This window comes from Lactuca virosa, chromosome 1 (assembly GCF_052849685.1).
Source record: "Lactuca virosa cultivar CGN04683 chromosome 1, Lactuca_virosa_CGN04683_v6, whole genome shotgun sequence".
In the NCBI taxonomy this organism is placed as follows: domain Eukaryota; kingdom Viridiplantae; phylum Streptophyta; class Magnoliopsida; order Asterales; family Asteraceae; genus Lactuca; species Lactuca virosa.
This window is the reverse complement of record NC_136426.1, coordinates 171,475,300-171,547,388: the sequence shown is the minus strand read 5'-3', so window position 1 is coordinate 171,547,388 and position 72,089 is coordinate 171,475,300. Positions and strand designations below refer to the sequence as shown.

Here is a 72,089-nt window from a genome sequence, read left to right as displayed (position 1 = left end):
TAAAATGACAATTAGGGTTAAGTGTTTCTCACTTAACCCATTAAGGACTTAATCCATTAAGTCCGTCATTGTTCTAAGTAAATCATATGGTGTGATTGGGCTTAACACACAATTCCATTCCAATGGTCCAAATGTGGGTTCCGATAAGTCCAAACCCATAAATCCAATGTTAGGGTTTTGTAAACCCTAATTAGGGTTTCCAATCCCATCTTAGCCCAATAGGCCCAATAGCTAGGTATTTTGATCAATTAGGGTTCATTAGGCCCATTAGTCACATGTTTGGGCTTTTGGGCCATTTAGGGCTTTATTGGGCCAATTAAGGTTTTAGTCCCTTTGTCCAACATCCAAACGAGTCACAAACCAAACAAGGCACATCGCCACCAGACACGGCGGCTGGTGGTGGCAGGAGGCGGCAGCCACCACCTCACGGTGGTGGTTTTGAGCTTTCTTTTTTATTATTCCACTTTCTAATTACATTGTACAAATATTTAATCCCAAAATAAACACACACTTAAGGGAATAAACACACACGCAACCACCTAGTGGTGGCCGGCGGTGGCAGATGGTGGCAGCCACCACCTCACGGTGGTGGTGGTGGCCTTTTATTGGATTTTCATATTTTCTGAAAAAGAAATAAAAATAGAAATAAACATATTTTTGGATTTTTTTTAATTTTCTGATTTTTGTTTGATTTTTAAATTTTTAATTCTCCCCCTAAATTTGTGCATAGAGGAAAACTATGAACTAATTTAACAAAAACCAAAATGATAACTAAATTTAAAACTTTTTAGGATCAAATTTGTCAATAAATTCAATATCGTTTATCAGCACACGCCTGCATGTTTAGATCTGGTCAACCACTGGTATTGCGGTCCACTTAAACACAAAGGATATTTTTGACAAGTTAGACAGATAATAAGTGATAAGACATTGTGATCTATATTCCTAAATGAACCATTTGGCTGACGACGACCAAGGATATTGTTGTCCACTTAAATTCAGCAGCAAGATCTACAGACAACCTATTAAATGGTTCAATTTCAGATGCACTACGATCTGTTCCCCACTTCCCGACATACCCCGGTAATCAGGAACTTTCAAAAACTCTTTACTTTAGGTGAGTATTCAATCAATAAGATAGAAGATAAATATAGAAATGCATATGTTGTATCCCAGGTCGGATGTCTTCCAATCACGTAGAGGGAACAACATATGACTAACATAGATAGAGGGTTAGAGAGATAGTAGGGTGCATATGTTGTGTCCCAGGTCGGATCTTCCGATCATGCAGAGGGGACAACATATGGCTAAGATATAGAAAGAATTGCATAGATAAGAAAATGCATAGAGATAGAGTTGCATATGTTGCATTCCAGGTCGGATCTGTTCCAATCACGCAAAGGAGGCAACATATGACTGACAGATAAAAAGCAAGAAAATAATTTCCTACTGACCTACTTTATCAGAACCCCCCAGTCGCCCTATCAGTACCAGAATTAAGGACATAAGTTCGTACATCGAGGAAATGTTAAGCCACAATTCTAGATACATATGACTTTTAGTGTATCCCGCATGTTCTCACGTTTATCTCACTGCTCAATCTATCCAAGCGTCGCATGGTCAATCCAAATGAAACTATCTAAGTCCAAAGGAGTTAACACAGTCAAGTCCTTTAATTGTCAATCTATGTCTAGTCCATTTGAATCCTTTGTGCCTACCATCATATTGAACACATGGTCTAGACAATTCAGTTTTAGGGCATTACACGCATCTCATATTTCCCTTTAGCACTAAACTTCATATCACTTCCAAATTAATACTTACGAGAGAAATCATATTTTTGTCTTTTTGATTTTTTGATTTTTGTATTTTGATTTCTCCCCAATAATCTGGGCATGGGAAGAAATAAAATAAATGCGCAAATTTAAGAAATTGTCTTTGAAACGAATCATTGTAAGAAAAACTCAGGAGTATCGAGAAGAAAACTCAAACTGTAATTCACCAATGTACGTTGCATCCAAATGATCTCATAACAACACACATATGCAGCAACATGTTCAGCCTTAGCTGTGTTTCAATATCGGAACAGATCCAAAAATTCTTCACATCATTAAGTACAAACCCCATTTGTGATCCTCTTCTTTCTTCCTTTCCCACAAAGGACACATACTCTCAAACAAAGTTCTGAATGTTGTACAGTTGAGAGATGTCTCCTATCATGTGCCTGGAACAGCCACTATCAACAAACCGAAGTCAGATGATATGCCTCCATAGCTGCTCCAGCACAGAGTGTAGGATTAGTTGGTCTTTGGAACCCAGTCCATTTTGAAACTGGGTTTACCTTTATCATCTTTGCAAGGTACTTTCTCCCATGACATATCCTGCTTATCACAAACAGAAGATGAAGAAATGTTAGAATCCTGTGATGATTTGGGAGTATGAACTATTGGTACCCATCTGTAGTCAGGTTTAACCCATTTCTTGTTCGATCGGATGGATGCCTTATCACTTGCTTTTGAACTTGAAGCCGATTGCCGAGATAACTTTGACCTAACCGGTCTTGGTTGCACTGGAGCATCTCTTGAATTGGACTTCTTGGCAGACATTTCCTTCTTGTCCTTGGGAGTTAAATTATTGGCCTTGTTCGCGTTCCATTCACCATTGCGCGATTGTGACTTCGAAGGGTTTCTTTTAGAAAATCTCCCTCTTGGCGCATTCTGCCATCCTTGTGCATAGTAGGGAACATAGGCGCGATTTGGACAATTTCTGGCAATGTGTCCAGGTGTTCCACAGTGAAAGCATGTCTGTTTCTTCACGTAGGAGTTGTTTCTTCTTGCCCCTGGTGGCGTAACCTTGCCTTGTTTCTGATTGTTCCCACATGCATACATACAGCAAGCCGTCTGTTTCACTTGTTTTGGTGGCCTGTATTTACCAACAGCAGGTTGATTACTAGAGTTAACTGGATTAGAAGCAACAGATTCATAGTTTAAGTATACATTGGTTTGACAGTCAATAGAATCAACAAAACTAGAATTGTTTCTATTCTTCTTGTCTTCATCTTCCACTACTTTACCTACACATAAAGTAGAATCATTAGTATCGTTCATCTCAATATTCTCAGTTGGCCCAGATTGTTCAGTTTTAACTGAAGCTGGTACATGGGGTTGGCCAAACTGAGCAGGTATTTCTTCCTCATTGGTTTCAAGGGGTGGGGTATAATTGTCACTGAAAGGAGGTGGAACACTGTGATACCCTAGACCCTTGTTTTGATTATCTTTAAATTTTAGGTGTTTTTCTATCATGGATGCAACTACCTCACTTGACACATCAAATTTCTTAAAGTTGAATTGAGCATCTTTATATTTACCTTTTAATGCATCAAGTTCTGCAGTCAAGTTAGCAAGTTGTTCCTTAACATAGTTATAATTCGCACATTTGCTGCTATATTCCTCTTGAAGTTTTCTAAAGTCCTTGGTTTTGGCCTCTAGTTGTGCTTTTAAGGGTTTTTGGGCCTTCCTAAGAATATATCCTTCATATTTAAGGTCCTCAACTTCCCTTTTTATTAAATTATGTTGATCACGACAAAGTTTAATTTTAGCTTCACAAGACTGAGAACATGAAGCTTCATTGACCTTAGTGTTTGAGGAACTCATTGTTTACCAAAAAGGATAATCTACCAAAAATAGAACTTGGAAGTCAAACTTAAAAAATCAAACTTGAAAGTCAAACCGAAAAGTCAAACTTAAAAAAGTCAAACTTAAAAAGTCAAACCGAAAAGTCAAACATGAAAACTTGAAAGTTAAACGAGAAAGTCAAAGTTTAAAGTCAAGGGTCAAACTTGAAAGTCAAAGTCAACTTTTAAGGTCAAAAGTGAAACTAGTAATTCAAAAATCGAAAGTCAAAGCTTTATGCCGAAAACGGGACTTCAAAATTCGAAAAAGTGAGTTTTTGGCCGAAAATGTTAAAAATCCAAAATTTGGACCGCAATTGTGATGCTTCTTGGTCCTGAACGAGAAGACTCGCACCAAGAAGGTTTGTTGACCGAAAATGCAACCGAAAATGTGCGAGACTGCGCACCGAAACTTCTCCGAATCGAAAGCCTTCGCACGCTCCACCGCAAATTGCTTTCAGCCGTAAACGAGCTTCTGACCGCAAATACCTCGGAAGCCCTAGCTTCTGACCGAAAATAGCCGCCTCGCCCTCGCAAATTACGACCAAAAAACACGTTTTTTCACTTTTTGAAGCAAAATCGATCTAAAACTCAATTTTATGAAGAACACGAAGAACAAACACCCAATATTTCTTCAAAAACAAATCAAAAACACCAAAACCTTCAAGAAAAAGTCCAAAAACATTCAAAATATTGCCAAATTGATTGATACGATCCAAGCTCTAATACCAATTGTAAGTCCCCAAATCGCTTTGATGTATCCTTCCGAACCACTTGATGGTGTGGAATCCCAATCAAGTGGATGATGCAAGATAGAATGGAGAAGAACAAGAAGAAGATGAATCTTCAGTGTATCAATGATATTCAATATGATTCGGTTACATATGTTTCACACATACAAAATGTTCTTTCTTGCTTTCTCTCTCTAGAACACGCTTTTCTCTACAATGGCAGCCCCAAAATGTCCCACCCTCTCTAATGCTTCCTAAAACACGCCTCTTCCACCCTATTTATACATATGGACTAAATCCCAAGCTGTGACAACCCGAAATTTCTATCTTGTAAAGCCATTCAATTCAATCAAGAGTCAGACTTGTTTATGCTATCTTTTAGCATTGTTAAAGGTCTGTTTGAGTGTTCTAAGCCAAGTACATTCTAGGTTTAAGTGTTAGTATGTATCTACTAGAGTTCGTTGTGCAGCATTCAAGCCGGAAAACTCCACTACTTGGAGTTTACGGCTGTAAACTAGAGATTACGGCCGCAATCGATTGGCTAGCCGTGAACTCCTTTCATATGAATGATATCCCTTCACTTTTCATCACTTTTCACACTTCCAACTCAAGAACACTCATTTTCTCTCTCAAGTATCATCAAGAACCCTTCTATTTCTCGACAAATTTGTAAGTGATTCTTTCGTATTAGTTGATATCCTTCTTAATCTAGTACAATCCCTTGATTTCATCCATGAATTCATCTCTTTTGGGTTAGATCTTCAAGTCACCCAGAACACCAAGAACACACACTAGTTCTTTGGGCCGTGAACACCCCTTCAAGCTTCAAAACGTAAGTATCCCTTCCATATACTAGTTATCCATTAGAAGCTCTTGAAACACGTCCTAGAATCGACCCTTTTTAGCTTAAGCATCAAGACTTTATGGCCATGACATCTCCCTTGGCCGTAAACCCTTCTGATGATCTTCTTAGGCCGTAATCATCAATGGCCGTGAACACATTGGCCGTGAACACCATTGGTCGTAAACATCATTGGCTGTAAACACACCCTTGTGTGTGGCCATAAACACCTTAAGTGCAATCATGTGTGATTGTAACACTTCATTCCAAGTGTTTCCTAGTCCCTAAGGTTGTTCCCTAGCATGATTAGTTGTTATATACACTAATTATATCCATATATGTGTCATTATATGCTTAATAGGATTTGTTGTGCTCTAGACTTCACTTGACACTTAACATCCTATATCGATCTTTCATTCGAATCACTCACTACAGGTGAGTTCATACCCCTAACTTCTCTTTTAAATGATTTTAAATGCTTTTATGGGGGGGGGGGGGAATATCAATAGAAAACATTATAGTTATTGTATCAATAACATGTGATTAATAACTATCAAACAAGTGGATTTCTTATACTTCAAATTGTGTTATCAAACAAAATGTTTCAAATCATTTTATAAACACTTTTATATGCTAAACTCTTTAACAAACTCTTTTAAACTTATATATTGTCAAAACCATGTCTATATAGATATAATTATATAAATAGGGTTGAAAGGGCTTAGGACTGATAACTCGCTTTATTTCCTGTTCCTTGTTTGGTTGTGGACTTAGGGTATCGGTTGTTTGTCCGAGTGTCGTTTGAATCTTAGTTATATATTATGTATATGTGTATAGATGTAAAAGTTATTCATTCAGTTCAATACCTTTGGGTAGCAAAGGTGTACAAACATGATCATTCATTTAAACAACAGTACTAGTAAACTATAATAGGTATAGTTTAGGAAGTTACTACTTACTATTTCTAGAACAATGAAACATATAAGAGTCAGTTCATACATGAGTCAATTCAAACATACTATAACGAGAAACAATTCATAATATAACGAGAAACAATTCACACTATAACGAGAAATAGAAAGAACATACTGTACACTAGAAGAGAGAGAACATACTATACAAATACAAGAACACTATAACATTAATGTGAGCCACTACTTCATGGCATGGCAATATACTGTTGTATCACGTTTTGTAACCAGAGTCTCCTGGAGAGAAAGCGTGAGTTTTTGTATAGATCTACACGGGATTGACCATCCTACACCTTGTTGCTAGCTATAGTGGGACCTGCAGGTCTACGGGTGACGAATATCATATCATTTCGACGTCTTTGATCGTCGTGTTTACTAGTCAATCAAGTATGGTTACAATCTCATCACATTTTACCTAAATTAAACAAACTGGTTTAAGGTAGTTAGTATATTGGTAGTTACTTATATATAATACTATAATACATCTTTATTCTCCCATTACATTCACATTGTGATCTTCTCACATAAAAGGTAATGTAAACTATATTTTGCTAATGATAGTCATACTTGGGTAAAACACTCACTTTTACAAAGAACAAACATAAAGAACAGTCGGGTCTTGGTAGAAGACTACTTTAGTAGAAAATATAGGATTTTCTAGGAAGTATACAAACATTTACATCAAACGCTTACAAACATGTACATCAAACTCATACAAACATTTTCATCAAACTTATACAAACAATGACACTAAAATACTTATGAACTCACCAGCTTTAATGCTGATCTACGTTTTCAAAATAACTTGTATCCTCAGGTCACCAGTAGACAGGTACCAATGACCAGGTTTTGAGAAGACGGAGCACGTTCCAGACTCGTCTTTTATTTTGATTCTTATTTTTGGTTTCTTTCAAACTATATAGAACATACTTGTATTAAAATTATATTATTAATGCAATGGACGATTTTGTTGCTTGTTTTACTATTATGCATTGTTATGATACTGTACATGACGTCCTCCGCCCCCGAACGTTTCCGCCATTCTGGTTTGGGGGTGTGACAGATTGGTATCAGAGCATTGTTTATAGTGAATTGAGTATATCAACCCATAAAAGATATACAACTATAAACACAATGGGATTAAAACACTCTGACCAAGAGTTAATACTTTTAAAATAATAAAATGGTTTTAATAAAGTATTCATACAAGCATTCATACTACGATCAGTGTCATACTAGAACAGAACAAAAGTATTGTGATTGTTTGACTAATACAATTAAGCTTAGGGACATATAATCAGATCTGGGAGTGATATAGCCTGATCAACTATATCTTTCTGAGAAGTGATTAGCATGTGCCTAGGAATGGTTGTGGTGTTGCAGCAAGTCTAAAAACTTACCAACACTACTACAATGAAAACTTGAGACCAAAACATAAACTTAAAATACTATAGGAGTATTTTGTTTTACTATAATTACTTATGTGAAAACTAAAAGGTTTTTACTAGTATGTCTATAGTTGCTGAGTGGATACGCTAAGGTTATATGTGACTAAGGTGTCATAGACTTAGAATCTGTGATCTTTGCTTTACTTCCTGTTCCTTGTTTGGTTGTGGACTTAGAGTTAGGGTCACTTATTCGAAGGTCTATTCTATTTTGTTACATATGACTAGTATGCATTACGCAAATATTGGAGTAACTAGTAAGGATCATCTTATAATTATCTTAGGTAGTACTTCTATTATATGTTTCTTACATCCCTTTTCTCGCGTAGATTTCATGGCAGGATTTCATCCTCATGGAGATCCGTACTTTCCCAACCAAGGAAATGGTGGATGGCTCGATGCAGATCCAGAAGAGAATCAGGCAATTCCTCTAGATGATGACTTCGCAGAAGACTTCCCAGAGGATTCTGACCCGGAGCCAGAAGTCAATGACCAACCCCTGGTAGCTCCAATCCCAAATCCTAACCCTCGTCCGGCTTTTCAAGGCCCGAATCCTATGTGGGATGAGAACTTGGGTAGGTGGAGCCGTGAACAGGGTCAACCCTTACCCTACAACGGAGACCGAAGCTTCTACAACATACGTGAGGGAGGCTCTGCGGACAGGATTCTGCCTATCTTGGTTCACCGTGTGGCTCGAAATGTTGAGCTTGGAACAACAGCCATTCAACAAACCATAGAGCTCGATGCGGATATGAACGCCAATGCGGATAGTATTCGAAAACTTAAAGTTGCTCATGGGAGAGCTATGAGAGACAACGAGGCTCTGCAGCAAGAACTAGCTGTAACTCGAGCTGAAGTCATAGAGCTCCGAGTACGCCAACGAGTGTATGAGCGACACCTTCTTGATGTTGAGCATCAGCTGGCTGAATTGAGGGTTCGTCCGAGGGGTGCCCGTTGCCAGTAGGAGATGCTCTACTCATCCTTTCTTTTGATCTAAGGATTAGCCTTCTTATCTATGCTCTAAGTAGCACTTTTCCCGGTAATTTTCATGTTATGTTAAAACCTTGAACTTCTAGCTTATTAGGTCTCTGTTCTGTCAAAATTTCCTTTTTATGGTTTGATGTAAGACCTACTTCAAGGTCATTTCTCCCGAACTCGTTACATCTTTAATGCCAATATTATTGACAAACATCTACTCTCATGGGAAATCCTTATCCAAATGCTTTCATCTTTCTATTGTTAGAACTCTATTACAATCATGCTCTCATCTATTTGTTGGGCTATGGTGAGTTAGTCCATGGATCACTCTCATTGTACTCACTATTGAATACTTACCAATATCTTCATCTTTATAAACTTATAGCTACAAGATGCCTCGACGTCGATCAGCGAGACGCACTACTCCGATAACTCCAAATCAAACTCCACTACCTCCTCGACAATACAATCCAGCAGCCATCCAAGCTACAGTGAATGCGACGGTTACGACAGCCCTAGCTTAATTCAACTCCTCCGGTACTAGCGGGAGTGGAACAAATGTGCATTCCACTCAAGGTGATGCTCCCGTGCGCTCTAGAGAGTGCTCGTATAAGGACTTCACAAACTGCAAACCCAAGACCTTTAATGGGACTGGTGGAATCATTGCCCTCTCGCAATGATTCGAGAAGACAGAGTCGATCTTCGAGATCTGCTCATGTCCGGAAGGGAGCAAAGTTAAATTTGTTGTCTGCACCTTCGTGGATAGAGCCCTGACGTGGTGGAATAGCCATGTCAAGTCACTAACCCTGATAGTGGCTAATGTTATGGGATGGGAAGCTCTGAAGGAGCTCATGATTAAAGAATACTGCCCGAGGGGCGAAGTTCAGAAACTTGAACAGGAACTATGGAGCCTAACCATGAAGGGCTCTGACATAGTCACCTACACTGCCAAATTCAGCGATCTGGTGGCACTATGTCCGGGAATGGTCCCTACAAAGGGAAAGAAGATCGAGAGGTATATATGGGGGCTGGTGCCTCCATTCCAGGGGAATGTCTTAGCTGGAAGTCCTACTACCTTCGACAGTGCCAAGCGATTGGCACAGCGGCTCATCGATCACGGAGTCCGCACCCCGACAACGACAACAACCCTGGCCATCCCAGAACCATCCAAAGCCGCTGACAACAAGCGGAAGTTTTGGGATAACAAGAAGAAGAACGCGGCGCAGAACTCTGCTAAAAATCAGCAAGTCGTGGCTGTTCATGCCGCGATAGCACCTACTGCTACTGCGTCGGTGAAGCAGTATGCGGGAAGCTTGCCCAAGTGCAACAAGTGCAGCTTCCTCCACAATCGACTCTACCGGGAAATGTAATACTCTAACTGCAATAGGAAAGGGCACACTTCCTGTTTCTGCAAAGCTTCGGCTAAACCCATCACCCAAGTCCCCGACGTTGGTGTGGACCAGGCTTGCTACGGATGTGGCGAGGTGGGTCACTACAAGAGGAACTGCCCGAAGGCAGGAAATGCTGGCGGAGTAGGAAGAGTTTTGGCTATAGGCCACGAGGAAGTAGTAGCCGAACCTACAGTGGTCACTGGTACGTTTCTCCTCGATAACTCATATGCATGCATATTGTTTGATAGTTGAGCGGAGAGGAGTTTCGTGAACTAGAAATTTGCTCACTTACTTAAACAACAATCATGTGCACTGAAAGAACCCGATAACTGTAGAAATGGCTAACGGAAAGACTGAGAGCACTAGCTGTATATACATAGGATGTACCCTAACTCTAGATATCCATTCATTTCCAATCGACCTCATGTCGGTCTCAATTAAAAGTTTCGATATCATAATCGGCATGTATTGGTTGAGCCTGCATCGTGCTGCATCATGTGTTATGAGAAAATTGTTCGTCTAAATCTGTCGTCTAACGAAACTCTAGTTATCTACGGTGAAAAACCCGGCACGAACCTTCGTATCATCTCGAGCATACAAGCCCCGAAGTACTTACGAAAGGAATGTCATGCATTCCTTGCTCATGTTGTCGATATGAGCCAAGAGACGAAAGACATACAGAACATCCCAGAAGTACGCGACTTTCCCGACATTTTTTCAGAAGAACTACCAGGATTACCTCCATAGCGTCAAGTCGAGTTCAGAATCGACTTAGTTCCAGAGGCTACCCCAGTAGCCAAATCGCCTTATCGTCTAGCACCAGCTGAGATGCAGGAGCTATCCGGTCAACTTAACAAACTGCTCAGCAAAGGGCTTTATAAGACCAAGTTTTACACCCTGGGGAGCACCGGTCTTATTCGTGAAGAAGAAAGACGGATCGTTCCGTATGTGTATCGACTATAGAGAACTTAACAAGCTTACCATCAAGAATCGTTACCCTCTGCCTCGCATAGACGACTTGTTCGACCAACTACAAGGGGCGAATTACTTTTCAAATATTGATCTGAGATCCGGGTATCACCATTTACGAGTGTTAGAGGAGAATGTTCCGAAGACAGCCTTCCGAACTCGTTATGGACACTACGAGTTTGTAGTGATGCCATTTGGATTGACCAATGCGCCTGCAGTATTCATGGACTTAATGAATAGGGTGTGCCGTCCTTACTTGGATCAGTTTGTCATTGTATTCATCGATGACATACTTATCTACTCTCATAGTAAGGAAGAGCATAGTCAACACCTACGACAGGTCTTAGAAACACTACGATCAGAGAAGATTTATGCGTAGTTCTCTAAGTGTGAGATTTGGATTCGAAGAGTCGAATTTTTGGGTCACGTGGTCAGCGAAGAGGGAATTCACGTGGATCCTTCCAAAATAAAGGCCATTGAGTACTGGTCAGCTCCGAAGACGCCTACAGAAATTCGTCAATTTCTAAGCCTCGCTGGCTACTATCGCAGGTTCATTCAGAACTTCTCAAGGATTGCGAAACCGCTTACTACATTGACCCAGAAAGGCGTGACCTTTGACTGGGAAGAGAAACAAGAGAATGCGTTCCAAACGCTGAAGCGAGCCTTATGCAGTGCACCGATACTATCCCTCCCAGAAGGGATAGAAGACTTCATGGTTTATTGCGATGCATCCAACCAAGGGCTCGGCGGTGTTCTTATGCAACGAGGAAAGGTCATCGCCTATGCCTCAAGACAGCTAAAGACACATGAAGTCAACTACACCACACATGATCTTGAGTTAGGAGCAGTGATATTTTCTCTGAAGACCTGGAGACACTACCTGTATGGTATGAAAAGCACTATATTTACCGACCACAAAAGCCTTCAACATATATTCGACCAGAAGGAGCTCAATATGAGACAACGACGGTGGGTCGAGCTACTCAGTGACTACGAATGCGAATTTCGTTATCATCCAGGCAAGGCCAACGTAGTAGCTGACGCCCTAAGTCGGAAAGAATACTCTGGTCGTAGAGTCAAATCATTGACTATGACTATCCATTCACATATGTCCACACAAATTAAGGAGGCTTGGCTTGAAGCCTTGAAGCCTGAAAATGTGGCGGGTGAATCCCTTAGAGGGATAGATAAGAACTTGGAAGTCAAGGGTGGCGGAGCCTTGTACCTCATGGATAGGATCAGGACACCGATACACGGTGGTTTCAGAGACTTGGTCATGACCGAAGCACACAACACTTGATATTCCATCCACCCAGGTTCAGATAAGATGTATATTGACCTCAAAAAGTTATACTGGTGGCCTAACATGAAAGTAGAGACTGCTACCTTCGTGAGCAAGTGTCTTACTTGCGCCAAGGTTAAGGTCGAACACCAGAAACCCTCATGTTTGCTACAACAACCGGAGATACCTGAATGGAAGTGGGAGCGGATCACAATGGACTTCATAACCAAGTTGCCCAAGACATCGGGTGGTCTCGATACCATATGGGTGATCGTATACAGGTTAACAAAGTCCGCACACTTCCTGCCTATCAAAGAAACTGACAAGATGGAGAAACCAACGAGAACCTACATTAGGGAGATCGTACAACTGCATGGTGTTCCCATATCCATTATCTCTGATAGAGATAGTAGATTCACTTCAAGGTTATGGCAGTCGCTACAGGGTTCCCTAGGAACTAGGCTGGACATGAGTACAGCCTACCATCCGCAAACCGACGGAAAAAGTGAGAGGAATATTCAAACTTTGGAAGATATGTTGCGAGCCTGTGTGATAGATTTTGGGAAGGCATGGGATAGTCATCTACCCCTTGTCGAGTTCTCCTACAATAACAGTTACCACACAAGCATAAAGGCTGCTCCATTTGAAGCCTTCTATGGTCGAAAGTGCAGATCCCCTCTGTGTTGGGCTGAAGTGGGTGACACACAGTTAGCTAAAGGACGAGTTCCTGACAGCACTCTCACAGGTCTGGAAAATCATTCAGGAAACGACAGAGAAGATCGTTCAGATTCAGGAACGACTGAAAGCCTCTAGAGACCGACAGAAAAGCTACGCAGACAAGAGAAGGAAACCTTTGGAATTCCAGGTTGGCGACTGTGTTCTATAGAAGGTCTCACCCTGGAAGGGCTTGATACGCTTTGGAAAGCATGGAAAGCTAAATCCAAGATACGTAGGGCCTTTCGAGATTCTCGCTAGAATCGGCCCTGTAGCTTACAAACTCAAACTACCTCACGAACTTAGTAATGTACACCCTACTTTCCATGTTTCAAACTTGAAAAAGTGTCTGTCTGATGAGACTCTTGTAATCCCACTGGACGAGATCAAGATCAATGAGAGCCTCAACTTCGTGGAAGAACCAGTAGAGATCATGGACCGAGAGGTCAAGTAAACGAAGCAGAGTTGTATCCCGATAGTGAAGGTTCGCTGGAATGCCAAGCGGGGACCTGAATTCACTTGGGAACGCGAGGACCAAATGAAATTGAAATATCCTCATCTTTTTACTTAGTTATTTTTAATTGCTTAAACTCTAATTTCGGGACGAAATTCTCTCTAACGGGGGGATGATGTGAGAATCCGAAATTTCTATCTTGTAAAGCCATTCAATTCAATCAAGAGTCAGACTTGTTTCTAGTATCTTTTAGCATTGTTAAAGGCCTGTTTGTGTGTTCTAATCCTAGTACACTCAAGGTTTAAGTGTTAGGATGTATCTACTAGAGTTCGTTGTGCAGCATTCAAGTCGGAAAACTCCATTACTTAGAGTTTACGGCCGTAAACTACAGATTACGGCCGTAATCTCTTGGCTGGACATGAACTCCTTTCATATGATTGATATCCCTTCACTTTTCATCACTTTTCACACTTCCAACTCAAGAACACTCATTTTCTCTCTCAAGTATCATCAAGAACCCTTCTATTTCTCAACAAATTTGCAAGTGATTCTTTCATATTAGTTGATATCCTTCTTAATCTAGTACAACCCCTTGATTTCATCCATGAATTCATCTCTTTTGGGTTAGATCTTCAAGTCACCAAGAACACCAAGAACACACACTAGTTCTTTGGGCCGTGAACACTCATTCAAGCATCAAAACGTAAGTATCCCTTCCATATACTAGTTGTCCATTAGAAGCTCTTGAAACACGTCCTAGAATCGACCCTTTTTAGCTTAAGCATCAAGAGTTTATGGCCATGATATCTCCCTTGGCCGTAAACTCTTCTCATGATCTTCTTAGGCCGTAATCATCAATGGCCATGAACACATTGGCCGTGAACACATTGGTCGTAAACACACCCTTGTGTGTGGCCGTAAACACCTTAAGTGCAATCATGTGTGATTGTAACACTTCATTCCAAGTGTTTCCTAGTCCCTAAGGTTGTTCCCTAGCATGATTAGTTGTTATATACACTAATTATATCCATATATGTGTCATTATATGCTTAATACGATCCGTTGTGCTCGAGACTTCACTTGACACTTAACATCCTATATCGATCTTTCATTCGAATCACTCACTACAGGTGAGTTCATACCTTAACTTATCTTTTAAATGATTTTAAATGCTTTTATGGGGAGGGGGGAATACAAGTAGGAAACATTATAGTTATTGTATCAATCACGTGTGATTAATAACTATCAAACAAGTGTATTTCTTATACTTCAAACTGTGTTATCAAACAAACTGTTTCAAATCATTTTATAAACTTTTTTATATGCTAAACTCTTTAACAAACTCTTTTAAACTTATATATTGTCAAAATCATGTCTTTATAGATATAATTATATAAATAGGGTTGAAAGGGCTTAGGACTGATAACTCGCTTTATTTCCTGTTCCTTGTTTGGTTGTGGACTTAGGGTATCGGTTGTTTGTCCGAGTGTCATTTGAATCTTAGTTATATATTATGTATATGTGTATAGATATAAAAGTTCTTCATTCAGTTCAATACCTTTGGGTAGCAAAGATGTACAAACATGATCATTCATTCAAAGAACAGTACTAGTAAACTATAATAGGTATAGTTTAGGAAGTTACTACTTACTATTTCTAGACCAATGAAACATACAAGAGTCAGTTCATATATGATTCAATTCAAACATAGTATAACGAGAAACAATTCATACTATAACGAGAAACAATTCATACTATAACGAGAAACAGAAAGAACATACTATACACTAGAACAGAGAGAACATACTATACAAATACAAGAACACTATAACATTAGTGTGAGCCACTACTTCATGGCATGGCAATATACTGTTGTGTCACGTTTTGTAACCAGAGTCTCTTAGAGAGAGAGCGTGAGTTTGTGTATAGATCTATACGAGATTGACCATCCTACACCTTGCTACTAGCTATAGTGGGACCTGCAGGTCTACTGGTGACGAATGTCATATCATTTCGACGTCTTTGATTGTCGTGTTTACTAGTCAATCAAGTATGGTTACAATCTCATCACATTTTACCTTAATTAAACAAACTGGTTTAAGGTAGTTAGTACATTGGTAGTTACTTATATATAATACTATAGTACATCTTTATTTTCCCATTACATTCACATTGTGATCTTCTCACATAAACGGTAATGTAAACTATATTTTGGTAATGATAGTCATACTTAGGAAAAACACTCACTTTTACAAAAGAACAAACATAAAGAACAGTCGGGTCTTTGTAGAAGACTACTTTAGTAGAAAATATATGATTTTCTAGGAAGTATACAAACATTTACATCAAACGCTTACAAACATGTACATCAAACTCATACTAACATTTTCATCAAACTTATACAAACAATGACACTAAAATACTTATGAACTCACCGGCTTTAATGTTGATCTACGCTTTCAAAATAACTTGTATTCTTAGGTCACCAGTAGACAGGTACCGATGACCAGGTTTTGAGAAGACGGAGCACGTTCAAGACTCGTCTTTTATTTTGATTCTTATTTTTGGTGTCTTTCAAACTATACAGAACATACTTGTATTAAAATTATATTATTAATGCAATGGATGATGTTGTTGCTTGTTTTACTATTATGCATTGTTATGATACTCTACATGACGTCCTCCGCCCCCAAACGTTTCCGCCGTTCTGGTTTGGGGGTGTGACACAAGCCCAAAACCAAATAGCTAGACCGAAATCACATGTGATTTCGGTCCAAGCTACAACTAAACCCAATAATGTTTTCGGCCCTAGACCGAAAACCACAAGTGCCTAGAAAAGAAAAGTATAAACCATATTTTAGACCCAACACTAACGTACTGTCCAATCAGCCCATTTTGCTCCCATGACTTAATCCATTTACCTTTAACGTCCAACCTTAGATCCAATCTCATAATAGCGTCTTAAGCCATAAAGTTGCAAATTTATGCTTTTGCATGCCTTGTTGGGGCTCAAACTATGAATTAAGCCATGTAACTCACTTTGGAGGTCACTAACACATGAATGGTTGAGTCTTAACCTCCGAGATATGATTTTTATGACTCCATACACTTCCAAGAGTCCAAAAGGATAGCTCAAATGGCCTGGAGCAGCTCTTACTCCAAGAAACCAAGTTACGGGACCAAAAGATGCTAAAATCTACCCTAAATGTAGATCTAAGATTAGAATGATCAAGGTTGAGACTTTATACCTTCATTGGGCTAAAAATGGTGCACAAAATAGATCTACAAGCTCCTCTTCTCCTTTGCTTCTTCCCAAACTTTCTTCTTCTTCAAAACCACCAAAGAACACCCAAACACCCAAGGTAAGCTCAAAATGCACTCAAGAAGGCTAGGGTTCGAGATTTGCACTAAAAGGGAAATGGAGGCTAAAAGTGTAATGGAATTGGGGGACTTAAGGTCTTTAAATAGGATGCAAACCCTAAAAATTAGGGTTTTCCCCTGGATTGAGTACGCCCAACGTACGTATAGGTACACCCAGCGTATGCTGGGATCACATTTTAATTGAATTAAAATAGATTAAGTCATTAACTTCATACCTGGCGAATCAGGTGCTACAACTCGAGTACGGATCCTCTGCTTCCTGTAGTATGGTCCCATACTACCTTCAACATCTATCCGTACTTTCCTAAAGGATCTCCCCGAGTCCTCCAATTCACTCCCATATCAAAACAACAATCCTCAATAAGACAAGGTTCTCGAGACCAAATCACCTCCTAGGTTTTCCTAGGGCAACCACCACACCACTATCCGCCATTAGCTGCAGAAGGAACTCCCCTAACACCTTCTAACTAGCTCACGAATACAATTACATATCACCAACACTAGATAATTCTTCAAATGAAAGGTCTCACGCTACAACGGTTGGACTCAAACTAGAGATGTGCAATAGAGTTAAAAACTAACCTTCTAAAATTATCTAGTCTCAATAATATGTAACTTAACATATTCGCTTACTACTTAACTGATGTTAATGGGAACTCCTAAAAAGCACAAAGCAAGTAGCATTCGATCATCGAATAATCGGAATCAAGCATAACCTGTACATGCCATCCTATCACTGACTGATCCGTACTAGTATGAAAGTCTATAAGCTCATACAGTAGGCACATAAAGCCATCTCTCCTAGCATTCTATCATACAATCTTGAGCAGATGCTTATCCTTAATCTAGCATGCGATTCACGGATTCACAAATCAAAGCATAACACAAAACATGTATGGGTATTTTAGGAAAATTTACTTGAGTTCGGTTGATTGCATGCACCACGAGCCTTTCCTTTATTAGAAAAATTCTTTTTATAAAATATTTCTTTTTATGAAAAATATGCCAAACCCGCAGTTTGAGTTCAGATATACCCAAGAGTATGCATGAATCCCTCAAACCAAGGCTCTGATACCAACTTGTAACGTCCCAAAATTTAAGACCAAAATTTTTGTTTTCATAATAATAAAACCATCAACTAAAACGTTTTCATAAAACTATAAAGGAAAATCAGAGTATGGAAATCAATCATCTCAATACATCAGAGTCAAATAAAACGGAAATCATGGTGTGTACGATGCGATCAACCCGAGCTCTTCCCCTTCGACCCGGAAGTACCTGAAACATAAACTAAAAATCGTAAGCATGAAGCTTAGTGAGTTACCCAAAATATCGCATACCATACATATCTGCCAGCTCAAGCCTGTGCCAAGTCTATTTTACCCCCGAGTCTATTTCAACTCATGCGTCAGCCCAAAGCCGACCGGGTCTATTTCACCCCCAAGTCTATTTCAACTCATATGTGAGCACAAGGTTGTACTGGGTCTATTTCACCCCACATACATATATCAAATACACAAACAGGAATATAATACATACAACATGAGTCACAAAGACTACAAGCACATAACAAATCCTAGTGTCCTACAATATTGTGAGCAAACTCACCTCAGTCTGCTGTCAGTCAAACAAATGATAGGGCTACTGAATCAGAAAATCCCCATGCTAATTAATAAAAAAAACCCCAATTAATAATTGGGCCATAAACTACAACTGGGAATCTAGTTCATTTTTCCAACACCTAGGGTAACAGACCATTTTACCCTTTCCTCATTTGGCCCAATAACCGAGGCCCAACTCAATGGCACCAAAAGCCCAATATGGCTCAAATTCCTAAATGATACCCAAAGCCCATTATGGGCCCAAATCCAAGAAGTCCCAAAGCCTAACAATAGCCCAAAGTCATAAAGACTAGTGGCCTAACAAGGCCCAAAACCCTAATAGTTAAAATATGGCCCAAACCACAAAAGTCAACGAAAGTCTACAACTACTGAGTACGCCCAACATACTCATACTTACACCCAACGTATGCTACCTTTGGCTAGTACGCGCTGCGTACGAGCTGGCTATGCCTAGCGTACTCTACAACAACCCAATCTCACCATTAAATGCTTAATTGGTGAAGCCACTAAGTCCACTTCTCAGATCTGATCCTAAATGATGTCTTAACACGTAAATTTGGTAACTTTATTCCTTTGCATGTCTTAATGGGACCTAATACTTGTTTTTGACCAATAAAACCCATAATAACAGCCCTAACTCATGCATGGTCCAATATAACACATCAATATTGCATTTTTATGCACAAGGAACCTAAAAAAATGCTAAGATCTACTATCCCTAGCTTCTGGAGTAGCTCATACTCTCATGCATGAGTTAAGGGACCATAAAATGCACAAAAACAAGCCCTAACTAGATCTATCATAATGAACCATCAAGTTAAGAGTTTTATACCTCCAAAAGATTTCCAAGTTGGTGATGATTCTGGATCCACAAGCTCCAACCTCACCAATGCAACTTCCAAGAGCTCTTCTTCCTTTAAGATCACTAAAAACACTCTCAAAGATCACTTCCAAGCTCAAAACACTCAAATGGAAAATAGGGTTTCGTTCTCATGGTTTGGAGAGGTGGAGGCTGGTCATAAGAAGGTTCAAGAGAAACTTAAGGTGTTTAATAAGGCTCAAACACTAAAAATTAGGATGTGTCCCAGATGATCGTATGCCCAACATACGTTGTGACAACCCGGAAATCTCTGTCTCTAAGTTACCTCGATCATTGAAAGTCAGACTCGTTTCTACTATCTTTTAGCATTGTTTAGGGTCTGTTTGAGTGTTCTAAACCTAGTACATTCAAGGTTTGGGTCTGGGGATGAGTTCTTTTAAGTTCATCGAGGTGCATTCAAGCCAAACACTCCTTCAAGAGGAGTGTACGGCCGCACACATGGGTGTACGGTCGTACACTCAGGGTGGCCTTGAACTCACCCCATATGTATCATATTCCTTCACTTTCACCTCAAGAGCTTCTAACCTTAGTGTTTACTCGAGCCTGGAGACTTTGACTCATTCCGGAAACCATTCTCAAGGTGTGTACGGCCGTACACCACCCTCTATATATATATATATATATATATATATATATATATATATATATATATATATATATATATATATATATGTAGTGCTCATTTCTTCTCATTTTTTCCTCCTCCCAACCAAGATCACTCTCATTCTCTCTCAACTATCATCGGCCGTGAACACCCCAAAGGCTCCAAAACGTAAGTATTTCAACCTTAAACTTGTTATACTTGAAAGACCATTAGATCCAAGCCTCGATTCTACACATTTCAGCATCACCTTCATGATCTTGAAGGGTGTACGGCCGTAAACCCTTCATAGGTTGGCCGTACACACCCTAAAGGAGTCCAAATCGAGTGTTTTGCACATCTTCTTGTTGAACATTAGACCCACTAGCTTCCCCATGGATCAAATCACCCCTTTTTTCATGTTTCTTTCATGGGTGTACGGTCGTACACTCCATGGCCGTACACTTATGGCCGTACACACTCACTTGACTGTACACCCCTGGCCGTACACTCTCCTGTATGGATGTAAACCCATTTTAGTCAATCACATGTGATTGTAACACTTAGTTTCAAGTGTTTCCTAGTCCCTAAGTGTGTTTCCTTGCATGTTAGTTGTCCAAAACACTAATTACATGCCTTTATATGTTATTATATGTCATTTAGGACTCGTTGTGTCTCGGGAATTCATTCGTGGAACTTCTCATCCTTACGCGAACTTTCAATCGAATAAAACACATAAGGTGAGTTCATACCCCTATATTTTCCGAGTTTTTAATGTTTTCAGGGGGGAATACAAGTAAAAGCATAAGTAATCTTGTGTTTGAAATATTATGTTGTTTAATATATTTTCCATCATTAGTATACATCGAATGTACAAATCAGTTTTATAAAACGTGTTAGGATACAAACCTTGCAAAAGCAGTTTTAAGAACTAAGGAAACAAACTTATGAATTATGAAATAAAAGATATTATTTTATAAGGATTCATGTTAATAACAAGAAGGGTTTTCATAGTATTATTCGTGGATTCTTTGAGAGAACTACAGTGTGCGACGCCTTGTAACTAGAGTCTCCTGGAGGGAGAGCGTGAGTTTGTGTATAGATCTATACGGGACTGACAATCCCACACCTAAACTGCTAGCTACAGTTAGGCAGGCATGTCTGGGGTGACAAACGTCTGTTCAGTTTTCGACGTCCGAAGTACGTCAATTTGGTATTCGTCCATTAGTATAGTTATAAGAATCTACAGGTGAAACAACGACTCGTCCACGTAATAATGTACTTAAAAATCAGTCATCAGGGTTAATAACTATGTGATAACTTAGTATATACACTAGGGTAATATGAAATTAACATCCGACTTGCAGTGGGATGTGTGATCTCCGCCTCATTTCCTGTTCCTTGTTTGGTTGTGGGCTTAGGGCGGAATCACCCAATCGACTGTTTGTTCGATCTAGATTTCTATAACTCGTATGTACTAAGTGATCACGGGAGGGTATTAACAACACTTTCAGGATATAGGACTCTATGTTTTCAGCTAATTTTATTTATGTAATAAGACTAATATACATTACTGGAGGTAGCCAGAGTTTTCAAAAAGAAACAATGCTTAAACAATATAAGTATGGTAGATACTTGTACTTTTCGATTTAGAACGGATAATTCAATAACTTACACTTAGGGAAAATATAGGATTTTCCAGAGTAAACATTAGTATTTTATAAACAGATGGTTTATTATTCAACTGATGAATATTCATATTAATTCCATGACTCCTTAGTTTATTACGTATGAAGAATACCTGATAGACTGTGAAATGTGTGGTTTCCGCCTCATTCCCTGTTCCTTTTTTGGTTGTGGGTTTAGGGCAGATCCACACAATTAACTGTCTATTCGATATTGGTTTATGCGTAACTAGTATGAACTAAGAAGTCATAGAAGGAATGGGTTTAATCATGCTTTTCATAAGAAAATATGGGATTTTCTTGAGGAACACTTTCAACAGATATCAAAGAACCAATACAGTTAACTTTGTAAGTATCTAGTGAATACTACAGGATTATGTACAAGAGGATCCGAAAATCAGTGGAATGTGTGGCTTCCGCCTTACTTCCAGTTCCTTGTTTGGTTGTGGACTTGGGGCAGAACCACACAATCGATTGCTTGTTCGATCTGGACTGTATATGATTTTTATGCACTAAGTACTCGCAGGAGGAACTGGTAAGTACTTAAGGTTTATACATTCATTATATCAGAAAATATAAGGTTTTCTGGAGAAAGATAATGCACTTTTCAAAAGAACAAATAACAGTTTTTCCAAAACAAAATGCTTATGAACTCACCAGCTTTATGTTGATACTCTTTCAAAACCTACTTGTATTCTCAGGATATTAGTAGACAAGTACACGTCCGGATTCAAGAAGACGGAGCATAGTAACTTCGAGTCTTTACTTGTATTTACTTTTGGAGTCAATCTTGTATGATTTAAATGTAATGTAAACACTATAATATTAATAGAATGGTTGTTGTTGCTTTGATTACTATTATTCAATTGTTGTGATACTGTACATGACGTCCTCCGCCCCCGAACGTTTCCGCCGTTCCGGTTTGGGGGTGTGACATACGTGGATGCCTCCGCGACTAAGTTTTCGACCCAATACGCCCAACATACTCCTAGTGTACGCCCAACATACTAGCCAGGGACCAAAATGCAAGAATTTTTAAGTTAAGGGCAAAAAGGGAAAAAAGTACCTGAAATCCAAATGTTACAAAATAGGGGTGTTTGGGATTACTAATTGAGAAATACAAATATAGCCATTTTTCTTACTTATTTTTCAAAAAATAGCTAAAAAAGGTTTTTAAAAAAATAGCCACTAAAACCCATATGCGACTACCTTATCTGTGGTTTCTTCTAGTCGGCTTTGATTTCACGCTTTTAGGGGAGAGCACCTGTCGGTTTCATCATACATGCTGCAATTTCGTGGCCCATATTCTATTTTGCGGCCCATGAGCCCTAATATTTAAACCCTAAAAATATTTGTAGCTCATTTTTTACATTCAAACTCTCAAATTCTCTCTCTGATGATTGAATAACGAAACATTGTTTTAAGTGATGTTTTTTCAGCTTTTTATCATGTACGCTCTTATTTTTACTGGTTAAGTGTATGTTTTTATCATTTTTCTCGAACATCAGAAAAGCAATATATTATGAAGAACGAAACCAAATATGGCATTGCCATCTGTGATGGTAGAAGTTTGTAATGGACATATTCTGCATTATAAGACTTGTTCCACTGCAGATGGTAATGCCATCATCAGTTTCATTTTTCATATTATCCGATTTTTTCGATTGTTTGCTGTTATGTGTTATCCAATGAACATGTACTAGTAGCTTGTATGATTTTAGGCTAAAATATTGTAGTCAAACTTACATTGAATTAAAAAAAATTAGAAAAAAAACAGGTGACGAAACCAAAGTCGAGATGAGAGGAAGCGTAGAGGGCCACATGCCATCTGCGATTTCGTCATCTTAGAAATGAAAATAAAATAAAAATTAAAGAGTTGGCTGAAATCGAAGACAATCCCACGAAACCACAACATAACACACGAAACTGGAGCTGAGTAAACGAAACTGTAGATGAGCCTCCCCCATGTATGGTTTGTGCGACTTTTATGAAAACTCATAATTTTTGCTATTTTATAAAGGGATAATGACTTAAAAGGGTAATATATTTTTCGATTTGTACACATTTGGTCAATGAGTTTTTTTTCGTCCATATTTACCCCTTCAACTTGTTAAATTGTACACATTCAGTCCTTATGATCGTTTACTTTAGGTTAGCCGAGAAAAATGACATAATAGGGTAATATATTTCTCATTTTGTACACATTTAATCCTTAATAATTTTGTATATATTTAGTCCTTAATATTATTTTTTTCAAAATAAGTCCTTTTTGTTTTTATACTCATTCAATACTTATGAATGATTTATTTAGGTTTTTCTCATGACATCTTACATGAGACAATCATTTATGAGGTGTTTGAGGTTGTTGATGCTTATGTCCATTGCGATCTCGATTGTTTGGTTGCGCAGGTCTTGTGATTTGGTTTAGGTCTTGTATTATAAACGTCGTAACGTCTTCATACAATATCAGATTTTAACGATCTTTATATCCACGTATTCGCTTTTTCAGTCCACTACAACTTTCGTTAAGATTACTCTGGTTCAAAGTGTAATATATTTTTACTTATGATTTTATAAAAAAAACATTCATACATGCATTTATAAAAAACCTATGTATATAAAGATTGTAAGTAAAAATATATTACTTTTTAACAGGAGTAATCTAAATGAAAGTTGTAGTAGACTAAAATACGAACGCATGGATATAAAGATCGTTAAAATCCGAGATTGTATGAATAATTTATGACGTTCATAACACATGATCTAAGCAACCAAGTAGTCGAGACCGCGACGTACATAAGCATCAAAATCCCCATACAAACGTCTCACGTAAGATGTCGTGAGAAAAATCCAAAGAAATTTTTTATAAGTACTGAATGAATACAAAAACAAAAAATAACTTATTTTGCAACAAAAAAAATATTAAGGATTAAATGTGTATAAAAATATTAAGGACTAAATGTGTACAATGTAAGAAATATATTACCATATTAAGTCATTTTTACCAACTAACTTGGAGTAGTCGGTCATAAAGACTGAATGTGAATAGTTTAACAAGTTGAAAAGGTAAATATAGACGAAAGAAACTAATGCCCAAATATATATAAATGAAAAAATATATTATCCTTTTAAGACATTATCCTTTTTATAAAATAGGCTAAATTTATTTAATTTAATAAGTATTTGAAAAAAAAAACAAAAAATGCTTATTTGCTTATTTAATCCCAAAAGTTGGATTACTTTACCAATATCTATGAGGCCAAAAACCTTTCGCTTAACCTTTCTTTTCAAGCCAAAACCCTGAACAAAGAAACGATCATTCTTTTTACAAATCCCAATGGCTGAAATCGTTAGCGCCTTCATCACTTTGCTCTGTGGGAAGCTCAACTCCGCAGACTTGATGAAGCTGGCTCAATCTAAAGGAATCGATACTCAGCTAAAAAAATTGAAGAAAACCTTGCCCCTGATCCAAGCTGTGCTTGCTGAAGCAAGAAATAAGCAGATAACATACATAGCTGCTCAACGGTGGCTGTACGATCTCTATGAATTGACTTACGATATAGACGACTTACTCGATGATTTAACCACCGAAGATATGCGACGCAAGTTGAATGAAGAATCCCGTGCTAGCATCAGCAATACGGTTTTGAAGTTATTGTCAAGTTTTAGTAATTTTGGTCCCCACAGCATCATGTATGGTCGGCAGATGAGTTCTAAGCTGGATGAGATTACCAACCAGTTGGATACATTTCTGGAAAGGAAAAATGATTTGGATTTGAATGTAATTGTTGAAGTAGAGTCATATAGAAGGGAGAGACGGTTGGAGGAAATTCCAGTTGAGTCGCAAATAATTGGTCGGGAAAGGGATAAAGAGGCATTGCTGATGAAGTTGTTGGGAAGTGATGAAAATGTTGGCATAGTGTCCATAGTTGGTATGGCTGGGGTAGGCAAAACCGCTCTTGCTAAAGTTTTGTACAACGAGGAGAAACTGAAGGATCACTTTGAACTTAGAGCGTGGGTTTGTGTTACTGAGGCATACAGTATATTTCATATCGGCCAGTCCATTTGGGAAGCTGTAAGCGGGGAGGCCAAAAGATTTCCTGATCTTAATCTGCTTCATGTGTCCCTCAAAGAAAAACTTTCAAAGAAGAGGTTCCTACTTGTTCTTGATGATGTATGGAACATAGACTACCTTTTATGGAAACTTCTTGGAAGCCCGCCTCTTGTAGGTGCACCTGGAAGTAAAGTTATTGTCACAACCGGGAGAACCGGGGTTGCATCAGTGATGGGCTCTAATGAAACTTACCATTTGGAGGTTTTGTCAAATGAAGATGCTCTGTCTTTATTTGTTCAACATGCCTTGGGTGAAAAAAACTTTGACAAACATCCAACACTTCGGTTGCATGGTGAAGCTATTGTGAAGAAATGTGGTGGATTACCTCTTGCTCTAATAATGCTTGGGAGGGTCTTGAAGACTCTAAAACTAAGTTACTATCATCTCCCTCCACATTTGAAGCTGTTGTTTGCATACTGCTCCTTCTTTCCTAAGGGCTATGTGTTTGACAAGAAAACGTTAGTCCTAATGTGGATGGCAGAAGGCTTCTTGTCCCAATCAATACGCGACAAGTCAATGGAGAGTTTGGGTTATGAGTCTTTTGAAGAGCTAAAGTCAAGATCATTTTTTCAATATTCAACAAATGACGAAGTAGGGCATACAATGCATTACCTTCTAGGTGACTTGGCAACAAGTGTTGCAGGAGAGTTTTTCTTTAGATCCGATGAAGAGATGGATGTATCAAACATGAATGAAACATTTGAGAAGTTACGCCACTTTTCACTTAAAGCTCTACAAGGCGACTCATATAAAAAGCTGATCAAGGAATTACAAAGATCCAAACGTTTGCGGACTTTCTTACTAATGTCATCTGGTTGGAAAAGTAATAACTTATTGAACAATTTTCTTGTTGAATTACTTCCTGACCTACAGTTCCTAAGGGTGCTCAGCCTAAGTGGTTGGAATATCACAAAGATCCCTCAATCCATTGGTGATCTCAAGCATTTGCGGTACCTCAATGTTTCTAATACTAGAATCACATGTTTGCCTGAACAAGTAAGTGACCTTTGTAATTTACAAAGCTTGTTGGTTAGTGGTTGTTATGAGTTATCTGCCTTGCCTGAAAGTTTTGTTAACTTAATAAACCTGCGGCATCTTGACATAAGTCGTACTCCAAAGTTAAACAAGATGCCCTTAGGGATTGGTGGGTTGACGAGTCTACAAACTCTACCAAAGGTTGTTATTGAAAGAGATAACGGCTTCAAAATATCCGACCTTAAGGATCTATCGAATCTTCAAGGCCAACTTTCTATCATGGGGCTGGACAAAGTGATAAGTCCACTGCAAGCAAAGGATGCCAACTTACATGAAAAGGAGGGTCTTGATGTTTTGGATATGGAATGGAGTGATGTGTTTGATGATTATCGGAATGAGATGATTGAATATGAAGTACTTGAAGAGCTAAGGCCTCATCATAAGTTGAGAAATCTGAAGATTTTGTTCTACAAAGGAATGACATTTCCTGATTGGGTCAGTGATCCCTCATTTGACCAGTTAACTGAGCTTACATTATGTGGGTGTAGAAATGATTGTTTACCAATGCTTGGACGTCTACCTTCACTTGGTAAATTGTTTGTTAAAAGAATGAATGAGGTGGAGACAGTGGATTTTGAGTTACTTTCATCTACTAATTCTTTCCTTGGTGTTGCCTTTCCATCACTTGAAGTTTTGAAATTTGATGATATGCAAGAATGGATGGGATGGTTCATTAGTGGTGGCAATTACTATGGAACTAAAAAACCGTTTCCTCGTCTGCGTGAGTTATCTATAAAACATTGTCCGAGATTGGTACAAGTGTCAATTGGATTTATACCATCACTTCGTGTTTTACATGTAGAAGGATGTTTGGAATAAGTGTTAAGAAGCATTATTGGTGCCACTTCATCGCTTATCGCATTGAAAATGGGGAATGTTAAAGGACTTGTTCAACTAGATGAAGAGCATTTAATGTGTCTTGGGGCCGTTGAAGATCTATATATTGATAGATGTGATGAATTAAGATACTTAGGGGAACCAGAAACGGAGGACTATGAGTTTCTTAGCAGTTTACAGAAGTTGGAGGTACGTAACTATGACGCATTAGAGAGTTTGATTTGTCCAAATCGTGTGGAGAGGTTAGTGATAAGTTGTTGTCGTAAAATGTCATCTTTGACCTTCTCACCATTACTTCAACTCCCTTCCTCAATCATGTTTTCCCTAAGATATCTTGACATTTCCTCATGAACATTTGCAAAGTCTCACATCTTTGGAAGAACTGTTTATACGTGATTGTCCGGGTATAGATTACTCCTTTCCTTGTGGGTTGTGGCCTCCTAATTTACGTAGCCTTGACATAGGATACTTGAATAAGCCCATGTCAGAGTGGGGCCCACAAAAATTTCCAACCTCACTTGTTGAACTACTTCTATATGGAAAACATTCAGGAGTCGTTTCATTTGCTGTGGGAGAACATGCGAGTAATACCACTACATCATGTTTTCTTCTTCCACCATCTCTAACTTCTCTAGGGCTCAATTGTTTTATGGAAGTGGAATCACTTTCAGAGGTTCTACAACACCTGCCCGGCCTTAAAAGTCTTCAAATTTGGGCATGCCCGAAACTTAGAGATCTGCCCGAGACAACTTCGTCTTTGACAGTAAAAGTGTGGATGTAGTTTCCTTATTCCTGTCAATTTGTCATCCATGTCTTATACATAAGTATGGTTATTAATTTGTTAACGATGTTTTCTTACATAAGTAGTAAATTTTGATTATTAATTGACAATTGTAACCATCTTACATACTTATAAAGCTTGCATTTTCCCTTGAATGTCATGCATTTAAAACCCCCCACAATAATTTGCTAAAACCTCATGCATTTCAAACTCCCAAACCTTTTCACCTTCTTAATAATTAATCACACATAATCAATGGTAATTTATATGAGATGATAATTTGCTAAAACCTCATCCATTTGTATGATATTAGAACATGTTTGAGTTTTTGGGTTTTAGACTTTAGTAAATGGGTAATCCGTTTGATACGTTGGATTTGAAGCTATCTTATTCGAATTACCCAAAACAAGAGATAAATTAATAATATATGCTCATGCATGTTTTGTACAAGCCCCAATCAAAATACAATATATCATGATCATACAATTTAAGTGTGTATTTTATTCCATTTTTAGCTTTATAACAAAAGTTTGTTTACTTGAAGATGAATATTTAGGTTGGATGTTTATATAAGATTTGTTTTAAATATATAATATAGATATAAATACACAAATGTGTATCAAATACAACCCATCACAAATTTAATGTTATAAACTACAATATAACTCAAAGTGGTTTTCCAAATATAATGTTTATACTATAATATAATATATTAGAAGAATACCATATAGTAGACGAATCCCATATGTTGTGCAGAAATTTAGTTGCATAGATAATATATTATAATTATATTTTATTTAAAATATGTTAGGGTCATTTGGTTATTACATTGTTGTATTAGGCACTATAGTCTCATATATTATGAATGACTCTTACAAAAATGATGTCCGTAATTTGAATATAACGTAATATCTTATGATGTTTATTGAATGATATTATCTTCGATTGAGCACTTGGTAATTGGAATCAACTTTATTATAGTTAAAAATTTTGGCTCCGTTTTTTCTTTTTCATTAGTTCTAGAATATGATTTTTTATATTAACTTAAAATATGTCACTATCTTAAAATAGATTGAGAATAAGATTTTTTATATTTACTTAAAATACGGCACCATTTTCTATTCAATAGTAAAACTAACAAAAGTCGTTAAATATGTATTTTTATGAAGTTCAACATAAATAGACCACCACAAATGAGAATCCATATCTAATCAATTATCAATTAATTACATTAGATACTAATGTGTACATAAAAATTACATTTAAAATTTTAAACTAATAGTAAAAAAATTTCATTATTTATTATGATAAAAAATCTGTAAATCAAAAAATATACATGCTATTTAATCGCATACAAGTTTTATGTATGACTTATTCACAATACATTAAACCATATATAATCATATTAAACTACATAATTATCCCACTGCGCAACGCGCGAGCATTCGCCTAGTATTAGTATAGTTGATGTTAATTAACAAACGTGCAAGATGGTTTTGCAACTTGTATCCCTCTACGAATGTTATAGGTATTGCATCCCTCCTCCTAACATAAACATCACTAATTTCTTGTAGTTTTTTTTTCAATAAAGGCAATATTCCGTCTTAATTTTTTTTTTCTTAAATAAGGTTTTTCAATTTCTATATTTTCTTTTCTTTTTAATAATTAGCAACATTAATTTTGAGACTTGTTTGTTTATAAAAATTGTTTTTGAATATTTAACTAATAAGTTATAGAAAGTCACCAGTTTCACTGTTTCACTTATATCAGATAAGTAAACACTTTATGACACCACCGCTCCTCCCTTCTGCCATCTGCCTATTTCCTCATTTTCTCATCTGAATTCAAATTTTGAAATACAAACTCTCTCTCTAAAACCAATTTCTCCTTCGTCTTAAGACACGTTAGTGTCAGTGTTTCTTCTTCATTCCTTTGGTTGTTTAAACATAATCTGCCCTCTTTCTCCCTCTGTTTCTTTTTATCTATTGCGTAATCGAGAAGGATGCTATCAAAGATACATGCACACACACTCTTTCTGTTCCCTATACGCACACACATACACCAAGGTTGTAATGATAAAAAGCTTACACAAGCTCAACTGCATGCAGGGTTACATGTCACTTTTTTCTAACCCTGATTAGATGTATGGTTATTTTTTTTAATAGAATATGATGTTTAGATGTGAGGTAAAACCACTTCCATTTTCTCATAATTTTAATTTTCTTATGTTTTATTTGATTGGAGTCTGGAAAGGATCTGGTGGTGCTAGACATAATTTATCCATTGAACAATTTATCATACAACACTTGATGTGAAAAAAGAAGTTACAATATTCCCTCAGTTATCTATCAAAAAGTTCACCATAAATATGATTTAATGTTTTTTGTCCCTTGAATTGATTTATTCTGGTGTTTTATTCTAATGGCAGCCATATTATGAAGTATGAATTGTTTGTTGGTGAAGTGGGCTATTTTCTATCTATATGGAAGCAACTGATAGACTATATTATGCTGATCATAGTGAAATTTACTTCAAAGGAATGCCAATTTACAATGGAATGGTATGACAACTCTATAAGAACATTTCTTAATGTAGTTTAAGCCATTTTAAAAAGTTATAATGTGATGTGTTTTCCAGCAACACTAAAGACATGAAGACTTTCTTCATGAAGAAAACAATCGGAAGTTAGTTTGTTGTACGTACAAGGCGAGGTTGATGATGTCATGAACCTTGGTGACATAAAGGTATTCTATTTGTGTAATATCATTATTAGAAAGTTATATGAATTGATTTTTCAAAAAAGTCATTGAATTAAAATGACCATCCTCCGTTGTTGCATTGCTTTAGGTAGTGCTTGGTATGATGGAATCCGGGAGTGAATGGAATGGTTCATTGCCAAAAATAGCAATGTACTTTACAGGAAATCTTATTTATAACAATGTACTAAGAATTTTTACATTACCAAAATTGTTGATTAGAGTAACACAAAAGTTTTAGTAAAAACAGTATTAGACGAATGTTATAAATATTAGACAATAGTTACGTGTTTATATTCTAGAGGGATCATAGTGTAAATATATCTATTATTAATACCTCATGTAATTGACATATTCAAGACACAATATACAATTCAACGATTACCAAGTTCATCTTGGTATCAGAGCTTCTATTCCCTAACCCTAAAATTGGCTCCACAATAGCTCTCATCATACCCATTGTCGATCATACAGATTGTCAACCAGACAAAAACAATCATCCACATCGATCAGCACCTATTACCATTCTCCTTCTCTTATTTCGATGTCAGCCAATACAATGTCGACTCTGACAGCATTTACTACTGCCAAGAAAATAGCCCACAACTCTCATAAATTTTCCTTTACTTTGTCCCCAAACAACTGTGGCTACTGGAAAACTATGTTCCAACCCTTTCTAGTTACTAACAACCTGTTTAGGTACGTTGATGGCACCATACATTGCCCACTAGCCACCATCATCGTGTTCACCAATTCCACTTCTACAGGACAAGAAGGTGACACCGTGACCACATCCACATCTACAACTAACCCTTGTTACAATACATGGGTCTCTAAGGATGCACATGTTCGATGTCCACCATCTCTAAGACTGTCTTTTCAGCATGTTCTAGGTAATACATCTGGTGATCTTTGGCTTTCTTTAGAAGGTTCTTATGCTCCTCATACCTCTTCTCATGAATTCTTAAAACCCAACTTCTGAAAATCATAATGAAAGAAGTGAGTCCTCATCTGCTTACTTAACCGATCCACAAGAGTATTATAATGTTCTTTGCTAATATTGGCAAACCAGTTAAAGAAAATGATATTGTGGTCTTTGCAAATGCTCATGAGGAAATTACTTTAGATTATCGCAGCCATGGATGTCAAGATATCTTATGGTAGGAATGGAATAAACAGAATAAGAAGGTGAGAAGGTCAAAGATGTCATTTTAGGACAACAACTTATCACCAACCTCTCCACATGTTCTAGACAATTCAAACACTTTAATGTGTTACAATGACATACCTCCAACTTGTGTAAACTCCTAAGAATCTTGTATGCCTCGGTTTCTAGTTCCCATAAGTATCTCAATTCATCACATTTATCAATATTTAGATCTTTAACTGTTGCAAGATACCTCAAATCTTCGTCATCTAGTTGAGTAAGTCCTTTAACATTCCACATTTTCAATTTAAAAAGTGATGAAGACGCAGCGACAGTGCTTCTTAACACGTGTTCCAAACATCCTTCTACATGTAAAACAAGAAGTAATGGTATCAATCTAATTGACACTTGTACGTGTCAGTCTCGGACAATGTTTTTGTTCCAAATTCGTAGACACCTCTAGTGGACCATCCCTTCCATGCTTGCATATCATCAATTTTCAAAACTTCAAGCAACGGAAATGCAATTAATACCAAGGAAAGAATTAGTAGATGCAAGTAACTCAAAATCCACGGTCTCCACCTCAATCATTCTTTTAACAAACAATTTCCTAAGTGAAGGTAGATATCCAAGTGTTGGTAAATATATACTTCTACACCCACATAATGTAAGCTCAGTTAACTGGTCAAATGAGGGATCACTCACCCAATCAGGAAATGTTATTCCTTTGTAGAACAAAATCTTCAGATTTCTCAACTTATGATGAGGCCTTAGCTCTTCAAGTACTTCATATTCAATCAACTCATTCCGATAATCATCAAACACATCACTCCATTCCATATCCAAAACATCAAGACCCTCCTTTTCATGTAAGTTGGCATCCTTTGCTTGAAGTGGACTTATCACTTTCTCCAGCCCCATGATAGAAAGTCGACCTTGAAGATTCGATAGGTCCTTAAGGTCGGATATTTTGAAGTCGTTATCTCGTTCAATAACAACCTTTGGTAGAGTTTGTAGACTTGTCAACCCACCAATCCCTAAGGGCATCTTGTTTAACTTTGGAGTACGACTTATGTCAAGATGTCGCAGGTTTATTAAGTTAACAAAACTTTCAGGCAAGGCAGATAACTCATAACAACCACTAACGAACAAGCTTTGTAAATTACAAAGGTCACTCACTTATTCAGACAAACATGTGATTCTAGTATTAGAAAAATTAAGGTATCGCAAATGCTTGAGATTACCAATGGATTGAGGTATCTTTGTGATATTCCAGCCACATAGGCTGAGCACCCTTGGGAACTGTAGGTCAGGAAGTAATTCAACAAGAAAATTGTCCAATAAGTCATTACTTTTCCAACCATATGACATTAGTAAAAAAGTCCGCAAACGTTGGGATCTTTGTAATTCCTTGATCAGCTTTTTATATGAGTGTAAGTCCCAAATCTGCTTGTGTATCAATCGGATCCATTTGATGGTGTGGAATCCCAATCAAACGGATGATACTAGATCTAATGAAGAAGAAGTAGAAGAAGAAGATGATGAATATTGTATGATTTGATTAGAATGTAGATCCAAATACAAGATTCACACACAACTTACACACACTTAAGCTCCTCTCTTCTCTCTCCTCTTAGCCGTAAACTCTCTTCTGTTCATCAACCACTCCTCACCCACCTAACATCTATTTATATGTATATGGGGAACGGGCCGTAGATGGGTTCACGGCCGTGAACAGGTTTACGGCCATGAACTAGTTTATGGCCGTAAACATTCACCTGGCCGTGAACACAGCCACAAATGTATATTACATTACAGAAAAACCAATTGCCTAGAAAAGCAAAGTATAAACTAATATTTTAGACCCAACAATCTCCCCATTGGTTTATAACATTCTTTTCTAATTGACCCAAAAAACTCCCCCTAAAAAGTAGCTGGCTTTTCTTGTTAATCTTCATTGGGAGCTTGGCTTCAGCATTATTCTTCAAATTCTTCACAACTTCAAGATGAACTTGATGAATCTTCAATGAATGACTTCATCTTGAGTAGTTGGGCTTTTCTTCAGAATTTGGCTTTGAACGCACATTGGGTGAGGAGGCTTCATGTAGAGATTCTTGAAAAATGATGCTTTTAGCTAGAGAATCTTCAGAGAGAATAATAGAGAGAACTAATCTTCTGGATCACTTCAGCAGGTACAAGAGTAGCATCAAATTGATTGAGGAGGATTCAATGCAATCTGTCACATAATCTTCAACTACAACTTCACCTTGCTTCTAGGGTTGAAGGATTGAATGTTGAAAGAATAATCTTCATTTCTTGCTCCTTCGAATGAGAATTCTTCGATGATCACGGACGAAGCCTTGGCTCAGAAAATCTCGATACAGTCTCCATGAGTCTCATCTACATCTGAATTTACTTTTCAAGACAAAACAAAACTAAAAGAAAACTTAGCACACAATATTTTTTGAATTTTTCATATTTTCTTGAAAAACAAAAACAAAAATATTTTTGGATTTTTGATTTTTTCTAAACAAGAAATAAAACAGAAATAACACTATTTTTGGATTTTTTTATTTTTCTGATTTTTGTTTGATTTATGATTTTTTTTTAATTCTCCCCCTAAATTTGTGCATAGAGGAAAACTATGAACAAATTTAACAAAAAAAAATATTTGGGATCAAAGCTGTCAAGCAATTCAATATCGTTTATCAGCACACGCCTGCATGTTTGGATCTGGTTAATCATCGGTAATGTGATCCACTTAAGCACAAAGGATGTTGACAATTTGGACAGGTTATAAGTGACAAGAAAGTGATATCTATATTTTTTAATGGACATTTAGCTGACGACGACCAATGATAGTGTTGTCCACTTAAATTAAGCAGCGAGATCTACAAACAACTTATTAAATGGTTCAATTTTAGATGTACCAGAACGTGTTTCCCACTTCCCGACATACCCCGATAATCAAGAACTTCCAAAGAACTCCTTACTTTAGGTGAATGTTCAATCATTAAGAAAGAAGTTAGATATAGAAGTGCATATGTTGTATCCCAGGTCGGATGTCTTCCAATCACACAGAGGGAATAATATATGACTAACATAGATAGGGGTTAAAGAGGTAGTAGAGTGCATATGTTGTGTCCCAGGTCGGATCTTCCGATCACGCCGAGGGGACAGCATATGGCTAACAGATATAAAGAATTTCATAAATATGGATATGCATAGAGATAGAGTTGCATATGTTGCATTCCAGGTCGGATATGTTCCAATCACGCAAAGGAAGCAACATATGACTGACAGATAGAAAGCAAGAAAATAATTTCCCACATACCTATTTTATCAGAACCCCCCGGTTGCCCTATCAATACCGTAATTAAGGACATGAGTCCATACATCAAGGAAATTTTGAGCCACAGTTCTAGATAATTAACTTTTAGTGTATCTCGTAGGCTCCCATGTTTATCTCACTGCTCAATCTACATGAGCGTCATATTGTCAGTCTAAATGAAACTATCTAAGTCCATATTGCCTAGACCTTTCATTTGTCAATCTAAGTCTAGTCCTTTTGAATCCTTTGTGCCTACCAACACATTGAACACAGAGTCTAGACAATTCGGATTTAGTGTATTACATGAATTTTATATTGCCCTTTAGCACTAGACTTCATATCACTTACCAAACAATACCTACTAATGAAAAAATATAAGAAAGATAAAAGATTGTCTTCAAAACGAAACAGATAATCATAATATAAACTTTTATGTGTAATTTGGGAGTACTTACTTGAGCTCGGCTGATCGCATGCACCACACCCTTTTTACGTTTTCAAAACTCTTTTCTTTTTAAGTTTCTTTCTCAAAAATTCTTTTGAAAACATTTCTCTTTCGAAAATCTTTTACTATTTCCTTAGTTTGAGTTCAGTCACACCCGTAAGTGTGCATGAATCCCTCAAACCAAGGCTTTGATACCAACTTGAAACGACCCAAAATACGACCCCAAAATTTTTGTTTTCATATTACTAAAAATCACAACATCAAACGTCAGATATAATAAAACCATGGAACGAGTAACTCAAAGTCATAGTAACAGTATCCAAAACAAAACTATATCAATCATATCAAATATCAGAGTAAATTCCCAGGCTAAACTGAAGTTGTGGTGTGTGCCATGCCATCATCTCGAGCTCTTCCCCTTACTAGCAGAAGTACCTGAAATCAAAACTGAAACTGTAAGCACAAAGCTTAGTGAGCTCCCCCAAACTACCACATACCATACAATAACATATAAAGCACATACTGGGCCTTGCCCACTGCATCGGACCGAAGTCCAGAACTGCATCGGACCGAAGTCTGGAAACTGACCAGGGTCTTGCCCTCTGCATCGGACCGAAGTCCGGAAACTGCATCGGACCGAAGTCCGAAAACTGACCAGGTCCTTGCCCTCTGCATCGGACCGAAGTCCGGAAACTGCATCGGACCGGAGTCCGGAACTGACTGGGACCTTGTCCCCTGCATCGGACCGAAGTCCGGAACTGACTGAACATAGCATAGCATAAACATATCAACTAACATGAACACATATACTGCATACTGCATCGGACCGAAGTCCGGAACACATAACACAAAGACATGCTTGAATCACAAAGACGTCAAGCACACTGAACTACTGCATCGGACTGACGTCCGGAACTACTGCTAACTAAACGGGCCGGCATTGTGGCCGTAGACCCGTTTCTACTGGAAGGAAACTCACCTCGTAGTGCAGGCTGCTGAGATGCTAACTCTAAAAGTGGCTGACTGCTGCTCCGGAACTGACCGGCTACAAATCCCAAAAACACTAGATCAGTTACTTGTAAATGCCCTCAGGGTAAAATGACTATTTTACCCCTGGTCAAAGTCAACCTCTTGGTCAAAGTCAACTTATAGTTGACCCGACTCGTCGAGTTGGGCCGCCAACTCGTCGAGTCCCTACTCTTATTTCCCATTCCTGCCCGCTACTACTTGTCGAGTTTGGCATCGACTCGGCGAGTTCCTCTTCGATACCAATAACCAGTCTATCTTCATCTGACTCACCGAGTTGTATGAACAACTCGTCGAGTCCTCCTTCATCATAAGAACACTCTGGCCTGTGACTCGCCGAGTTGTATGAACAACTCGTCGAGTCTATTCTTGAGGCAAGAAGATTGCCATGGACTCGCCGATTCAGGGCATTGACTCGCCGAGTCCCTCCATTGCTGAGTCTGACCTCCGACTCACTGAGTCCACCTCTAACTCACTGGTTCCACTCAGAATAACTCAAAAGGGGAAAAATCAGGGACTCGCGACTCGACTCGCCGAGTCTGAAGAACAACTCGCCAAGTCGCTCGCATGCAACCACTATTTAGTCGATTTTTATCGATTCCAGTGCATTCAACTTTTAGATTTGGGTTCCTTAGGTTGGTTTCACACGTAAAGTTTCCAACTTTACGTGTAAGCATGCATCTATAAGGGTTCAAAGGCTCTAAATGCACTAAAAGTGTAGATCTAGGGCTTTCATACAAAGATAGTCCCACAAAGGCAGTAGATCTGAGCTTCTAGAGCTCAGACATGGGTAGATCCGATGGCTAACCATCTCCAAATGTTCTCTATACCACTACCAAGCCAAGGATGGCAAAAACAAGCTAATTAAGAGATCTAATTAAAGAAGAACAAAGGTTTGAGCTTGATACCTCAAGGAAGACTGAAATGCAACTGGAAAGCCGAATCTACTTTGCTCCCCCCCCCTGATTCCTCCTCTTCTCTTCTCTTCTTCCCACTTCAAATGCACCAACAACTTCACAAGATGAGAAATCACACAAAAAGTAACAAGGAACGGCTAGGGTTTTAGTATAGAACTCTCTGTGGGTGAGGGAGGCTGATAGGGGTGCATAAAGTTGTTTAAATAGGGTGCAAACCCTTAGATTTAGGGTTTCATCCAGACTGGCGGACTCGCCGAGTCCCAACATATAGACTCGTCGAGTAGCCGGCTCCAAACGCGTGTTCATCCCGTCTCTACTCGACGAGTCGGGCTACTGACTCGTTGAGTTCCTCTTGAAAACTTGAAAAAAACATATTAAATAACATACCAGAATTGGGGCGTTACATGATGATATGCCTCCATAGCTGCTCCAACACAGAGCGGGATCAGTTGGTCTTTGGAACCCAGTCCATTTTCAAACTGGGTTGACCTTTTGCATCCTTGCACGATACTCTCTCCCATGACATATCCTGTTTATCACAAACAGGAGATGAAGAAATATTAGAGTCATTAGGTGATTTGGGAGATTGAACCTTTGGTACCCATATGTAGTCGGGTTTAACCCATTTCTTGTTCGAGCGGATGGGTGCCTCGACACTTGCTTTTGAGCTTGTGGTCGGCTGCCGAGATAACTTTGACCTAACCGGTCTAGGCTTCACATGAGAATCTCTTGAACTTGAATTTTGGGCTGGCATTCCCTTCTTGTTGTTGGGAGTTGATTTCTTAGCCTTGGTAGTTGAACTCTTGCCCTTTGTGGCATTCCAGTCGCCATTATCTGAATGTGACCTTGAGGGGTTTCTTTTGGAACATCTCCCTCTTGGCGCGTTCTGCCACTCTTGTGCATAGTAGGGAACGTATGCGCGATTTGGACAGTTTCGGGCAATATGTCCAGGTGTTCCATAGTGAAAACATGTCTTTTTCTTCACTGGGAAGTTGTTTCTTCCTGCCCCTGGTGGCGTGCCCTTGCCATGTTTCTGGTTGTTCCCACAAGCACATCTGCAGCAGGCACTCTGATTTGCTTGTTTTGGTGGCTTGTATTTACCAACAACAGGTTGATCAGAAGCAACAGATTCTGAGTTCAAGGAGTCATTGGTTTGTTCAATAGTGTTCTCCATGTTCTCATCTTCCGCTACTTTACCTGCACATGTAACATAATCATTAGAAACGTTCACCTCAACCTTTTCAGTTGGCCCAGATTGTTCAGTCTTAACTGAAGCTGGAGCAGGGGATTGGCCATACTGAATGTGTGCTTCATTAGTCTCAAGGGGTGGGTTATAGTTGTCATTAAAAGGAGGTGGAACACTATTATACCCTAGACCCTTGGTTTTATTGTCCTTAAACTTCAATTGTTTTTCAATCATGGTTTCAACCTTTTCACTTGACACATCGAATTTCTTAAAATGGAAATCAGCATTTTGAAAACGGATCTTCAATGTGTCAAGTTCTTCTGTTACAACAAGTTATTTCTTAAGATATTTATAGTTGACACATTTGTTGTTGTACTCTTCTTGCAATTTATCAAGATCACTAATCTTGGCCTCTAGTTGTTCTTTTAAAGGTTTCTGGCCTTTTCTAAGTTGGTACCCCTCATATTTTAGGTCCTTGTTCTCTCTCTTCATCAATTCAATTTGTTCACGAAGAAATTTAATTGTAGCTTCACAAGATTTAGAATATGAAACTTCATTAACCGGGATGCTTGAAGAACTCATTGTTTACCAAAAATGCCCTTTTAACTAAAAACTCAAAAGTCAACCTTAAAATTCAAATTTAAAAAATCAAACTTAAAAGTCAAACCGAAAAGCTAAATTTGAAAATCTTAAAGTTTAACGAGAAAGTCAAAGTTTAAAGTCAAATGTCAAACTTGAAAGTCAAAGTCAAATTTTAAGGTCAAAAGTCAAAAATTAAAAACTAAAATTTTGGGTTGAAAATGGAATTTTTAAAATAAAAAAATTTGAATTTTGGGCTAAAAGAGACAATATTTCGAAATTAAGAACCGAGAAAGGAGTCCTTTTGAATTAAATTTGGGAGGAGAAAAACATCTAGCAAGCTAGATGAGTTGGAAGGGTCGCTGGTTGTTATGCGAGAGGTTGCGAGTTCGAATCTTAGCAAGCCCCAGAATTTTTGATTTAATCACTGCTTGTCCGAGAATGAAGCTATTTGATTTAAAATGTGAAGGCTTTTAACGTGTGGCTTGGTAGTTCAACTGGTAAGGTGCTAAGTTGAAAAGGCAGGAGACCCGTGTTCAATCCCCGGCACCTCCAACTATTTTTTGAATAAAAGCTGCTGCGAATGCCAGATGCTAAGCTGGGTCGAGAACGCGAGGCTAGCCGTAAATGGGTTTATGGCCGTAAACCCTTCAATGGCCGTAAACTCTTCAAAGGTCGAGAACCCTGCTTCAGATCGCAAAAAAAAATGACATTTTTCATTCTTTTTGCTCCAAAACTTGATCAAAAACTCGTTTTTATCAAAAACACAAAGAACAACCCCCCCCCCCTCTAATTTTCAGAGATCTATCCAAAAACGCAAAAATCCTTCAAAAATAAGATCAAATACGCTCCAGATATGGAAAAATTGATTGATACAATCCAAGCTCTAATACCACTTGTAAGTCCCAAATCTGCTTGTGTATCAATCAGATCGGTTTGATAGTGCGGAATCCCAATCAAACGGATGATACCAGATCTAATGAAGAAGAAGTAGAAGAAGAAGATGATGAATCTTGTATGATTTGATTAGAATGTAGATCCAAATACAAGATTCCCTAAAACTGAGGATCCAAACCAGTGATCAAACAAACAGCAATCAAACACAATGAGAATGGAGTAGAAGTAGAATTAAGCCAAGCATGCACACGTTTATATCATAAAAACGTCAAATACACCTTGGTTACACACATTCTGACCGTAAACTATAAGACACGTCACTCCGATTCGTCAACCACTGACAAGACTCTGACAAGACCTATATATAGGGGATCGTTGGACGTAAACAGGTTTACGGCGTAAACCTGTTTACGACCGTACACACATAAACAACCGTAAACAATGTTAAACCTAACAAAACATGACCATGAACTAAATAAGACCTATACATATGATTGCCTAGCCCAAACCACAAAATAATGACCTATCAATCCCCCCTTGGTTTGAGGCTAGCATGAGCTCAGTCTTTTTCAATTACCAGGAAATCAGATCTACCCATTGCGCCCAGCCACATTCTTTTTCTAATGATCTCAGAAATCATGCTCGTGAACTCTTTCGCATCAGGCTCCAAAACTTCCTGTTCACAAATAATTTGATGAGCTGCCAAGGTATGAATGTCCCTCTCACCAAATTGAAGTAAATCCCTCTTATCGATTAGACGAAAGACACCATCTTTGAACTTTATAACAGCTGAGGCTGTGGCTTCATCTTACACCCAATACAACATATTGTGCAAAGAACCATCACATAAATTCTTGATGATGGGAATCTTTGTCAACTGCTTTGTTGGAGGCCACATGACATTTTTGATAGCCTTTTTGGTGATCGGGTCATACACACCTTTAGCAGTCTTCAAAAATGACTCAGCGGTCTTCATTTTATCGAATCCTCTCCTCACCTGATTTTCCAAGAAGTTTTTGAAATCTGTCGCACAAGGATCATTGGAGGGATTATAAAAAGGAGCTACAGACAATTCAGCAAGATCCACCTTGGTGAGTGAAGAAAAGTCATTTTGATTCTTAGAATACTCCACGGTGTTTCTTTTCCTTTTCACCAACCAGCATTTGATTTTATCATGAAATCCCCACGTACGGATTCCTGACCGATCTCCATATTTATGCTGGAACGTTTTCTTCTCTAGGTCAGTCACAGTTAGTTGAGGCTGATTACCACGAAGATTTTGATCGGAATTCTTCATGAAGAGCAAGCCTCCCCTTTTCTATGACGTGACCGTTCTCCCTCCTCGCTTGATTGTGATTCGGGGCGGAGCTTGCTCAGGTTCCTTCTCAAAACGGTCAACAACAGTTGTGGTTCTGACTGGTGCATTATCGGAATGATCAAAAATTGATGTAATGGCTGGGGCAGGTTCAAGGATCTGTGAAACACTTGGGCGTTCAGCTGTTGTCTTAAATTTATCTCCAAATTCAGCAATAAGTCTATTTTCAAATCAAAGTAACCAGTTGATAGAGCACCAAGGTTGAGCTGGAGGTCAGAAATTTGTTTAGCTTTCTGAATATTGTCTTGCTGAAGTTCGGAGATTTGATCATTCTTCAAAGAGCTTTCAGCTTCAAGCATAGAGATTCGAGAATCGAGGTTCTCAATCTGAAGATCTTTTTCGATTATTTTCTGTTTAAGCATTGTGATCTCCTCCCCTAGCTCTGGATTTGATGGATCTGCTCCCCTCGAGCTGCCTTCCCCTATAGATATACCTTTTTCACGAGTGGGAAGGTCTGTTTCATGTTCAGCCAAGAACCTGGAAAGCCTTTCAGAGGCAACATCATGCGTAGGCCTTGCAGGGGAGAGACTCCCTGGAGCTAAAGAGCTCCCGAATTCAAAAAAGGTTCTCGGTCATTCATGATCAGGTGCAGTTGAAGTGGTTGGAGTAGTGGTTGATGTAGTGATTACGGGTTGAACGAGTGATGTCAATTCCTGAATTAATACCCCTGGCCTTGGATCATGTCTTCGTGTTTTCAATGGGGGCATGGAGGTATGTGTCACAAGCGGATCACTCACAGACGCCACAGATGTTGGAATTTCAACATTCAAGGGAGGAAGCCTTGAAGTTGAATCCATAAGATAGGAAGCACCGGCGGTCTGATCAACTAAAGGAGGCGTTGCTTCTTGAATATTATCTCTCCCTTTCTCCGTTGTGTGTTGCACAACATCATCGAAATCGTTAAAGAACGAGTCAAGGTCCTCGTTTGAAGGGCAGTAGTTGTCTACAAAATCCAAGTCAAGCTCTATATCATCATGCTTAGACAAATTACCACCAAAGATAGAATCATCATCTTCAAGACCTTCATCATCATCATCATCATCCGCATCTTTACTCTTACTGTAATCACTTTGCACATGCACAGACGTTAAATCATGTTCCTCGGCCACGATTGTGACCGGAGGAACTCTGTTTTCTTCATAATCCGACACAGTTATCACATTATCTTCAACTGTCATACGGTCTGAAGACTCATGGGACTCAAATGCTTCAGTCGATTCAGCAAACATACCACACTTCACCAGAGGGTATTTGCCTTGAAATGTGACTTTACCCTTATGGTTTTGCTTAATTAACCCAATGGTGTTTGGTCCAAGGGACTTCATGTCCAAAGTTTCTCCTTCTTTTACGATCTCCGGGAATTGCTCATTGATAATCACTTGGAGAAACCTAGGATACATTAGAAACTTGTCTCTTGTCTTTCCTTTGATATTCACAACGAGCTCGTCCAAAATGAACTTGGAGAAATTAAAGTCAAGTCCTGCAGCAAGAGCGGCGATAGCTCCTGTGTTCCGTAACGAGATTTCATCCACACCAGATCTTCTTCCTGAAATACATCTCACAAAAACATGAGCTAGAAACCTCCAATATGGTGGTAACAGCTTCTTTAGGGTTGGAGGAAATCCGCCTTCATAACCCATTTTATTGAGGAGTTCTTGAGCTTGGTCGACTTCGATCTCGGTTGGAAAACTTGATTGATCTTCAATCTTCAGAACATTCATGATAAGTTGCTCTGTTGCAGTGACCTTGCATCCTTTAACATTAGCTTCAATAGACATAGAGCCATCATTCCCTTTCTTTACTACTGCAGACTTACAGAATTCTTTAATCAGACTTTGGTAAATTGCTGGATTTAGAGTTAGAGCTGTAGCTAGACAACATTCCTTTAAGCCATGAATCATGGACTTGAATTCACCATGTGCAACAGGGGTCAACCAATAAGATCGCCAGATTGTGACTTTCTGCAAATTTAAGTTCTGCCATTTTGACCTACACGAACCAAGCCAAGTGAGAAAATAGATTATTTGAACAATAAAGTATATGTTTTGCTCAATAAACAATTTAATTTGGCTTTAATTTTTTTTAAAATCAAAATTTTGAGTTTTCGGCTGGATGAGGAGTTTACGGCCGTAAGCCCTTCAATGGTCGTAAACGCCGATCGATGTATTTTCCTTGATTATTCCTTTGATTTATAGTCGGTTTCATGTTAAAATGCCTTTTTGATGGTTGGAATGTGCATACCTACAAGATCAAACAACCAATTTTGAGATATAAACACAAATTTTGATGGATCGATGAATAGTCAATGAGAGGATTTGGATGAGTTTACGACCGTAAATTCGAAAAGAGAGCATAAAGTGTTTACAGCCGGAAACTGGAGCACATATACCTAGATCCATGACCCGGTCCATAACCCATGGGCTGCACCACTTCAATTTCAAGTCCAATACCACAAATTATTTTAAAAATATTACATTTTGAGGATTTAAACAAAATAAAAAAATAAAAAATAAAAAATAAAATAAAACAAAATAAAATCTAAAAATTTTAAAATAAAATAATAAAAATTAATTTATTTTTTTAATTTTTAATTTTTAATTTTTAGCAAAATAAAAATAAAAATAAAAATAAAATTGAAATTAATAATGAATTAGCACTAGTTTCTCTTTTACCAATGCTAATAGTATATTGTGAGTTTGGGATCAAAGTTCTTAGATAGCCTGTATCCGTTTATCAGTACCTTCTCCTTCATGAATAGATCTGGTCAATCGCCGGTATTGTGGTCCACTTAAACACGAAAGATTGTGACAAAATTAGGACATACTACAAGTGACAAGACATTGTGACTTTGCAATTCTAAACCAAAATTCCTAAGGACCATTCATCTGACAACGACCAAGGATATTTTTGTCCACTTAAATTAAGCAGTGCGATCTACAGACAACCCATTAATTGTTTGATTTTAGATGTACTAGAATATGTTTCCCGCTAACATGTTTCCCGCTTCCTGATATACCCCAATAATCAAGAACTTCCGAGATACTCCTTACTTTAGGTGAGCAGACAATTATTATGGGAGAAGATAGATTTAGAATGCATATGTTGTACACCCAGGTCGGATCTTCCGGTCACACAGAGGGTGAAACATATGACTGACCAGATTCAGAGGGATTGAGAAGAAGAATGGTGCATATGTTGTGTACCAGGTCGGATTATCGGTCACGCAAAAGAGACATCATATGGCTAACATGTAGAAAGAATGGCATAGAAGGATATGCAGAGAGACAGAGTTGCATATGTTGCAGTCCAGGTCGGATCATCCGATCACGCAGAGGAGGCAACATATGACTGTCAGAAAGAAAGCAAGAACATAACCTTCTACAGACCTAATTTATCAGAATTTCCCCGGCCGTCCCGTCAATATCGGAATTAAGGACAGAGTCCATACATCGAGGAAAAGTTAAACCACGGTTCTAGATACAGATTATTTAATGTAATCCACAGATTCCCATGTAAATCTCCCTGCTTAACCTATCCGAGCATCGTATTGTCAAGCTAAACGGATCTGTTTATGTCAAGATTTGTCAAGTCATCTTATTCCTTAAGTTCATCTACGCCTAATCAAGTCCAATTTAAATCTTTCGTGCCTACCAGCGCATCGAACACAGAGCCCAGACAATTCAACTTTGATACTTTACACAAATTAAAATTACATGTTATCACCAAGTTTATATCACCCCCCATCACAACATCTACAGAAAAAAGTTAGCACACAATATTTTTGGGTTTTTGAATTTTCTATTTTTTGTTTTGGTTTTTGTTTATTTCTCACACAATATATTTAGCACACATCTTCTTGCACTGCCATGACACCAACCGATCACCAAGAAATTAACATCCTCCAGGCGTTGATTTCCTGTCAAGCTCACAGCCTCCATAATTACTGTCAGCAAAAGCATATAAATCAAATTCAGAATTTTTTGGATACCAAAGACCCAATTTTCGGCTGCCTTTGAGATACCGAAAGATTCTTTTGACAGCAATAAGATGTGAAAGTTTAGGATTAGCCTGATACCGTGTGCATTGACAAATCGCAAGCAGATTTGGGACTTACAAGTGCGCATTAGCCTAGAAAATCAAAGTATAAACCAATATTTACACCCAAACAGATTTGGGACTTACAAGTGATATCAGAGCTTGGATTGTATCAATCAATATTTCCATATCTGGAGCGTATTTGATCTTATTTTTGAAGGATTTTTGCGTTTTTGGATAGATCTCTGCAAATTATGAGGGGTTTGTTCTTTGTGTTTTTGATAAAAACGAGACATTGTGTTTATACTTTGCTTTTCTAGGCAATTGGTTTTTCTGTAATATAATATACATTTGCGGCTGTGTTCACGGCCAGGTGAATGTTTACGGCCATATACCAGTTCACGGGCGTAAACCTGTTCACGGCCGTGAACCCATCTACGGCTCGTTCCCCATATACATATAAATAGATGTTAGGTGGGTGAGGAGTGGTTGATGAACAAAAGAGAGTTTACGGCTAAGAGAAGAGAGAAGAGAGGAGCTTAAGTGTGTGTAAGTTGTGTGTGAATCTTGTATTTGGATCTACATTCTAATCAAATCATACAAGATTCATCATCTTCTTCTTCTACTTCTTCTTCATTAGATCTGGTATCATCCGTTTGATTGGGATTCCGCACCATCAAACGGATCTGACTGATACACAAGCAGATTTGAGACTTACAATGAGTCACCTTGTAGAGCTTTAAGTGAAAAGTGGCGTAACTTGTCAAAAATTTCATTCGTGTCATCATCATCCAATCTAAAGAAAAACTCTCTTGCAACACTTGTGGACATGTCACTTACCAGGTCATGCATTTTAATTCCTACTAATTCGTCATTTGTTGAATATAGAAAAACCGATCTTAACTTTAGTTATTCAAAATACTGATGACCCAAACTTTCCATTGAACTTTCCATTGACCCGTTGCTTATTGATTTTGATTGGGACAATAAGCCTTCTGCCATCCACATTAGGACTAACGTTTTCTTTTCAAACATATATCCCCTGGGAAATAAGGAGCAGTATGCAAACAAGTACTTCAAAAGTGGATGGAGATGATTGTTGCTTAGTCTTAGAGTCTCATGGATCACACTTGCATCCTTTATATCCCATACCTCACTCTTCAATAACTTCTCCCATACATCACCATATTTACTTGTCTTCAAGACCCTCCCAATCATTCTTAGAGCCAGAGGTAATCCACCACATTTCTTCACAATAGCTTCACCATGCAACCGAAGTGTTGGATGTTTGTCAAAGTTTTTTTCACCCAACGCATGTTGAGCAAATAAAGGCAAAACATCTTCATTTGACAAAACATCCAAATGGTAAATATCATGAGAGGCTATCACCCCTGAAATCCTGCTACTTCGGGTTGTGATAATAACTTTACTTCCACGTGCACCTACAAGACCCAAACTTTCAAAAACTTCCCATAAAAGGTTGTTTACGTTCCATACACTATCAAGAACAAGTAGGAACCTCTTTTTTGAAAGTTCTTCTTTGAGGGACAGATTGATATCAAAAATTCTATTGCACCACTTCCCACTTACAGCTTCCAAAATGGACTTGCTGATATTTGAACATTCCTCAGAAACACAAACCCATGCCCTAAGTTGAAACTAACCCTTCAGGATCTTGTGGTTGTATAAAACTTTAGCAAGACTGGTTTTGCCTATCCCACCCATGCCAACTATGGACACAACTCTCACATCTTCATATTCCCCCGTCAACTTACTCAACAATCCCTGTATGTCCCCTTCCTGACCAATTATTTGTGACCCATTAACCAATGATATTCCCTCCAACCGCCTATATGACCCTAATTCAACAATTACATTCAAACCCAAATCATTTTTCCTTTCCAGAAGTATACCCAACCGGATGGTGATCTCATCCAACTTAGAACTAATCTGCCAACCATACATCATGATGTGGGAACCAAAATTACTAAAAGTTGGGAATAACTTCAAAACCTTATTGCTGGTGCTAGCACGGGATTCTTGATTCAACTTGTGTCGAATAGCTTCGGCGGTCAAATCATCGAGTAAGTCGTCTATATCGTAAGTCCATTCATGGAGATCGTACAACCACCGTTGAGTAACTATGTTTTTTATTTGCTTATTTCCTTATTTCTTGCATCAGCAAGCATAGCTTGGATCAGGGGCTAGGTTGTCTTCAATTTTTTCAGCTGAGTATCGATTCCTTTAGATTGAGCCACCTTCATCAAGTTTGCGGAGATGAGCTTATGGTAGAGCAAAGTGATGACTGCGCTAACGATTTCAGCCATTGGGATTTGGAAAAGGAATGATCGTTTCTATGTTAAGGGTTTTGGCTTGAAAGGAAAGGTTAAGCGAAAGGCTAAGGATATGGTTACCACCGACATGTCATTTTTCCACGTCTAACTCCAATGTTCACTACATGTTTTTTTATCTTTTAATTTATTTATTTATTTTATCATATTAAATAAAAAACAATTATTAAATATAAATAAATATTTTACTAATAAAAAATATAATAAATTAAATAATAAAACATAATCTTAAAATTCAATAAATATTTAAAGGTATATTAGAAATTAAAAAAATAGAATTTAAATATATAAGTCAAGGATCTGATCTGTAATTTCCAAAAATCATTTAAGTATAAGAAATTTTACTTAGGGTAGAAGTTGTAATCAGCCAAAACTACAGGGACCAAAGTTGTCAAGTCTTCATTTTACTGTCTTCTTCGTCACCTGCACATAGCCATTTTCTTCATCAGTTGGTGAGCTCTTTTGTCTCCATTTTCTTCACTCTTTAAAAAAAATTAACTTTTTTTTAAATCCACCCACGTTCACAAAGAAAGAAGAAATAATCAAATAGGGCATTAACTAATCACCTTTCTTGTCTTCGTCCATAGCAAGAACCACGCCACAACGCACACAAGGGCGGTGTTCACGCATAGCCAGCCTTGCCACGTCGGCCTTCACGTGTGGATTACTCGAGGATGACCCGATAAATATTGGTAAAGTAATCCAATTTTTGGATTAAATAAGCAAATAAGTTTTTTTTATATTTTTTCAAATACTTATTAAATTAAATAAATTTAGCCTATGTTATAAAATAGCAAAAAAAAATATGAGTTTTCATAAAATAGTCACACAAACCATAAATGATGGAGGCTCATTTGCAGTTTGGGTTACTCAGCTTCAGTTTCGTTTGTTATGTTGTGGTTTCGTGGTATTGTCTTCGATTTCGGTCAACTCTATAATTCTTATTTTATTTTTTCATTTCTAAGATGACGAAATCGCAGATGGCATGTGGCCCTCTATGTTTTCCTCTCATCTCGACTTTGGTTTCGTCACCTAGTTTTTTTCTAATTTTTTTTTAATTAAGTGTAAGTTTGACTACGGTATTTTAGCCTAAAATGGTAACATTTGGAAAAATATTGTAAGTTTCATATTTAATCCCTAATCGAAAAAGTTTGCAAAATGGTCCTTAAGGCTAGTATGCGGGGTGTACAGGGTGGTACGCTTAGCGTACTTGCCCGATGCGTGATCACGCCTTCGAACACGTACACAGGACGTACGCTTGTGTACGTATGGAAAAGTGAAACCTCCTAACATAAACATCACTAATTTCTTGTAGTTTTTTTTTTCAATAAAGGCAATATTCCGTCTTAATTTTTTTTCTTAAATAAGGTTTTTCAATTTCTATATTTTCCTTTCTTTTTAATAAATTTCCCAAAATAATTAGCAACATTAATTTTATAAGAATTATTTTTGAATATTTAACTAATAAATCACAAAAAGTCACATGTTTCATTTATTTCAGATAAGTAAACACTTTATGACACCACCGCTCCTCCCTTCTGCCATCTGCCTATTTCCCTCATTTTCTCGTCTGAATTCAAATTTTGAAATACAAACTCTTTCTCTCTAAAACCAATTTCTCTTTCTTCTTAAGACACGTTGGTGTCGGTGTTTCTTCTTCTTTCATTTGCTTGTTTAAACCGAATCTGCCCTCTTTCCCCCTCTGTTTCTTTCTATTTATTGTGTAATCGAGAAGGATGCTATGAAAGATACATGCACACACACTCTTTCTGTTGTCTATACACACACACATACACCAAGGTTGTAATGATAAAAAGCTTACACAAGCTCAACTGCATGCAGGGTTACATGTCTCTTTTTTCTAACCCTGATTAGATGTATGGTTATTTTTTTTATAGAATATGATGTTTAGATGTGAGGTAAAACCACTTCCATTTTCTCATAATTTTTATTTTCTTATGTTTTATTTGATTGGAGTCTGGAAAGGATCCGGTGGCGATAGACATAATTTATCCATTGAACAATTTATCATACAACATTTGATGTGAAAAAAGAAGTTACAATATTCCCCCAGTTATCTATCCAAAAGTTCACCATAAATATGAGTTACTGTTTTTTCCCCTTGAATTGATTTATTCTGGTGTTTTATCAGATTATGAACTGTTTGTTGGTGAAGTGTGCTATTTTCTATCTATATGGGAGCAACTGATAGACTATTTAGTGTCGATCATAATGAAATTTACTTCAAAGGAATGCCAATTTCAAATGGAATGGTATGACAACTCTATAAGAACATTTTTCAATGTAGTTTAAGCCATTTTAAAAAATTATAATGTGATGTGTTTTCTAGCAACTCTAGAGACATGAAGACTTTCTTCGTGAAGAAAACAATCGAAAGTTAGTTTCTTGTACAAGGCGAGGCTGATGATGCCATGAACCTTGGTTGCATAAAGGTATTCTATTTGTGTCATATCATTATTATAAACGTTATTTAGAAAGTTATATGAATTGATTTTTCAAATAAGTCATTGAATTAAAATGACCATCCTCCATTGTTGCATTGCTTTAGGTAGTGCTTGGTATAATGGAATCTCGGAGTGAATGGAATGGTTCATTGCCAAAAATAGCAATGTACTTTACCGGAAATCTTATTTATAACAATGTACTATGAATTTTTACATTACCAAAATTGTTGATTAGAGTAACACAAAAGTTTTAGTAAAAACAGTATTAGACGAATGTTATAAATATTAGACAATAGTTACGTGTTTATATTCTAGAGGGATCATAGTGTAAATATATCTATTATTAATACCTCATGTAATTGACATATTCAAGACACAATATACAATTCAACGATTACCAAGTTCATCTTGGTATCAGAGCTTCTATTCCCTAACCCTAAAATTGGCTCCACAATAGCTCTCATCATACCCATTGTCGATCATACAGATTGTCAACCAGACAACAACAATGTAACATCCATAAATTTTACGCCAAATTTAAACTTTTTCAATCATAAATAAAAATCAAATAGCATTGTTTACAAAAATGTTTTCAAATCATTATCCATCAGAGTGTCCCAAAATCATATTATAAGGATGAGGAGCGGTACGGTCACGCCTTCGCCTTGCCATGATCTCCTAAAGTACCTGAAATAATAAACTGAAAACTGTAAGCCCGAGGGCTTAGTGAGCGACCCCCAAAATACCAATACCATACTGACAATACCATATCAGTAATAATCAATCAATCAACATGCATACTGGGCCATCGGCCTGACTGGACCGCCCTACTGGGCCTACAGTCTATCTGGATCTATCCCGAGCCTTCGGCATGACTGGTCCGCCACGTGGACCTACAGTCTCTCCGGACTGCTCATATGGTATGTTGGCCTTCAGCACAAAGCAGGACCGCCTCAACCCAACCAATCAAGAAAATAACCATGTGCGCATAACTATCATATACTGGCATATACAAACATCAAACATATCTATCTCACTGATCATCAATCATAGAATTCTCTCGTAACTAGAGCACCGACCTAGCAGGTCACTAACATACCAATCCCTACGGATCATAAGAGCATAACATACTGTCTACCCTGATTCCGATCTAACAGATCATAACCACAAGTAGCATACCATAACAATAACAACTAAAGGGCCGGCCTTGGTGCCGTAGACCCTATCGATATAGTGAGGATAACTCACCCCGCAGATGTCAACTCGGAAGGTAAACTCCAACTCTCCGATCACTTGACACAGGATCCACCACTTATTATCATAGTACAATATACTCATAAGTCCTTAACCTTATAAGGTACTCCATAACCCACTAGTCAACCCCTGGTCAAAGTCAAAGTCCTCAGTCAAGGTCAACAGTCCATGTTGACCTCACTCGTCGAGTACCCTCGGCTACTCGCCAAGTTCCTTGAAGCACATTCCAACTCGCCGAGTCATCGGGGTGACTCGTCGAGTTCCTTCGATTCTCGATCAAACCTTAAGGCCACCCGCCGAGTTTCGTCCATGCAACTCGACAGATACACACGCATACACATCCCGAAGAAAACTCATTCGACTCGCCGAGTTGCTCTTGAACTCGTCGAGTCTATGGCAATCTTCATCGGACTCGCCGGGTTGTTCATCCAACTCGTCGAGTTCGCGGCCATCTGTATGTGACTCGCCGAGTCAACCTTGCGACTCGCCGAGTCCATTCAGTCCTTTTTTCATACAGACCTATTTTGAGCCATGCAGCGGCTCCAAATCACAGATCCAAGCTTCTAGGGCATGCTTATCACGTAAAGTTGCAAACTTTACGTGCATGCATGGCTATAAAGGCTCTAAATGCCTATTTTAAGTTCTTAATGGAGTTTCATGCTCAAGAGGGACCTCAATCATGACCAAAACTGTAACTTTATGCTTCTAGAATCCAAGGAGGGTCCAGATCTGAAGTTACAACTTCAGATCTAGCCCATAGCTCATCTTATCAACTTAATATTCCATAAAACCCCTAAAACTCAACCAATATAAGAGATCTACAAGGAAAATGACGATTTGGGTACCTCTAGAAGATGATAAATGAGATAAGTGTTGATTCCCACACTCTACTTGCTCCAATCTCCTTTTCCTTCAAGCCTTCTCCCTCCTAAGAATCTCTTTTCAAGCTTCAAACACACACAATGGCACACACACACGTATAAGGGCTCTCAAGGACTCTCTAGAACTGTAAAGAGGCCCAAGGGAGGCTAAGGTTCCTTTAAATAGGGGTGTAAACCCTGGGATTTAGGGTTTCATCTGCCAGCTCCTACTCGCCGAGTCCCAATATGGACTCGTCGAGTAGGTCGCTTAACACGCGATCCCACCCCGCTGCTACTCGACGAGTAGGGAAACCAACTCGTTGAGTAGAGCTTAACCCAAGAAATCTTATTTAAAACAATACCTGAGAATCGGGGCGTTACAACTCTCCCCTACTTGAACTAGACTTCGCCCTCGAAGTCTGCTGGAATAAACAATGTCGGGTAATGCTCGCACATCTTCGCCTCCGGCTCCCATGTCCACTCGGATCCCCTCCGATGTTCCCACTGTACCTTTACTAAGGGTATTTCCTTGTTCCACAAAATCTTCTTCTTCCTTTCCAAAATAGCCACAGGCCTCTCCATATAGTTCAGGCGCTCATCGACTTGAATATCATCCAACGATACCACTGCCTCCTGGTCCATAATGCATTTTCGCAATTGCGAAACATGAAATGTGCTGTGGATCCGGATGAGCTCCTCCGGAAGCTCTAGCCTATAAGCCACACTGCCAACCCTGGCAACAATCCTGAACAGCCCAATATAACGGGGACCCAATTTTCCCCTCTTCCTGAAGTGGATCACACCCTTCTAGGGTGAGACCTTCAGGAGAACCATGTCACCCACCTGAAATTCCAGCTCAGATCGGCGTCGGTCGGCATAACTTTTCTGCCGACTCTGAGCGGTCTGTAGTCGCTGTATAATCTGCTGTATCATCTCGGTAGTTTGCAGAACTACCTCTGTCCGACCCATCACACTGTGCCCAACCTCGCCCCAGCAGACTGGGGTCCTACACTTCCGCCCATACAACAGCTCGAAAGGCGGGGCGCCAATACTGGAATGATAGCTGTTGTTGTAGGCGAACTCTGCAAGCGGTAGGTGGGAATCCCAACTCCCACCGAAATCAATGACGCACACCCTCAACATATCCTCGAGGGTCTGAATGGTCCGCTCACTCTGCCCATTAGTTTGCGGATGGAACGCCGTACTAAAATGCAGTCTCGTACCCAATTCCTCGTGGAACTTCTGCCAAAAACGGGAAGTAAATCTGACATCCTGATCGGAAACAATGGAAACTGGGACCCCATGGTGAGAGACAATCTCGCGGACGTACAGGTCGGCCAACTTCTCTGCCGACGAACTCTCCCGTATGGCTAGGAAATAGGCACTCTTGGTCAATCGATCCACGATGACCCATATAGCATCGAACCTCTTTGTCGTCTTTGGCAACTTAGTGATGAAATCCATCGCTATCCGTTCCCATTTCCACATGGGAATCTCCAGAGGCTGCAGCTTACCATGCGGCCTCTGATGCTCGGCCTTGACCATCCTACAGGTCAAGCACCTCTCAACAAACCAAGCGATATCTCGATTCATACCAGGCTACCAATAACTCGAACTCAAATCACGGTACATCTTGGTGGCTCCCGGGTGAATAGAAAAACGAGACTTATGAGCCTCCTCCATCACTGTCTGGCGGACCCCTCCGAACATCGGAACCCAAAACCGACCGTAACGGGTCAACAATCTGCGGCTATCCTGAACAAACCGGGTGCTTTCGCCCTTAATCCTCTCCAACTTCCAGTTCTCTGGTCTCATACCCTCAATCTGAGCATCCCTGACCAAACCCACCAGCGGGGAATCCACCGCTATCCTCATACACCTGGCTGGGTAGAGGACCCGGCTGACTTGCGGCTCAGAGCATCCGCAACCACATTCGCTTTACCAAGATGGTAAAGGATCTGACAATCATAGTCCTTGACCACATCCAGCCACCTGCACTGCCTCATGTTCAGGTTCGGCTGATCCATGATGTGTCTCAAACTCTTGTGATCCGCGTATATAGTACAACGGACCCCGTACAGATAGCGCCTCCAAATCTTGAGAGCAAAGACCACCGCTCCCAACTCAAGATCGTGTGTGGGATATCTCGTCTCATGCGACTTCAATTGCCTCGACGCATAGGCTATCACTCGTCCCCTCTGCATGAGGACTGCCCCCAAGCCTGTGATGGATGCATCACAAAATACCACAAAATCCTCAACTCCCTCGGGGAGTGTCAACACCGGCGCCTCGCATAAACATCGCCGAAGGGTCTCGAATGCCCTCTACTGCTCAGGGCCCCACCGGAAATCCACTCCCTTCCTCGTTAGACGAGGAAAGGGTACGACAATCTTGGAGAAATCACGAATGAATCTCCGATAATACCCTGCTAAACCCAAGAAACTCCTGATGTCTGAGGGAGATTTCGGAGTCTCCCACTGCATAACCGCCTCCACCTTGGCCGGATCGACCAAAATCCCCTCCTGGCTAACGAGATGTCCGAGGAACTGGACCTCTCGCAACCAAAACTCACACTTCGAGAATTTGGCATACAGCCGTTCTCGCCGCAGAACCTCCAGCAACTCCCTGAGATGCTCATCATGCTGCTCTCGGGTCTTGGAATACACCAATATATCATCTATGAACACAATGACCGAGCGATCGAGCATCGGTCTGCAGACCCGGTTCATCAAATCCATGAACACTGCCGACACGTTGGTGAGCCCAAACGGCATCACCACGAACTCGTAATGACCATAACGAGTCCGAAACGAGGTCTTCTCCACGTCTTCCTCCCTCACCCTGACCTGGTGATATCCTGATCTCAGATCAATCTTGGAAAACCAAGATGCACCCTCCAGCTGATCGAAAAGATCATTTATCCTCGGGAGCGGATGACGGTTCTTCACCGTTAACTTGTTCAGCTCCCTATAGTCAATGCACATCCTGTGAGAACCGTCTTTCTTCCTGACGAAAAGGATCGGTGCTCCCCAGGGTGAACTACTTGGACGAATAAACTGCTTACCCAACAGCTCCTGCAACTGAGATGATAGCTCCTGCATCTCAGGAGGTGCCAGACGGTATGGCGCCTTAGCAATAGGGGCCGCACCTAGCACTAGATCAATCCACAACTCAACCTGCCTCTCCTGAGGCACTCCGGGTAACTCCTCCAGAAACACATCAGCAAGCTCCCTAACCACCGGGACCTCAGAAACTGAAAACTGCTCCCTAACCAGCGTATCCACCACATACGCTAAATAACCGGCACACCCGTGCTGAATATACTGTCGAGCCCTGGCTACCGAACAAAACCCTGATCCCAACCGGGTGCCCTCACCATATACTACAAGTTCTCCCCCACTTGGGGTTCGAACCACCACCCGCTGTCCCTCACAGTCGATCATGGGGCCAAAACGGCTAAGCCAATCCATCCCTACAATCACGCATACTTCCCCCATGGGGATAGGAATCAAATCTATCGGGAAAGACACCCCGAAAATCTCCCACTCGCATCCCCGGTAGACCGAAGAAGCAGAAACCCCGTGCTCGTTGGTGATCGAAACTTGCAACGGACATTGAAGATCATCTATCGGCACACTGAACCCTCTAGAGAAGGTCTGAGATACAAACGATCGACTCGCCCCCGAGTCAAATAATACCAAAGCAGGAAAAGAATTCACTAAAAACGTACCTAATCACAGGTACAATCAATAAGCATAACACAAATACAATAACTGAGACAGAGAATAGAAACGTACCAGCAACCACATCCGGTGCTACCTTGGCCTCCTCGGCCGTGAGCTAGAAGGCGCGACCCTGAGCCTTCGGAGGCTCCACCTTGACTGGCCTCCCATCTCCAATCCTCACAGTAGTTGGCGTGGAACCCTGCGCTGGCTTGACGGCGAGCTGCGGACAATTGGTCTTCACATGACCAACCTGATGACAATGGTAACAAATCCTCATATCTGCTGGAGGGGCGGACTGACGGCAGTCCCTGGCATAGTGCCCCTCCTTGCCACATTTGTGGCACCCAACTCCTGCTCTACAAACCCCCGAATGAACCCTGCCACATTTTCCACAAGTGCGGCTCTGCTGACCCCCAGACCGTGTATCAGCGGTCTTAGACCGCTTAGGCGTCGGCTGAGACTGTGCCGGTGCCTGACGCTGCTCCTTCAGCTGCAGCTCTATCTCCAACTCACGCCGCCTCGCGGCTTCCTGAAGATCCAGGAGGGTATCACAACGCTGTGTAGCCACAAACTGCCGTATATCCGTCTTGAGCATACTCAGATAACGAGTCATCTGAGACTGCTCTGACGCAAACTCCGGGCAAAACATAGCCCTCTCAGTGAACATCCGGGTAATCTCCATCACGGACTCCCCATCCTGTCTCAATGTCAAAAGCTCCTGAGCAAGCCGCTCCTGTTCCACGCGCGGAACGTAGCGGGTGCGAAACATATCCCGGAACTGCTCCCAAGTAACAACAGCCCGCTGATCATCAGTGTACGACCCATTCGTCAATCTCCACCAGTCCTTTGCCCCAAGCCTCAGTAGGTTCAGGGCACACCTGACCTTCTGGTCAGCAGGACATGAGCACGTGAAGAAACAGCCCTCCACGTCAGATAACCACCTCATAACCCTAATCGCATCATGTGTACCATCAAATGTCGGGGGCTTCGTATTATCGAAGTCCCGGTACTGGAAAGCCCTGTCGACTCCTCCTCCAACCCCTGCCGCAGTTACAGCTAAAGTGGCTGCAGCGGCTGCTGTCTCTGCCAGAGCTGCATATCGCTCATCAAAATACTCAACCATCACGGTCTTGATCGACCCAAACATCTCTGGTAGTTGCGCTCGGAAAGCCGCAGTGACCTCATCGTGCAGAATCTCCCGGATCCTGGCATCCAGTTCCTCTGTCCCTATCTGTACCACGGGCTCAGGTGCAATCGGCACCTCCGACCTTCCGTCTCCCGTCCCCGACCCTGACCCGGATCCCGAACCGGATCCATCAGCAAAACGTCTCGTCACAACCATACTGCAATTACACTCAATATGTCAGATAAACAATATAATGTCGGGAGACCAATACCCTCAAACCCTAGGGGTTGTGACTTCCTTGCTACGCGTATGGGTCCTGTGCTTCCAGTAGTACGGGCCCATACTACCTTCCACACCTACCCATATTTGTCTCAAGTATCACCACAACGCCCTAATACTATACTCAACATAATATGCACTCAACCCTCACTAATAGGGGACATCGCCTATCTTACAACTGATCCCACAGCTCCATACAACTCACACATCCATGAAACTTCCATCAGCCCCTGCAGCGCTAGTGTATGCTAGCTGCACATAATGCTGGACCCGATAGACTTTCGAATATCCAATCCTACACTAAGGTCGAATCAGACATTCTCAGGCTGTAAGATCTTGACTATACACATCCGTGATGCATACACTAAACATCTACAGTTATGATGTCAATTCCATATACCAGAAACCCTAGGCTAATAGGCATTACATAATCAGGCAAATCTATCATGCGATTCCGTAAGATCCCTAGCCTAGCACTAGCATGATGTTCTAACATATCAGAATATCAAATAACTGTATGGTATTTTGGGGTTAACTTACAGGCTCCGACTGATCGTACCCTCTGCACCCTCCATCCTTTATTTTGAAAACCATTTTAAAAACTTACTTTCCGAAAACCTTCTTGATTTGAGACTGGATTCACACGAGTGTTCCTCCAATTCACTCAAACCAAGGCTCTGATACCAACTTGTAACATCCATAAATTTTACGTCAAATTTAAACTTTTTCAATCATAAATAAAAATCAAATAGCATTGTTTACAAAAATGTTTTCAAATCATTATCCATCAGAGTGTCCCAAAATCATATCATAAGGATGAAGAGCGGTACGGTCACGCCTTCGCCTTGCCATGATCTCCTGAAGTACCTAAAACAATAAACTGAAAACTGTAAGCCCGAGGGCTTAGTGAGCTACCCCCAAAATACCAATACCACACTGACAATACCATATCAGTAATAATCAATCAATCAACATGCATACTGGTCCATCGGCCTGACTGGACCGCCCTACAGGGCCTACAGTCTATCTGGATCTATCCCGAGCCTTCGGCATGACTGGTCCGCCACGTGGGCCTACAGTCTCCCCGGACCGCTCATAGGGTATGTTGGCCTTCAATACAAAGCAGGACCGCCTCAACCCAACCAATCAAGCAAATAACCATGTGCGCATAACTATCATATACTGGCATATACAGACATCAAACATATCTATATCACTGATCATCAATCATAGAATTCTCTCGTAACTAGAGCACCGACCTAGCAGGTCACTAACATACCAATCCCTACGGATCATAAGAGCATAACATACTGTCTACCCTGATTCCGATCTAACAGATCATAACCACAAGTAGCATACCATAACAATAACAACTAAAGGGCCGGCCTTGGTGCCGTAGACCTTATCGATATAGTGAGGATAACTCACCCCGCAGATGTCAACTCGGAAGGTAAACTCTAACTCTCGGATCACTTGACATAGTATCCACCACCTATTATCTTAGTACAATATACTCATAAGTCCTTAACCTCATAAGGTACTCCATAACCCACTAGTCAACCCCTGGTCAAAGTCAAATTCCTCAGTCAAGGTCAACAGTCCATGTTGACCTCACTCGCCGAGTACCCTCGGCTACTCGTCGAGTTCCTTGAAGCACATTCCAACTCTCCGAGTCATTGGGGTGACTCGTCGAGTTCCTTCGATTCTCAATCAAACCTTAAGGCCACCCGTCGAGTTTCCTCCATGCAACTCGATGGATACACACGCATACACATCCCGGAGAAAACTCATCCGACTCGCCGAGTTGTTCTTCAACTCGTCGAGTCTATGGCAATCTTCATTGGACTCGCCGAGTTGTTCATCCAACTCGTCGAGTTCACGGCCATCTGCATGTGACTCGCTGAGTCAACCTTGCGACTCGCCGAGTCTATTCAGTCCTTTTTCCATACAGACCTATTTTGAGCCATGCAGCGGCTCCAAATCACAGATCCAAGCTTCTAGGGCATGCTTATCACGTAAAGTTGCAAACTTTACGTGCATGCATGGATATAAAGGCTCTAAATGCCTATTTTAAGTTCTTAATGGAGCTTCATGCTCAAGAGGGACCTCAATCATGACCAAAACTGTAACTTTATGCTTCTAGAATCCAAGGAGGGTCCAGATCTGAAGTTACAACTTCAGATCTAGCCCATAGCTCATCTTATCAACTTAATATTCCATAAAAACCCTAAAACTCAACCAATATAAGAGATCTACAAGGAGAACGACGATTTGGGTACCTCTAGAAGATGATAACTGAGATAAGTGTTGATTATCACACTCTACTTGCTCCAATCTCCTTTTCCTCCAAGCCTTCTCCCTCCAAAGATTCTCTTTTCAAGCTTCAAACACACACAATGGCACACACACACGTATAAGGGCTCTCAATGACTCTCTAGAACTGTAAAGAGGCCCAAGGGAGGATAAGGTTCCTTTAAATATGGGTGCAAACCCCGGGATTTAGGGTTTCATCTACCAGCTCCTACTCGCTGAGTCCCAATATGGACTCGTCGAGTAGGTCACTTAACACGCGATCCCACCCCGCTGCTACTCGACGAGTAGGGCAACCAACTCGTCGAGTAGAGCTTAACCCAAGAAATCTTATTTAAAACAATACCTGAGAATCGGCGCATTACAAACAATCATCCACATCGATCAACACATATTACCATTCTCCTTCTCTTTTTTCGACGTCAGCCAATACAATGCCGACTCTGACAGCATTTACCACTGCCAAGAAAACAGCCAACAACTCTCATAAATTTGCCTTTACTTTGTCCCCAAACAACTATGGCTACTGGAAAACTATGTTACAACCCTTTCTAGTTACTAACAACCTGTTTGGGTACGTTGATGGCACCATACATTGCCCACTGGCCACCATCATCGTGTCCACCACTTCCACTTCTACAGGAAAAGAAGGCGACACCGTGACTACATCCACATCTACAACTAACCCTTGTTACAATACATGGGTCTATAAGGATGCGCATGTTCGATGTCCACTGTCTCTAAGACAGTCTTTTCAACATGTTCAAAGTAATACATCTGGTGATCTTTGGCTTTCTTTAGAAGGTGCTTATGCTTCTCATACCTCTTCTCATGAATTCTTAAAACCCAACTTCTGAAAATCATAATGAATGAAATGAGCCCTCCTCTGCTTGCTTAACTGGTCCACAAGAGTATTCTAATGCTCTTTGCTAATATTGGCAAACCAGTTAAAGAAAATGATATTGTCATGCTGGTTATCTTGGGCTTAAGAGAAGAATACAATGTTTTGAAATCTGCCCTGTTAGTAAGACAGTCGCCAACAGCCTTTGTTGAACTTCATGGTTTACTGTCGACCATGACTATATGATCAAGAAGATCTCCACAAAGGTGCCACCGGCCCAAGCGTTCATAACCACCACTAGACAGCCCAGTTTCCTAGTTTCTTGGATACTTGCTTAGTTTCTTGGCTAATGGTTCGTCTCTATCACAAGATGAAGCAATCCAAGTTTTTCAAAAGCTTGCACAACAGCTGGAGTTATAACTCAAACCAACCAATTCAACATCATCCCAAGCTTTTTACACAAATTAATCAGGAAACAATCACAACAACCGATCAACACACAACCGTAGGCGTGGGAACTACAACAATCGTCCACAAGGACAGGTAATCGAAACCAATTTAGTTGGGCATCTAATCAAAATACTTTGTATGGTACATGTAACAGGTGCAATATTGGGCATGCTCTATCTCAATGCCCTCTTCGTAATCCCTCAACCATATGCGTGAGACAACAACAACCATATGCTAGTTTAATTTGCAGATTATCGATCCTAGGCCTCCTCTACCTAGGTCACTGGACTGGCTCCATTCATCATGTTGTATCCGATCTCTCGAGCTTTGATGTCTTTACTACTTTACTACTTTCTTTTCTTACAATAGAACGACAATTTCAAACCAAACTAAAATTTGTTCAAACTGATTGGGGAGGTGAATTCGAAACCTCTCTAAGTTTTTCTCATCTCTCGGCTTTACTCATGGTCTCTCCTATCCTCACACAAGCGACAGATGGGTGTGGTCGAGCGTCGTCGCCATCATGTGGTCAAAATCGACCTTACTCTTCTTGCTCAATCTGGTGTTCCATAAAGGTTTTGGCATTATGATTTTGACACATCTGTTTATCTCACAAATTGTATGCTTTCTAGAACCAACTCCAATATCTCACCTTTTAAACATGTTTTCAAACACAAACCTGATTTTTCCTTTCTGCGTGTATTCAGTTGTCGATGCTATCCACATCTCCATTCATATAACAAGCACAAAATGGATTTTAGATGTATTTCATGCGTTTTTCTTGGATATAACATCTCACACCATGGTTATCAGTGCTTTGACCCTCTTTCCAAAACCTTTATATCACTCGTCGTGTTCGTTTTCATGAACAATTCGTTCCTTACCAAATCAACCTACCATCTCCACCCACATCTTCCTCTGATCCTTATACACCCTCTATCCTAATCTTGGACCTGCCATAACCGCTCCATCTAATACTCCACCACCTAGCTCTACACCTCCTACATCACCTACACCATCCCCTACGTCATCTTCTGCACGCACAACATAAAGACAAAACCAAACCACAGAAACCAACATGATCACATGTTCAATAAAACCTTATGCAACTATAAAACAATAATAGAACGGAAAAGAAGTCTTTTGTTTTCTTCTTTCCAGTAAAACGAATGTTTAGAATTCAACGAAGCATTCCTCTTTCATAGTCACACCCAAGGAACACACATCCAAGGAACGCAGTACGAACACCATAACTACGAAGTACCAACCCTAGGGTTTTGTTCGTGAGCCACACGACCCATCGAACTAGATTCCGTTACGCGAAAACAAAGATGTTCTTTGAGAGGGGACAGAGGCTGCCAATTTTTGGGTTTTTTTCTCATGTGAAAATCACATGTTAAATTTGGTCATAGGCTCCTCTATTTATAAGGGAGGTTTAGGAATCCTTATTAGATAATTACTTGGTCACTAAATAATTATCTAAATAATGACTTTCAAATCTTTACACTTAAACCCATTAAGTCTACAAGTTTCTATTAATTAGTTAAACACTTAATTAATTAACAAACTCTCATGTCAAATTGTTGCTTTTATTTGTATTTGCATTTAACCAAAAAGGACCTTGCTATTAATATTAATATTACCAACTGGTGTGACTATGATCACTATTCCAACAATCTCCCATTTGTACAAGTCACCCAGCACTGTTTGGTCCAATACTTACTAATAATAATCCGCAAAGACTTTTTCCATCTAATGCAATTGTTGCACTCATAAGATCTAGCTATGGAACAATCCTTAGATAAGTGATTAAATATTCATTTGCTCTTCAAGATATCTATATGAACCCGAGTCTGTGACTGTGGGCACCATTTCCAACAGTCTCCCATTTGCAAAAGTCATCCAACTCTGTTTGGTCTGATATATACTAATAATTAGCAGAGAGTTTTCTATCCGATGCAATTGTTGTACTCATATGAAGTAGCTATGGAACAACTCTTAGATATGATCAAATATTCCTTTGTTCTTCAGGATAAGGATATCTGTATAAACCTGGGTCGTGGATAACATGATTATGTTTCCATTGTGTTGTGTGTTGCTTTAAAGATTGGCCCACGTATCTAATAAGTATACATTGTCTTGAGAAAAACACTTAAAAGAATATGATATGTAACTTGATACATTGTTTAATAATATAAAATCATTGGGGGTGAAATTCCATTTGGACTGAAAACTTTGGCATTAAAATATGGTCATTTGTTGGGGGTTACAACCTAATTGTAAATATCTTTCGAACTCTTTTAGTTATTGAATTTCCATGTTTTGTGTAAGGTTCAACTCTTATCTCTTTTAGTTACGTTTTAACCTAACAAATAATATATATATATATATATATATATATATATATATATATATATATTATAAAGAAATAAGTTTATGGATAAGATAATAAAGATAAATGAATAAAAGATAACACAATGATATATATAATTAATAATATATTAAGATAGTTCAAGGGTCTCAAATGTAAATTTAGAGTCTCGTAAACAAGACTAATAGTGTTTTGAGTGGGGCCACACCCCTTTATTTGCAAATAAATTATAAACCATAAAGGGCCCTATTTATTATAAGTATTTATACAAAGAAAAATGGGAACAACCTCATTTTTGCAAAAAGATCGATGTGTGTGGGTCTTTATATTTGGTTGAGGTGGCTTTTCTTTTCTTCAATGACAAGACCGATACTGGTATGGTTACAATTGTTACAATTAATAATCATAACTAGGTGGTATCCCGCACTTCGAGGCGGGCCAAAGTGGTATTTAAAAGTACAATGCTTTAACAGAAAACATATGAAAGTAGAATCTTACAATTCAAAATTAGAATATGAAATTACAGTTTTAAACAGTTCCACTATTTCAGAAAGAAAGTAGGAAGCTATGATTCAGAAACAAATGTAAGTATGTTGCTACTGTGTCTATTGAAAATGTAGTTGACACATACAAGGATGCTATTTACCAACTGTTTTTTCTAGATCCTAGTAGCAACTCAATTTCACAGCAGTAGCTTCAGCGCCACCTGGCATCTGCCTTGCCTTGAGAATATGTTCTAATTCTGAAATAAACCATGATAAAACACATGTTACCATACACTGGTCAGAAATATCTACCCAATTATAGCAGTGTGCTTCCACTTTCAAAATTACTTACTTTTCAGTCATTAGAAAGTACAAGATTTTGAAATCTTCACCTTTCGCAATCAAAATCTTCCAGTCTAAAATCCTCATCCTAGATGAATATATACCTGTAATCGTTCAAAATTAAAAGTTGAAGAGGGTGTTTCAACAAATATTGCTTATTTTACTTTTATGACAAAACCATGAGGCAAAAAGCAAAACATCAACAAACCTGGAGTAACGAAACTGCAAGAACAAACGTATTATGTGTCTCCAACATGGAGACGTCTCTGAACCTATTCAACATATTGGTCATGTATGATTAGACAAAGATAAGAAATAGGAAAAGCATAGATGTTGGTAAACTCAATGATACATATATGGTCAAGTATTATCCGATAGAGAAAAGAAATGGGAAAAACATAGATGCTGGTAAATGCAATGATGTATGTGGAGTTTTATGGCACAATTTATTCAAAAAATTGAACTATAAACATAAAAAAGACATACAAACTATGTAAAAATACTTGATTTACATGACTCTACAACATAACAAAACTATAAACATAAAAAAGACGGAAAAGATTATATTTTTATAAGAACAAAAACAAAATAAACACTTCTTTTTTACCTTATTAACTCTCCATCTCCAAAACCCATCGTACTGAACCACTCTTGAAGGAGTTCACATAGAAGATGCATAGTCACTATCTTCCCATCTCATGGTAATCTTGATCTGATACGACCTGTAAAAAAAAAATAGCAGATTTGATTCTAGTGTCGATCAAATAATGCATTCCAATTTCAACATTCATCTGGAGTTGCATAACTTTCAAACAAAAATCTAATCAAACTTCATAAAAGGTCCTGAAATTACATAAAAACTGTTGTTTGTTTTAGAGGAAAATTCATGTAAATTTTGCACTAGAAAGTACTGAGTTTGACTCTTTCCAAAAAGGGAGTACTTACACAGATTGATCCTATAGAAACAAAATAACTTCAGCAAAAAAATATAAACTGATAATGACAAATTGAGAGGGAAGGTAACTACATACCTTTTCTACAGCCACAGTTTTACTGTCAAAGATGAAGTTGTCTCGGGCAGATCTCTAAGTTTCGGGCATGACCAAATATGAAGACTTTTAAGGCAGGGCAGGTGTTGTAAAACCTCTGAAAGTGATTCCAATTCCATAAAACCATTCAGTCCCAGAGATGCTAAAGATGGTGGAAGAAGAAAACATGATGTAGAAGTAGTGGTATTGCTCGCATGTTCTCCCACAGCAAATGAAACGACTCCTGAATGTTTTCCATATAGAAGTAGTTCAACAAGTGAGGTTGGAAATTTTTGTGGGCCCCACTCTGACATGGGCTTATTCAAGTATCCTATACCAAGGCTACGTAAATTAGGAGGCCACAACCCACAAGGAAAGGAGTAATCCATACTCGGACAATCACATATAAACAGTTCTTCCAAAGATTTGAGACTCTCCAAATGCTCATGAGGAAATGATTTTAGATTGTTGCAGCCATGGATGTCAAGAGATCTTAGGGAAAACATGATTGAGGAAGGGAGTTGAAGCAATGGTGAGAAGGTCAAAGATGTCATTTTACGACAACAACTTATCACCAACCTCTCCACACGATTTGGACAAATCAAACTCTCTAATGCGTCACAGTTACGTACCTCCAACTTCTGTAAACTGCTAAGAAACTCATAGTCCTCCGTTTCTGGTTCCCCTAAGTATTTTAATTCATCACATCTATCAATATATAGATCTTCAACGGCCCCAAGACACATTAAATGTTCTTCATGTAGTTCAGCAAGTCCTTTAACATTCCCCATTTTCAATGCGATAAGCGATGAAGTGGCACCAATAATGCTTCTTAACACTTGTTCCAAACATCCTTCTACATGTAAAACACGAAGTGATGGTATAAATCCAATTGACACTTGTACCAATCTCGGACAATGTTTTATAGATAACTCACGCAGACGAGGAAACGGTTTTTTAGTTCCATAGTAATTGCCACCACTAATGAACCATCCCATCCATTCTTGCATATCATCAAATTTCAAAACTTCAAGTGATGGAAAGGCAACACCAAGGAAAGAATTAGTAGATGAAAGTAACTCAAAATCCACTGTCTCCACCTCATTCATTCTTTTAACAAACAATTTACCAAGTGAAGGTAGACGTCCAAGCATTGGTAAACAATCATTTCTACACCCACATAATGTAAGCTCAGTTAACTGGTCAAATGAGGGATCACTGACCCAATCAGGAAATGTCATTCCTTTGTAGAACAAAATCTTCAGATTTCTCAACTTATGATGAGGCCTTAGCTCTTCAAGTACTTCATATTCAATCATCTCATTCCGATAATCATCAAACACATCACTCCATTCCATATCCAAAACATCAAGACCCTCCTTTTCATGTAAGTTGGCATCCTTTGCTTGCAGTGGACTTATCACTTTGTCCAGCCCCATGATAGAAAGTTGGCCTTGAAGATTCGATAGATCCTTAAGGTCGGATATTTTGAAGCCGTTATCTCTTTCAATAACAACCTTTGGTAGAGTTTGTAGACTCGTCAACCCACCAATCCCTAAGGGCATCTTGTTTAACTTTGGAGTACGACTTATGTCAAGATGCCGCAGGTTTATTAAGTTAACAAAACTTTCAGGCAAGGCAGATAACTCATAACAACCACTAACCAACAAGCTTTGTAAATTACAAAGGTCACTTACTTGTTCAGGCAAACATGTGATTCTAGTATTAGAAACATTGAGGTACCGCAAATGCTTGAGATCACCAATGGATTGAGGGATCTTTGTGATATTCCAACCACTTAGGCTGAGCACCCTTAGGAACTGTAGGTCAGGAAGTAATTCAACAAGAAAATTGTTCAATAAGTTATTACTTTTCCAACCAGATGACATTAGTAAGAAAGTCCGCAAACGTTTGGATCTTTGTAATTCCTTGATCAGCTTTTTATATGAGTCGCCTTGTAGAGCTTTAAGTGAAAAGTGGCGTAACTTCTCAAATGTTTCATTCATGTTTGATACATCCATCTCTTCATCGGATCTAAAGAAAAACTCTCCTGCAACACTTGTTGCCAAGTCACCTAGAAGGTAATGCATTGTATGCCCTACTTCGTCATTTGTTGAATATTGAAAAAATGATCTTGACTTTAGCTCTTCAAAAGACTCATAACCCAAACTCTCCATTGACTTGTCGCGTATTGATTGGGACAAGAAGCCTTCTGCCATCCACATTAGGACTAACGTTTTCTTGTCAAACACATAGCCCTTAGGAAAGAAGGAGCAGTATGCAAACAACAGCTTCAAATGTGGAGGGAGATGATAGTAACTTAGTTTTAGAGTCTTCAAGACCCTCCCAAGCATTATTAGAGCAAGAGGTAATCCACCACATTTCTTCACAATAGCTTCACCATGCAACCGAAGTGTTGGATGTTTGTCAAAGTTTTTTTCACCCAAGGCATGTTGAACAAATAAAGACAGAGCATCTTCATTTGACAAAACCTCCAAATGGTAAGTTTCATTAGAGCCCATCACTGATGCAACCCCGGTTCTCCCGGTTGTGACAATAACTTTACTTCCAGGTGCACCTACAAGAGGCGGGCTTCCAAGAAGTTTCCATAAAAGGTAGTCTATGTTCCATACATCATCAAGAACAAGTAGGAACCTCTTCTTTGAAAGTTTTTCTTTGAGGGACACATGAAGCAGATTAAGATCAGGAAATCTTTTGGCCTCCCCGCTTACAGCTTCCCAAATGGACTGGCCGATATGAAATATACTGTATGCCTCAGTAACACAAACCCACGCTCTAAGTTCAAAGTGATCCTTCAGTTTCTCCTCGTTGTACAAAACTTTAGCAAGAGCGGTTTTGCCTACCCCAGCCATACCAACTATGGACACTATGCCAACATTTTCATCACTTCCCAACAACTTCATCAGCAATGCCTCTTTATCCCTTTCCCGACCAATTATTTGCGACTCAACTGGAATTTCCTCCAACCGTCTCTCCCTTCTATATGACTCTACTTCAACAATTACATTCAAATCCAAATCATTTTTCCTTTCCAGAAATGTATCCAACTGGTTGGTAATCTCATCCAGCTTAGAACTCATCTGCCGACCATACATGATGCTGTGGGGACCAAAATTACTAAAACTTGACAATAACTTCAAAACCGTATTGCTGATGCTAGCACGGGATTCTTCATTCAACTTGCGTCGCATATCTTCGGTGGTTAAATCATCGAGTAAGTCGTCTATATCGTAAGTCAATTCATAGAGATCGTACAGCCACCGTTGAGCAGCTATGTATGTTATCTGCTTATTTCTTGCTTCAGCAAGCACAGCTTGGATCAGGGGCAAGGTTTTCTTCAATTTTTTTAGCTGAGTATCGATTCCTTTAGATTGAGCCAGCTTCATCAAGTCTGCGGAGTTGAGCTTCCCACAGAGCAAAGTGATGAAGGCGCTAACGATTTCAGCCATTGGGATTTGTAAAAAGAATGATCGTTTCTTTGTTCAGGGTTTTGGCTTGAAAAGAAAGGTTAAGCGAAAGGTTTTTGGCCTCATAGATATTGGTAAAGTAATCCAACTTTTGGGATTAAATAAGCAAATAAGCATTTTTTGTTTTTTTTTTCAAATACTTATTAAATTAAATAAATTTAGCCTATTTTATAAAAAGGATAATGTCTTAAAAGGATAATATATTTTTTCATTTATATATATTTGGGCATTAGTTTCTTTCGTCTATATTTACCTTTTCAACTTGTTAAACTATTCACATTCAGTCTTTATGACCGACTACTCCAAGTTAGTTGGTAAAAATGACTTAATATGGTAATATATTTCTTACATTGTACACATTTAGTCCTTAATATTTTTATACACATTTAATCCTTAATATTTTTTTTGTTGCAAAATAAGTTATTTTTTGTTTTTGTATTCATTCAGTACTTATAAAAAATTTCTTTGGATTTTTCTCACGACATCTTACGTGAGACGTTTGTATGGGGATTTTGATGCTTATGTACGTCGCGGTCTCGACTACTTGGTTGCTTAGATCATGTGTTATGAACGTCATAAATTATTCATACAATCTCGGATTTTAACGATCTTTATATCCATGCGTTCGTATTTTAGTCTACTACAACTTTCATTTAGATTACTCCTGTTAAAAAGTAATATATTTTTACTTACAATCTTTATATACATAGGTTTTTTATAAATGCATGTATGAATGTTTTTTTTATAAAATCATAAGTAAAAATATATTACACTTTGAACCAGAGTAATCTTAACGAAAGTTGTAGTGGACTGAAAAAGCGAATACGTGGATATAAAGATCGTTAAAATCTGATATTGTATGAAGACGTTACGACGTTTATAATACAAGACCTAAACCAAATCACAAGACCTGCGCAACCAAACAATCGAGATCGCAATGGACATAAGCATCAACAACCTCAAACACCTCATAAATGATTGTCTCATGTAAGATGTCATGAGAAAAACCTAAATAAATCATTCATAAGTATTGAATGAGTATAAAAACAAAAAGGACTTATTTTGAAAAAAATAATATTAAGGACTAAATATATACAAAATTATTAAGGATTAAATGTGTACAAAATGAGAAATATATTACCCTATTATGTCATTTTTCTCGGCTAACCTAAAGTAAACGATCATAAGGACTGAATGTGTACAATTTAACAAGTTGAAGGGGTAAATATGGACGAAAAAAAACTCATTGACCAAATGTGTACAAATCGAAAAATATATTACCCTTTTAAGTCATTATCCCTTTATAAAATAGCAAAAATTATGAGTTTTCATAAAAGTCGCACAAACCATACATGGGGGAGGCTCATCTACAGTTTCGTTTACTCAGCTCCAGTTTCGTGTGTTATGTTGTGGTTTCGTGGGATTGTCTTCGATTTCAGCCAACTCTTTAATTTTTATTTTATTTTCATTTCTAAGATGACGAAATCGCAGATGGCATGTGGCCCTCTACGCTTCCTCTCATCTCGACTTTGGTTTCGTCACCTGTTTTTTTTCTAATTTTTTTTAATTCAATGTAAGTTTGACTACAATATTTTAGCCTAAAATCATACAAGCTACTAGTACATGTTCATTGGATAACACATAACAGCAAACAATCGAAAAAATCGGATAATATGAAAAATGAAACTGATGATGGCATTACCATATGCGGTGGAACAAGTCTTATAATGTAGAATATGTGCATTATAGACTTGTACCATCACAGATGGCAATACCATATTTGGTTTCGTTCTTCATATTATATTGCTTTTCTGATGTTCGAGAAAAACAGTAAAAACATACACTTAACCGGTACAAATAAGAGCGTACATCATAAAAAGCAAAAAAAAACATCACTTAAAACATTGTTTCGTTATTCAATCATCAGAGAGAGAATTCAAGAGTTTTAATGTAAAAAATGAGCTACAAAATTTTTTAGGGCTTAAAAATATGGGCTAATAGGCCGCGAAATAGAATATGGGCCACGAAATTGCAACATGTATGATGAAACCAACACATGTTCTCCCCTAAAAGCGTGAAATCAAAGCCGACTAGACGAAACCGCGGATGAGGTTGTCGCATACGGGTTTTAGTGGCTATTTTTTTAAAACCCTTTTTTAGCAATTTTTTTGCAAAATAATTAACAAAAACGGTTATATTTGTATTTCTCAATTAGTAATCCCAAACACCCCTATTTTGTAACATTTGTGTTTCAGGAATTTTTTTCCCTTTTGCCCGTAACTTAAAAATTCTTGCATTCTGGTCCCTGGCCAGTACGTTGGGCGTACTGGGTCGAAAACTTTGTCGCGGAGGCATCCACGTATGTTGGGCATACGATCATCTGGGACAAATCCTAATTTTTAGGGTTTAAGCTTTATTTAAACACCTTAAGTTTCTCTTGGACCTTCTTATGACCAGCCTCCTCCTCTCCAAACCCTGAGAACGAAACCATAATTGTCATTTGAGTGTTTTGAGCTTGGAAGTGATCTTTGAGAGTGTTTTTGGTGATCTCGAAGGAAGAAGAGCTCTTGGAAGTTGCATTGGTGTGGTTGGAGCTTGTGGATCCAGAATCATCACCAACTTGGAAAGCTTTTCGAGGTATAAAGCTCTTAACTTGATG

At 38.9% G+C, this 72,089-nt stretch overlaps 4 protein-coding genes across 5 annotated transcripts; 1 reads left to right on the top strand and 3 right to left on the bottom strand.

The window, feature by feature from the left end:
* The first annotated feature begins 24,931 nt into the window (after positions 1-24,931).
* On the top strand, positions 24,932-27,562 carry LOC145123941 (putative disease resistance protein At3g14460). The gene has a single exon (XM_079059127.1). The coding sequence runs from the start codon at positions 24,932-24,934 to the stop codon at positions 27,560-27,562; it is 2,631 nt and encodes an 876-aa protein (XP_078915253.1).
* A 4,672-nt stretch (positions 27,563-32,234) lies between these two features.
* LOC145123930 (putative disease resistance RPP13-like protein 1) lies at positions 32,235-33,311 on the bottom strand. Its single transcript, XM_079059115.1, has 2 exons — positions 32,798-33,311; positions 32,235-32,629 (listed from the first exon to the last, which is right to left on the bottom strand). Exons 1-2 carry the CDS (start codon positions 33,309-33,311, stop codon positions 32,235-32,237), a joined length of 909 nt encoding a protein of 302 aa, XP_078915241.1.
* Positions 33,312-46,964: 13,653 nt separating this feature from the next.
* LOC145123921 (putative disease resistance RPP13-like protein 1) lies at positions 46,965-65,550 on the bottom strand. Its single transcript, XM_079059105.1, has 5 exons — positions 65,522-65,550; positions 65,427-65,432; positions 65,123-65,186; positions 47,720-48,005; positions 46,965-47,497 (listed from the first exon to the last, which is right to left on the bottom strand). Exons 1-5 carry the CDS (start codon positions 65,548-65,550, stop codon positions 46,965-46,967), a joined length of 918 nt encoding a protein of 305 aa, XP_078915231.1.
* LOC145161243 (putative disease resistance protein RGA3) lies at positions 64,537-69,485 on the bottom strand. Of its 2 annotated transcripts, none has more exons than XM_079080743.1 (5): positions 65,946-69,485; positions 65,522-65,636; positions 65,123-65,186; positions 64,925-65,018; positions 64,537-64,829 (listed from the first exon to the last, which is right to left on the bottom strand). In XM_079080743.1, the coding sequence occupies exon 1, from the start codon at positions 69,410-69,412 to the stop codon at positions 65,951-65,953; it is 3,462 nt and encodes a 1,153-aa protein (XP_078936869.1). In that variant the 5' UTR covers positions 69,413-69,485; the 3' UTR covers positions 64,537-64,829; positions 64,925-65,018; positions 65,123-65,186; positions 65,522-65,636; positions 65,946-65,950. The 2 variants fall into 2 exon arrangements, with proteins under 2 accessions (XP_078936869.1, XP_078936877.1); XM_079080751.1 differs by having other exon boundaries at positions 64,965-65,018.
* Between the last annotated feature and the right edge of the window lie 2,604 nt (positions 69,486-72,089).

Coding starts and splice junctions, on each gene's coding strand:
- LOC145123941 (XM_079059127.1), top strand. CDS start 24,932: ATGGCTGAAATCGTTAGCGCCTTCATCACTTTGCTCTGTGGGAAGCTC.
- LOC145123930 (XM_079059115.1), bottom strand. CDS start 33,311: ATGCCCTTAGGGATTGGTGGGTTGACAAGTCTACAAACTCTACCAAAG. Junction 32,630..32,797: donor ATCTACTAATTCTTTCCTTG/GTATTAATTGCA, acceptor TTTTACATGTAG/AAGGATGTTTGGAACACGTG.
- LOC145123921 (XM_079059105.1), bottom strand. CDS start 65,550: ATGGGTTTTGGAGATGGAGAGTTAATAAG. Junction 48,006..65,122: donor TTGCAGTTTCGTTACTCCAG/GTTTGTTGATGT, acceptor TATGGTTGGCAG/ATTAGTTCTAAGTTGGATGA. Junction 47,498..47,719: donor CAACCACAAGATCCTGAAGG/GTTAGTTTCAAC, acceptor TGGGTCTTGTAG/GTGCACGTGGAAGTAAAGTT.
- LOC145161243 (XM_079080743.1), bottom strand. CDS start 69,412: ATGGCTGAAATCGTTAGCGCCTTCATCACTTTGCTCTGTGGGAAGCTC.